General features: G+C 40.9%; 3 protein-coding genes across 5 annotated transcripts; all 3 read left to right on the top strand.

Moving 5' to 3' along the window:
• The first annotated feature begins 1352 nt into the window (after positions 1-1352).
• On the top strand, positions 1353-19388 carry LOC120099192 (uncharacterized). Its single transcript, XM_063280546.1, has 9 exons — positions 1353-1442; positions 10053-10190; positions 10625-10691; positions 11230-11264; positions 13835-13952; positions 14837-14936; positions 16039-16137; positions 18445-18534; positions 18652-19388. Exons 2-9 carry the CDS (start codon positions 10100-10102, stop codon positions 18703-18705), a joined length of 654 nt encoding a protein of 217 aa, XP_063136616.1. The 5' UTR covers positions 1353-1442; positions 10053-10099; the 3' UTR covers positions 18706-19388.
• A 12001-nt stretch (positions 19389-31389) lies between these two features.
• On the top strand, positions 31390-46658 carry LOC120099191 (cancer/testis antigen 55-like). Its single transcript, XM_039100191.2, has 5 exons — positions 31390-31720; positions 32749-32933; positions 44877-45021; positions 45691-45803; positions 46388-46658. The coding sequence occupies exons 1-5, from the start codon at positions 31639-31641 to the stop codon at positions 46580-46582; spliced, it is 720 nt and encodes a 239-aa protein (XP_038956119.1). The 5' UTR covers positions 31390-31638; the 3' UTR covers positions 46583-46658.
• A 7295-nt stretch (positions 46659-53953) lies between these two features.
• LOC120099189 (cancer/testis antigen 55-like) lies at positions 53954-65430 on the top strand. Of its 3 annotated transcripts, XM_039100187.2 has the most exons (5): positions 53955-54253; positions 55282-55466; positions 63521-63665; positions 64411-64523; positions 65162-65430. In XM_039100187.2, the coding sequence occupies exons 1-5, from the start codon at positions 54172-54174 to the stop codon at positions 65354-65356; spliced, it is 720 nt and encodes a 239-aa protein (XP_038956115.1). In that variant the 5' UTR covers positions 53955-54171; the 3' UTR covers positions 65357-65430. The 3 variants fall into 3 exon arrangements, with proteins under 3 accessions (XP_038956116.1, XP_038956115.1, XP_038956117.1); XM_039100189.2 differs by lacking the exon at positions 64411-64523; XM_039100188.2 differs by lacking the exons at positions 63521-63665; positions 64411-64523 and having other exon boundaries at positions 53954-54253.
• Positions 65431-71309: the final 5879 nt, after the last annotated feature.

The following is a 71309-nucleotide window of genomic DNA, read 5'->3' as shown; positions in this document are numbered from 1 at the left end:
AAAAGGTGTGCATGTGTATCATCACTACTTGGCTTCAAATTATTTTTTACTTAGTAGGGAGATCCGTTTTTGGCTTTTTGGATTTTTTTTTCTTGTTAAGATATATCTAAATCATCAGAATGTCATCTTTCCTTACAGTTTATAAAGCAAGCATATAAAATCTAAGTTACTTTCTGGAGATGGATAAGTTGAAAAGAACTATCATTTAAAATTATTTCTGGGACTGGAGGGATGGCTCAGTAGTCAACAGCACTGGATGCTTTTTTAGAGGTCCTGAGTTCAATTCCTAGCAACAATTTGATGGCTTACAACCATATATAAAGTAATCTGATGTCCCCTTCTGTCATGCAGGTATATAGGTACACAGAGAACTCGTATATTTAAATAATAATATACATAAATAAACACAGTAAAACATTTCTTTTCTTATTAATACTATTATTCTATAAGTACATAAATCGCCCCTCCATTTCCTTCCACCAAAACGGCCCAAGATTACACTTTGTTCTTTTTCAAAGTTAGACCCTTTTTGAAAAACTAATGTACACATGGGAAAACACCGAAAGCAAAAATATTTTTGAGAAATGTCCTAGCATACAAAATGAACACACAAGACTGAAGGGAAAAATGGTACTGCTGTTAAAAGCACCTTTTGCTATGGCAGAGGACCCGGCTCAAAGCACCTATATCATGGCTCACAATTTGTGAATAACTACAGTTTCAGAGAATCAGTGCTCTCTTCCAGGCTCTGTAGACCACAGAGAGGCAAAAATGAGACAGAGGGGGTACAGGACCTAGTATACTATAGTCATCATCCTCAGTACTAGGAAGGTGTAGACAGGACAGTACCATAGGTTGTAGGGGGTCTGGATGCTCACTTCTGATCGCAGAGGGCAGCACAGACTCCTGTGTTGTGTACATGTACGTGAAGAAGATGTCCACCCCTTTAAATTTATACATAAATAAAAGTGAAAATGCATTCAAGAGTCTCTTCAGTTGAAATAAAGTAGTGGTGTTCGTAGTGTTTCATATGTTACAGATTTGATTCAAGTATTTCAAGTCTGTAAGGGATTATAAACTGAGGAAATAGAAAACATTAGTCCTAAAGTCGGTAGCTCACACCCACTGCCTGAAAATTCCCTCAAGACTCTTAACAGGTTTGCCCTTCAATGAGCCGGTGCCAGGTATTCCATGTACGCCCTTCAGTGAGCCGGTGCCTGATGCTCATGTACGCATGCGCAGGATATATTCAGCCAATCAGCATGGTCGCTGTGTGAGACCAGCTTTTCTCCTACTCCAATCACAAGTGATCCTCAGAGACCTCAGGCCTGTGCTTCCTGGGAGTGTTTTTTTTTGTTTTTTTGTTTTTTTGTTTTTTTTTCAGTTGAGGAGCTGAGTGCGGGAGGGTGCAGCTGTGACGGTGTTCACCCCTCAGTTGGCCGGTAAGTAAGGACCAGCTCTGTTCAGGGGTGTTGGACAGTTGATCTAGGCGTGATGTGGGGGGGGGCATCTCAAGGGCAGATGGCCACTATGTGAGGAAAATCCTCGGAATTGGCGGTTCCTATGGCCGCTGAGGGTAAAATGGAGGTGGAGGACCGTACAGTGGCAGAGGATTGAACAGGCCAGGGCCTTAGAGGATTGGGAACCCTTGGAGAACACAGTCTTGGTGTCTGGGGAGGGGATCAGAGAGCCGGCGGCTGGACTTGGAGTTGGGGGATCAGGGAGCCCTGAGTGAGGAGCCATTGTGTCCTTAGTGCTTGTCCTGTGTGGTGTCCGTTAGAATCCGTTAGAAACAACCTGGGGATTCCTCCCTACTCCTTATCTTCTCTGGTGTATTTCTTTGGTATGGAATGTATCGACGTTGGAGACAGGGGAGTGGCAAAGCAAGAGTGAATAAAAAAATAAAAAGGAGACATTGCAGGAGATTAAAAAATAATCTGGGAGGGGTTGGGGATTTAGCTCAGTGGTAGAGCGCTTGCCTAGGAAGCGCAAGGCCCTGGGTTCGGTCCCCAGCTCCGAAAAAAAAAGAACCAAAAAAAAAAAATAATCTGGGATGGATTCTAAACACCTATCCTCTGGTCTCAGTCGCCCACATATTGGGATTAATGATTTGCAGAACCACGTACTGCTTCTTCTGTCAGTTTTAGTTTTGTAGGATGGGATCTACCTTTGTTGCTCAGGCTGGCCTGGATTGGGCTGGCCTTGAACTTATGATCTTAAGATGTTTGAAATCCTCAGTTTCCCATATCCTAAGGTTCTGAAATATGAGGCTGTTCAGTGTGGGTGGTGGTGGGTGTTTGTTGTAGACAGAGCATTGGGTCTTTTTGACATAAATGTTCAAATACAGTGCTCGATAACTTTTTGGATAGCACTGTGATTTTCAGTTAATTCTGACATACGCACATACAGAATTGCTGATTTTTTTTTGTTTGTTTAAAAGAATCTGTGGGACATAGGACCAAAATTCAGATGTCCCAGGAGTTTAGTGCAAACTCATTTTGCTCATCTTTTTTGGGGTGGGGTGGAGGTTTGGTGCGGTGTGGGAGGACTCACATAGTATAGGCTGGCCTGATTTTGCATGTTTTAAATTGAGAAATGACAGATTATTACCTTTGGTTCAAAAGAAGTTTTTTTTTTAAAGATGTAAGTTAAAGAAGTTTAAAATCAATGTTGGGAGGGAGAGGAACATGTTAAGTGGGATACATGGAGAAGATGGTAAGAAGAATTGCATATATACATCACCATCATTGAATGTGTGTAAAAAATTCTGTGGTAAAGAGAAATTCTTAAAAAATAATCTTAAGGGGCTGGAGAGATGGCTCAGAGGTTAAGAGCACTAACTGCTCTTCCACAGGTCCTGAGTTCAATTTCCAGCAGCCATATGTTGGCTCACATCCATTTGTAATGGGATCTAATGCCCTCTTGTGGTGGGTCTGAAGACAGCAACAGTGTACTTATACAACATAAGTAAATCTATTTTTTTTTTATTAACTTGAGTATTTCTTATATACATTTCGAGTGTTATTCCCTTTCCCGGTTTCCGGGCAAACATCCCCCTCCCCCCTCCCCTTCCTTATGGGTGTTCCCCTCCCAACCCTCCCCCCATTGCCGCCCTCCCCCCATAGACTAGTTCACTGGGGGTTCAGTCTTAGCAGGACCCAGGGCTTCCCCTTCCACTGGTGCTCTTACTAGGATATTCATTGCTACCTATGGGGTCAGAGTCCAGGGTCAGTCCATGTATAGTCTTTAGGTAGTGGCTTAGTCCCTGGAAGCTCTGGTTGCTTGGCATTGTTGTACTTTTGGGGTCTCGAGCCCCTTCAAGCTCTTCCAGTTCGTTCTCTGATTCCTTCAACAGGGGACCTATTCTCAGTTCAGTGGTTTGCTGCTGGCATTCGCCTCTGTATTTGCTGTATTCTGGCTGTGTCTCTCAGGAGCGATCTACATCCGGCTCCTGTCGGTCTGCACTTCTTTGCTTCATCCATCTAGTCCAATTGGGTGGCTGTATATGTATGGGCCAAATGTGGGACAGGCTCTGAATGGGTGTTCCTTCAGTCTCTGTTTTAATCTTTGCCTCTCCCTTCCCTGCCAAGGGTATTCTTTTTCCTCATTTAAAGAAGGAGTGAAGCATTCACATTTTGATCATCCGTCTTGAGTTTCCTTTGTTCTAGGCATCTAGGGTAATTCAAGCATTTGGGCTAATAGCCACTTATCAATGAGTGCATATAATGTATGTCTTTCTGTGATTGGGTTAGCTCACTCAGGATGATATTTTCCAGTTCCAACCATTTTCCTACGAATTTCATAAACTCGTTGTTTTTGATAGCTGAGTAATATTCCATTGTGTAGATGTACCACATTTTCTGTATCCATTCCTCTGTTGAAGGGCATCTGGGTTCTTTCCAGCTTCTGGCTATTATAAATAAGGCTGCGATGAACATATTGGAGCACGTGTCTCTTTTATATGTTGAGGCATCTTTTGGGTATATGCCCAAGAGAGGTATAGCTGGATCCTCAGGCAGTTCAATGTCCAATTTTCTGAGGAACCTCCAGACTGATTTCCAGAATGGTTGTACCAGTCTGCAATCCCACCAACAATGGAGGAGTGTTCCTCTTTCTCCACATCCTCGCCAGCATCTGCTGTCACCTGAGTTTTTGATCTTAGCCATTCTCACTGGTGTGAGGTGAAATCTCAGGGTTGTTTTGATTTGCATTTCCCTTATGACTAAAGGTGTTGAACATTTCTTTAGGTGTTTCTCAGCCATTCGGCATTCCTCAGCTGTGAATTCTTTGTTTAGCTCTGAACCCCATTTTTTAATAGGGTTATTTGTTTCCCTGCGGTCTAACTTCTTGAGTTCTTTGTATATTTTGGATATAAGGCCTCTATCTGTTGTAGGATTGGTAAAGATCTTTTCCCAATCTGTTGGTTGCCGTTTTGTCCTAACCACAGTGTCCTTTGCCTTACAGAAGCTTTGCAGTTTTATGAGATCCCATTTGTCGATTCTTGATCTTAGAGCATAAGCCATTGGTGTTTTGTTCAGGAAATTTTTTCCAGTGCCTATGTGTTCCAGATGCTTCCCTAGTTTTTCTTCTATTAGTTTGAGTGTGTCTGGTTTGATGTGGAGGTCCTTGATCCACCTGGACTTAAGCTTTGTACAGGGTGATAAGCATGGATCGATCTGCATTCTTCTACATGCTGACCTCCAGTTGAACCAGCACCATTTGCTGAAAATGCTATCTTTTTTCCATTGGATGGTTTTGGCTCCTTTGTCAAAAATCAAGTGACCATAGGTGTGTGGGTTCATTTCTGGGTCTTCAATTCTATTCCATTGGTCTATCTGTCTGTCTCTGTACCAATACCATGCAGTTTTTATCACTATTGCTCTGTAATACTGCTTGAGTTCAGGGATAGTGATTCCCCCTGAAGTCCTTTTATTGTTGAGGATAGCTTTAGCTATCCTGGGTTTTTTGTTATTCCAGATGAATTTGCAAATTGTTCTGTCTAACTCTTTGAAGAATTGGATTGGTATTTTGATGGGGATTGCATTGAATCTGTAGATTGCTTTTGGTAAAATGGCCATTTTTACTATAGTAATCCTGCCAATCCATGAGCATGGGAGATCTTTCCATCTTCTGAGGTCTTCTTCAATTTCTTTCCTCGGTGTCTTGAAGTTCTTATTGTACAGATCTTTTACTTGCTTGGTTAAAGTCACACCGAGGTACTTTATATTATTTGGGTCTATTATGAAGGGTGTCGTTTCCCCAATTTCTTTCTCGGCTTGTTTCTCTTTTGTATAGAGGAAGGCAACTGATTTATTTGAGTTAATTTTATACCCAGCCACTTTGCTGAAGTTGTTTATCAGCTTTAGTAGTTCTCTGGTGGAACTTTTGGGATCACTTAAATATACTATCATGTCATCTGCAAATAGTGATATTTTGACTTCTTCTTTTCCGATCTGTATCCCCTTGACCTCCTTTTGTTGTCTGATTGCTCTGGCTAGAACTTCAAGAACTATATTGAATAAGTAGGGAGACAGTAGGCAGCCTTGTCTAGTCCCTGATTTTAGTGGGATTGCTTCAAGTTTCTCTCCATTTAGTTTAATGTTAGCAACTGGTTTGCTGTATATGGCTTTTACTATGTTTAGGTATGGGCCTTGAATTCCTATTCTTTCCAGGACTTTTATCATGAAGGGGTGTTGAATTTTGTCAAATGCTTTCTCAGCGTCTAATGAAATGATCATGTGGTTCTGTTCTTTCAGTTTGTTTATATAATGGATCACGTTGATGGTTTTCCGTATATTAAACCATCCCTGCATGCCTGGGATAAAGCCTACTTGATCATGGTGGATGATTGTTTTGATGTGCTCTTGAATTCGGTTTGCCAGAATTTTATTGAGTATTTTTGCGTCGATATTCAAAAGGGAAATTGGTCTGAAGTTCTCTTTCTTTGTTGTGTCTTTGTGTGGTTTAGGTATAAGAGTAATTGTAGCTTCGTAGAAGGAATTCGGTAGTGCTCCATCTGTTTCCATTTTGTGGAATAGTTTGGATAATATTGGTATGAGGTCTTCTATGAAGGTTTGATAGAATTCTGCACTAAACCCGTCAGGACCTGGGCTCTTTTTAGTTGGGAGACCTTTAATGACTGCTTCTATTTCCTTAGGAGTTATGGGGTTGTTTAACTGGTTTATCTGTTCCTGATTTAACTTCGATACCTGGTATCTGTCTACGAAATTGTCCATTTCCTGAAGATTTTCAAATTTTGTTGAGTATAGGTTTTTATAGTAAGATCTGATGATTTTTTGAATTTCCTCTGAATCTGTAGTTATGTCTCCCTTTTCATTTCTGATTTTGTTATTTTGGACGCACTCTCTGTGTCCTCTCGTTAGTCTGGCTAAGGGTTTATCTATCTTGTTGATTTTCTCAAAGAACCAACTTTTGGTTCTGTTGATTCTTTCTATGGTTCTTTTTGTTTCTACTTGGTTGATTTCAGCTCTGAGTTTGATTATTTCCTGCCTTCTACTCCTCCTGGGTGTATTTGCTTCTTTTGTTCTAGAGCTTTTAGGTGTGCTGTCAAGCTGCTGACATATGCTCTTTCCTGTTTCTTTCTGCAGGCACTCAGCGCTATGAGTTTTCCTCTTAGCACAGCTTTCATTGTGTCCCATAAGTTTGGGTATGTTGTATCTTCATTTTCATTAAATTCTAAAAAGTTTTTAATTTCTTTCTTTATTTCTTCCTTGACCAGGTTATCATTGAGTAGAGCATTGTTCAATTTCCACGTATATGTGGGCATTCTTCCCTTATTGTTATTGAAGACCAGTTTTAGGCCGTGGTGGTCCGATAGCACGCATGGGATTATTTTTATCTTTCTGTACCTGTTGAGGCCCGTTTTTTGACCAATTATATGGTCAATTTTGGAGAAAGTACCATGAGGAGCTGAGAAGAAGGTATATCCTTTTGCTTTAGGATAGAATGTTCTATAACTATCCGTTAAGTCCATTTGGCTCATGACTTCTCTTAGTCTGTCGACATCACTGTTTAATTTCTGTTTCCATGATCTGTCCATTGATGAGAGTGGTGTGTTGAAATCTCCCACTATTATTGTGTGAGGTGCAATGTGTGTTTTGAGCTTTAGTAAGGTTTCTTTTACGTATGTAGTTGCCCTTGTATTTGGGGCATAGATATTTGGGATTGAGAGTTCATCTTGGTGGATTTTTCCTTTGATGAATATGAAGTGTCCTTCCTTATCTTTTTTGATGACTTTTAGTTGGAAATTGATTTTATTTGATATTAGAATGGCTACTCCAGCTTGCTTCTTCTGACCATTTGCTTGGAAAATTGTTTTCCAGCCTTTCACTCTGAGGAAGTGTCTGTCTTTGTCTCTGAGGTGTGTTTCCTGTAGGCAGCAGAATGCAGGGTCCTCGTTGCGTATCCAGTTTGTTAATCTATGTCTTTTTATTGGGGAGTTGAGGCCATTGATATTGAGAGATATTAAGGAATAGTGATTATTGCTTCCCTTTATATTCATATTTGGATGTGAGGTTATGTTTGTGTGCTTTCATTCTCTTTCTTTTGTTGCCAAGACGATTAGTTTCTTGCTTCTTCTAGGGTATAGCTTGCCTCCTTATGTTGGGCTTTACCATTTATTATCCTTTGTAGTGCTGGATTTGTAGAAAGATATTGTGTAAATTTGGTTTTGTCATGGAATATCTTGGTTTCTCCATCAATGTTAATTGAGAGTTTTGCTGGATACAGTAACCTGGGCTGGCATTTGTGTTCTTTTAGGGTCTGTATGACATCAGTCCAGGATCTTCTGGCCTTCATAGTTTCTGGCGAGAAGTCTGGTGTGATTCTGATAGGCCTCCCTTTATATGTTACTTGACCTTTCTCCCTTACTGCTTTTTATATTCTTTCTTTATTTTGTGCGTTTGGTGTTTTGACTATTATGTGACGGGAGGTGTTTCTTTTCTGGTCCAATCTATTTGGAGTTCTGTAGGCTTCTTGTATGTCTATGGGTATCTCTTTTTTTAGGTTAGGGAAGTTTTCTTCTATGATTTTGTTGAAGATATTTACTGGTCCTTTGAGCTGGGAGTCTTCACTCTCTTCTATACCTATTATCCTTAGGTTTGATCTTCTCATTGAGTCCTGGATTTCCTGTATGTTTTGGACCAGTAGCTTTTTCCGCTTTACATTATCTTTGACAGTTGAGTCAATGATTTCTATGGAATCTTCTGCTCCTGAGATTCTCTCTTCCATCTCTTGTATTCTGTTGGTGAAGCTTGTATCTACAGCTCCTTGTCTCTTCTTTTGGTTTTCTATATCCAGGGTTGTTTCCATGTGTTCTTTCTTGATTGCTTCTATTTCCATTTTTAATTCCTTCAACTGTTTGATTGTGTTTTCCTGGAATTCTTTCAGGGATTTTTGTGTCTCCTCTCTATGGGCTTCTACTTGTTTATTTATGTTTTCCTGGAATTCTTTCAGGGATTTTTGTGTCTCCTCTCTATGGGCTTCTACTTGTTTATTTATGTTTTCCTGGAATTCTTTCAGGGATTTTTGCGATTCTTTCAGGCATTTTTGCGATTCCTCTCTGTAGGCTTCTACTTGTTCTCTAAGGGAGTTCTTCATGTCTTTCTTGAAGTCCTCCAGCATCATGATCAAATATGATTTTGAAAATAGATCTTGCTTTTCTGGTGTGTTTGGATATTCCATGTTTGTTTTGATGGGAGAATTGGGCTCCGATGGTGCCATGTAGTCTTGGTTTCTGTTGCTTGGGTTCCTGCGCTTGCCTCTCGCCATCAGATTATCTCTAGTGTTACTTTGTTCTGCTATTTCTGACAGTGGCTAGACTGTCCTATAAGCCTGTGTGTCAGGAGTGCTGTAGACCTGTTTTCCTCTCTTTCAGTCAGTTATGGGGACAGAGTGTTCTGCTTTCGGGTGTGTAGTTTTTCCTCTCTACAGGTCTTCAGCTGTTCCTGTGGGCCTGTGTCTTGAGTTCACCAGGCAGCTTTCTTGCAGAAAATTTGGTCTTACCTGTGGTCCTGAGGCTCAAGTTCGCTCGTGGGGTGCTGCCCACGGGCTCTCTGCAGCGGCAGCAACAAGGAAGACCTGTTCCGCCCCTTCCGGGAGCTTCAGTGCACCAGGGTTCCAGATGGTCTTTGGCTTTTTCCTCTGGCGTCCGAGATGTGTGTGCAGGGAGCAGTCTCTTCTGGTTTCCCAGGCTTGTCTGCCTCTCTGAAGGTTTAGCTCTCCCTCCCACGGGATTTGGGTGCAGAGAACTGTTTATCCGGTCTGTTTCTTTCAGGTTCCGGCGGTGTCTCAGGCAGGGGTCCTGCCGCTCCTGGGCCCTCCCCCACGGGAGCCCAGAGGCCTTATTCAGTTTCCTCTTGGGCCAGGGATGTGGGCAGGGGTGGGCAGTGTTGGTGGTCTCCTCCGCTCTGCAGCCTCAGGAGTGCCCACCTGACCAGGCAGTGAGGTCTCTTTCCCACGGGGTCTGGGAGCAGAGAGCTGCTGCGGGCCGGGATCCGCGGGTGTGGGACTTCCGGTAAACACAGAACGCGCCCGGTCCTAGAGAAATTCTGCTTCTGTGTGTCCCAAGCTCACCAGGGAGCTTTCTTGCAGCAGAAAATTTGGTCTTACCTGTGGTCCCGAGGCTCAGGTTCGCTCGTGGGGTGCTGCCCACGGGCTCTCTGCAGCGTCAGTAACAAGGAAGACCTGTTCCGCCCCTTCCGGGAGCTTCAGTGCACCAGGGTTCCAGATGGTCTTTGGCTTTTTCCTCTGGCGTCCGAGATGTGTGTGCAGGGAGCAGTCTCTTCTGGTTTCCCAGGCTTGTCTGCCTGTCTCAGTAAATCTATTTTTAAAAAAGGAACAAAAGAGGGAGAGTAGGGGACAAGCAACCCCTTTAAAAATAGATAAATCTTAAAAAAGACAAGGCATGATCTTTCATGAAACTAAGAGATTTATTTGATTTCTGACAATTTAAATTTATCTACTTAAGTGATTCCTTTGGACTCAGATAATTTCAAATTTTTCTTCCCCCCACCCCTTTTTTTTTAACTAAGAAAACCTCTGAGTGCTTACTAGTAGAAGAAGGAATCTTAGGGAAGTCATGACAGTACCAATGGAGGAGCGCTTAATACTTTTTGACTTTGATGATGAAGAAGATGATACAAATGTTTTGGAGAAGGCTCTTTCTGAAGGTACAGCATATGCAATGTTGGGCATTGATGGGTCCTGTAGTTCCTTAGATTTTTACCTAGTCACTTGAAGTGTAATAAAACTTTCCTAAGGGTTTTCATATACTTCATTTCTAATTTTATCGACATCTATATGTTCCTACCCTAGAGTTTAGCAATGCCTACAACTTCTCTTGGCACTGCAGTCACAGTATGTTGTGAAATAATAACTTGCTATGATTTTACCCCAGGAACACTTAAATGTTGTTACTATAAAATATTGGCGAATCGCGAATTTATTTTATAAAACCTGTAAAGGAATTATTTCAGTTCTGAGGCTGCTCTAGAAACTGACCTGGGGTATTCTTCCAGGGAAATGCAAATCTATAGGAATTTTATTAACTATTACTAATATAACATAATTTCAACTGTGTTTACATTTCTCCTTGTCAATACAGAAAAGAACCCAGCATTTGACAAAGATGAGAATAAGTCACCTCCTATAGAAGCAGATGAAGATATGGGGTAATATTTTCCAATAATTTTTGCCAGTTCAATAGAGTACATCAAAAGTAGTGTCTGATCCTTGCACTGGAGAGGTAGATGCAGGAAGATCAGGAATTCAAGGTCATCCTCAGCTATGTATCCAGTTCAAGCCCAGCGTGTTTTCCTTGAGACCTTGGGATCACAGACACAACGAGACTGGGACAATATGATCACCAGCATGACATCTTCACATGTACACGCCCAAAGGACAGGGGAGAACCATAAAAATGAGAGTGGGACCAGCTGGGCAGAAGAAGGGTCTCAGTTAGATTTGAGTTTATGAAGAAAGCAGTGTGGGGTATACATGTGTGAATTGTTAAATGTAAATAATACAAGTTCACGTTGTTTGTCCAACGTGTGTTTTATATGACTATGAACTTTATTGCAAACCAAACATTATATCTTTATTATAAACAATTACAAGGACGTTCTTTGTAAAGTTCTGTGTGTGGTGGTCAAATGCACTACCGGTTATCTGTATTTCCAGCTTTAATTTTTTTGTTGTCCTTCTTCACAGGGATGAAATACACAGCATGTTGCATAAATTTGGAGGTATGATTTTTGGAGATATTTTTATCTTTAGAAACGTGTTTAAAATCATATACCAATTTTTGTAAAAGTAATGCCAATGTTTATTCTATGTTAACTGACAATTAGTCCCTTCTTAGGACAGAATTTTACAGAAATTTTGTGATTCTAAAACAATATTTCACAGGTGAACGTTTCCATCCTTTAAACAAAAGTGAAAAGATTGTTTTTGGACCCTGGAGGCAACTAGAAATTTAGAAACAAAACAAATGGGACAGTGTTGCATTTCGTTCTATTCACAAACTAAGGGATAGTACACAGAAGTGTCTCTGTGCCTTTCTGTGCCTCAGCTTTCATTCCCAACATTTATTATGTGAGGCTCTTGAGGAATCTTTTTCTGCTTGGTTCCCAGCATTCCCATGGTGACTCACAACCATCTATAATTGTAGATCATCCATGACCTTCTATTTCTTGAGCTCTGACCTTCTCTTCTTATCTCTGTGGACAGAAGTTTAAATACTATGTTTATCAATTGAGTGAACTCATTCTAATCGTTTCTTTTGTTTTGTCTTTGTTATTTTGTATATTGCTTGCTTGGCTTTGAGGCGGGGTCTTACTGTCAATTGTGAGTTCAAACTGCTCTGGAAGTTGTTATGATGCCAAGTCTAGGCCTAGTCTACAGATCTCCTCTGTCAGCTTCCTGGTTGCTAGAATTACAGGTAGGAGCCACCACAACCAGTTTGGGAAGCAGTGTTCTTTTAAAAGGAGTTAAGAACAATTGATTCTTTTGTAGGAATTATTGATATCATGAACTTTTCCCAAAGACATTTTTTTTTGGAGCTGAGGACCAAATCCAGGGCCTTGGGCTTGCTAGGCAAGCGCTCTACCATTGAGCTAAACCCCCAACCCTGAGACATATTTTTCTATTTGTGATGACAAAGAATTTGTTTTCTACACTATTTCATGAATTTGTGGTTATGGGTTCTGAAAGTATATAATTGTAGTTAATAGCCAAATTTGTTCTAGTTACTGAACGGTCCCTATTTATGGTAGAATGCATGTTTAATAAACATTATTTGATGTACTGGATTTTTATGCACTGCTCTATTAAATGGAATTCCTTCTGAAACATTCTTTGAAATTGCTATCAACTCTTTCTTAATTATATCCATGCTGCTTACATGGGCTACTTTTTCATGTGTGTGTGTGAGTGTGTGTGTGTGTGTGTGTGTGTGTGTGTGTGTGTGTGTTTTGCAGGTGTGCACATGTATGGGCAATTATGTTGGAGCACATGTCAGTCAGAGTTTGAAATTAGAATGTATTTGTCAATTGTATGTGGGGGGTGGCATGTATGGTTTGCATGTATATGTGGTATATGTGCTTACCTGGTACCCTCAAAGGCCTAAAGATGGCATTAGATCCCCTTTGCTGTGGTTATGAGGCACCATGTGGTTGCTGAAAACTGAACCCAGGTTCCCTGCTCGAGCTGCCAATGTTCTTAAAAACTGAGCCAACTGTCTAGAGCCTCCAAATTATTATTTTTGAGACAGTATTTTTCTGTATCTTGAGCTATCATTTCAGTGAGACGGAATGGCCAAGAGTCCCAGGGATCTGCCTATCTCTACCCGTAAGTGCTGTGTTTCAGGACACGAAGCATCACACCTGGCTTTTATGTGTGTGGTACAAGTTCAAACCCACGTTCTCCTGCTTTGCACAACAAGCAGTTTAACAACTAAGGCATCTCCCCAGACCAAAGCCCCTATTTTCATATATATATATATATATATATATATATTTGATTATTTAGCCTACTTTATACACTTATCTTACTGTTAGATTTAAAGATGACTGGGATTGTTTTTAAAAGAATTTCCATGTATTTTATAGCTCAAGTTCTAAGACTGGACTTTGAAGATCATTTCTCTAGTTAAAGCATGACTGCCAACCACAGTACAGTAGTGTACTATATCATTTCACCTGGACAATATTTTTTGAATAACAGTATTTCCCTTTTAGCAAAGTGTTTGGGAATAACTTAACGTATAACCTCAACCCTCTTGTTTTATTTCCTGGGTTGTTTAGTATAATGTCTCGATTTTAGAAATATCCTCAACTAGGAAAATCAGATCTGAGATGAAGATGGATATTTCTTCTGCAAAATACATGGGTCAAAAAATATTTCAGGTTTCAGAGATTTGTGTGTTTTATTTGCATTGACCTCACTGGTTGTGCATCCCTAGTCTGCAAATGCAAATTTCTAAGTACTCTAAAATATGAAACTTTGTGTGTTGTTTGGGTTTTCAAGACAGGGTTTCTCTGTTCAGCCCTGGCTGCGCTGGAACTCACTCTGTAGACTAGGATGGACTGAAACTCTCAGAGATCCACTAACTTCTGCTTTCCAAGTGCTGCGATAAAATAAAGGTGTGCACCACCACCACCTATCAAACATATGATACTTTTTGTGTAGCATGTTGATGCTATATCTCAATTTAATATTTGAGTATCATCAATATTTTAATAAACCATATCAGTCTATGCTTGAAAGTTTAGGAACAATAGAATACTTTTAATATTACCCTTTATTTTCAATACAGAGAATGTGAACAATTCTCTTCTTGAGAAAAGAAGAAGAATCCAAATGTACTCTCAAATGATTTCCAAGGAGAGTAGCTATAAAATGAAACAAGTTTGGAAAACCAAACAAAAGCAATTGTAAGTTTGGTGGTAATTTTAGGGCCATGTTTATATCATTTCTCACTGTATATTGGTGCAAATGACTTAGGAAATATTATTACCTGTGTATTGGAATCTCCAGCGAAAATGTTGACCTTGATTCTGTAAGCAAGTAATGTTATAATTCCAGGCTGTCATAGAACTGACATGTGTTTCTTGGAAGTCAGTGAAGATTATATTTTCTTCCTTATTATTTTTAAAGTAATTCATGTTTACTCTGGAAATATATTAATTAGGGAAGTGGTAGGTGCCATGTACACTATTAAATGTCTTTTAGTTAACTGTATAGACAATGTAGAGGAGAGTTAATTGCATATCTTAAGTCATTTGTATATTTGAGCTAACTCAATTAGTCTTTGTATTAAAAGTTAGCTGTGACAGAGGGCTTAGTGAAATATTCTGACTCAGAAAAAACAACTTACTTCCTTATTAGAACCAGCAGAAAAAATAAAAAATTGGTGGAAATGAAATTGACTTTCATAAAAAATGTGTGTGTGTGCGTGTGTGTGTGGGCGTGTGTCTGAGATTTAGCTCAGTAGTAAAGTGGTTGCCTATCAAGTACAAAGTGAAAGATTGGGTCCTGGGCTTTGGAAAAAGTATAATAATACCTTTAAAAATCCCAATTTTGGGGTTGCAGATTTAGCTCAGTGGTAGAGCACTTGCCTAGCAAGCGCAAGGCCCAGGGTTCTGTCCCCAGCTCCGAAAAAAAAAAAAAATCCCAATTTTATTTCTTGGGGTCCCATCAGAATATTTGAAGTGTTATGACTAATTTCTTTTTCAGAGTATAAATATGACAGTTCAATTTTGTTTTGATATTTCATAGTGATATAAGATATAAGCATGTATTCTTATCTTTTTTACAGGCTAAAGCTTAACAATATGTATTACCAGCAATTTATGGATCTGTTTAAACAATGGGATTTGGATAAGCAGAGATTTGAAAAACAGCAAGAAAACCTAATTGTTGGTATCACTCTCAGCTTTCTAAATAATCTCTTATAACAAAAACTCCAGTAGAATCAGGATGCTCACGTTATAATAGGTCTGTGGAAGTAAACCAAGCTATACTTCAGTTGTTGACTTTGTTCTTACCCCTCAGAACCACACCCGTTTTGTTCTGGAGGCCCGAAATGAGAGCCCAGGGTTTCATCCAAGCTAGGAAATATCTCTTAACCCTACGCTATAGCCTCAGACAGTTCTTGCTTTTGAGACAGGGTTCATTAACTTTGCCAGGCTGACCTATACCTCAGGCATTGCCTTGTCCCTGTGATCCTCATGCCTCATAGTGCCAGAAGCTGTTATGGCAGCCTGGTGTCAACTAGCCTGGCTGGAGAGTCAAATCAAAAATAGAGAGTAGAGGATATAAAAGCTGAATTGTTGGGACATCGATGGGCATGTGACAAGAACTTGGTAAAGAGCAGGTATGCTGACCCTGAGAAATGAGAGCAGAGTCAGATAAAGGGTGGTAAGGAGAGACTCTATGTTTCCTTTGTATTGTTTCTGTATACTTAGTGAAATACGACCATCAGCAGGTGAAAATGTTACCTAGGTACACTAGCTGGATTTCAGTTTTCCAGCCAAGGTACTTAGCCACGTCCAAGTGAGTATAAAAACCAATTTTATGTAGACATTGAGGTATCAAAGAATAAGCTATTACTTGAATATAGATCTTTCCCACTTGTTTTTACTGGGATGTGCATGCTGTTAATGTCTGATGTTTGGGGGGCCGAGGAAGAATAGGGACAAGTTCCAGCCAGCATGTGCAACATAGGCTGACTCTGTCTTAAATGTTTACTAATTCCTATTTAGTGACTAGTGGATCATTATACTGCATATTAACGATTTTTAAATTATTTAAACTTAAATATCTGTCAAAGTAAAATGTTAAAAGTATTCCTTTTAAAATGCTTCCTTTTGACTTTGCTATAGAATTATTATTTTTCTTTAAGGATCGAGCCTAGCTTAGAGAATTAGTGTTTCCCTGTATATAATTTATGAATCCTTAAAGAACAGCTAAAATCCTTTACCAAACTCTTGTTACTTAAGCTTTCTTTTATATCTGCAGAGTATCTTCAAACAACAACAAATGGTACTAATACAGCAGAAAATTAAACAGAACCAGAGAATGACACTAATCATGCAGATGGTTATACAGTACACACAGGTACTTACCCACGAGGGAGCATAACACCTCAGAAAAGAAGCCTGCAATGTTTTTTTGCAAGCTGGTGAAACTTTATTAATCTAAAATCTTAACTGCTTGTCTGTTTGAATTGTTTGAGGAAAATATTGCATGTAGCTTTAGGGTTCTGTTTTACGATGATTATTCAAGGTAGGAAACTAGGAAATTACCTAGAAATGTACTTTTCCTGCATCTTATTGATAGCTGATCAACACTTAAGTCAAGCCACGAAAGACTGGACAGTTGAGGATGTTTTTAGAGGGAGAGTCAAGCATAAATGTGGGTCTACATATTAAATAGTTTAATAAGGAATTTAAAGGGTTTTCAATTTAAAATACCTTTTCTGAAAACAAAAGTTATTTGTCAGTGTTTGCAGGCAGAGGCCTTGTCAGGCTGCTCTAATGTTCCCTTTGAACAGGATTTTAATTGGTATCAGAGTTTGATAAAACACCAGTCAACCTTTCTTCTAAACATTCTTATGAAATGTTCCATTTCCCATTAAGAACATTGGTGTGATGTTTAATTCTTCCTTGTCTTTTAGGTTCTCAAATCAAGCTACAGCACATTTGTTTCTTCGTGCAGTGGCTCAGTATAGCACTAAATTTATCTCACTAAGGCTCTTAACCTGAGTCCATTTTTCTCCTGTTAACCATCATCATCTTTGAACTGTGAACACGTGTTAACTGATCTCGTGCTGTCAGTCCAACCTTCCTATGTCTGCCATGCTGTCTTTCTCTAACATCTCTGTTTCCAGCAAATTATCAGTAATTTCTCATTTTGTAGCCTTAGGCTTTAGAGATTCCCTGTGACTGAGTCTTTCTTAAAGTTTCATTTACTACATGTACCCATTATCTCCACTCATCTATTGATTTCTTATTGATATGCAAACTACACCCAAGTCATTTACCAATGTGTACTTTGTATATACAGAAAGAAGCATTTCTGTCTATATTTTAGTTTATTAACATTGTTGTTTGTGCTTTTCCTTACTGGAGAGAAACAAAGCATATGTCTTCGATGATGGTGATGATGATGTTGTTGTTCTTGATGATGATGATGGTGATGATGATGTTGTTCTTATTGTTGATGATGATGGTGATGATGATTTGTTGATGTTGATGATGATGATGGTGATGATGATTTTGCTGTTGTTGATGATGATGGAGTTAATGTTGTTGTTTTTGATGATGATGTTTTCGTTGTTGATGATGATGATGGTGATGATGATGTTGTTCTTGTTGATGATGCTGATGGTTATGATGATCATGTTGTTGTTGATGATCATGATGGTGATGATGATGTTGTTGTTGATGATGGTGGTGATGGAAATGTCGTTTATGATGATGATGATGGTGAAGATGATGAAGAAGAAGATGTTTCTTCACAGCACTAAGTGTAGTACTCTTTGGGGTAGTAGCAAGTGGGTCCGTATTTTATTAATGCATGTTAATGGTCTAAAACTTATTTCTTCTAACCACATGGGATGGTACAGGTGTATAGTGATAGTATTATACAGCCTTAACTAAAGTACTATAGTATAACCCTGCCTTTTAAAAATAGTGCACATGTGTGATTTTTTTAAAGGTAAAAACCAATGAATTGCTAAATGTGAGGTTTTTTTGAGACAGGCCTCACTATATAAACTAAGAAGGCCTTGAGCTCACAATCCAGCCTTGAACTCAAGAGATTCGTGTGCCTTGGCCTTCCAAGTGCTATGAATTAAATTATGCACCACTACATATAGTTTAGCAATGTAATTTTAATTTACATAAGTTAAACAGATTTCACAGTACAGATTATTTTTCCTTTATTAAATCCATGTTACATAACCATTCTGCCCAGATGATTGAAACTTTCTAGAAATTTATAAAATTATCTTGCTGATGGGATATTGTAGTTTTTATTCACATATCTTTTTTTGTCTCTTCTTTGAGCCAGAGATTCCCTGTGTTCCTCAGGCTTATCTCTAGATTTCTATCCTTCCTGACTTTCAAGAGTACCAAGAAATCATGTGAAACTCTGCATGATTTTGCTCCATTTAGACTTCAAAATTTAATTGATCCTTTGTTTTGGGGAAATATGCTAATTTCATCCCTTTAATGACATTGTACATGTGTCTGCTATATTTCAATTCATTATCTTTAATTCTTTTATTATTTGTAATGTTTTTAAAAATTGGAATAAATAATGAGAATTATTTGAATACTAATACTTTCTCACTTGTGAAAATGAATTTTGCAATTTAGAAACTAAAAGGAATTATAAGTGAACCAGTCTTTCGTGTTTTAGCTTTTGACGAACATAAAGGATAAAAGTGCTTCATGCCTTGAATTGAAAAAGGAAATTGCTGAGTATCAAAAGAAACAAATGATAGAAACTGTAAGTTATATTTTGAACTAGAAATGACATAATTGAGCAGAAACATTAAAGTGTTTTATTTAGTAAAATTTGCACAACAGTAACAATTCACCATGTTTCTTTTCTCCTATGAGACAGCAGCAGCTCGAGATTGCAAACATTCGAAAGTCTCTTCTATCCATACTATTCTGAGGAGTCCTTGAAGAACAAACACTTCAACTTGTTTGCTGCAATAGAATTCTAATGTTCTCTAAAAACAGTTCCTTACATCAAATTTAAGTTTAAATGAAATCTAAGCAGGCCTATGACAAGCAGCTCTTTTGCTGTATCAAGATTTTAACTCCTGGGTTTTTAATTAGTGACATTTCTCTCTCCAACAGTGTGAATTCTCATGTATGATTGAACATCAGTTAGTTTGTTTGTTCATTTATTTAAGCATCAGAAAACCCCTAATCAATGATGAAAGAGACAAAGAACAATTATAGAAGGTTATGTTGGCATTTGCCTTGCTTTGCTTGGCTTTATTTTTGAGACATGAGCTCGCCATGTGACCCAGGCTGGTCTCCCATTTCTGGGCGTAACCTCAGCCTGCAAAGTACCCATGGTTTTTAATTTTTAATTTGACAAAATTGATATTGCCTGGATCTCACAATTGAGCACATTTGCTACCTTGTTTTTAATGAAAAAGCAACAGCAAAAGATTGAAAATTCTCAAGAGCATTTACAAATCTGTATTAATGAAATGAACTGTTCAAATGAAATCTAAAATGTCATGTGACTTGCAGCCATTCCTCTGTAGCAAGGCTTATTGTAATATGAACTGTTTCTCTATGGTTGTAAATATTATATCACAAATAAAGATTATTTGAATTTCAGTTTCGGCTTCAGAATATTTTTACCATTCTTAAAAGATACAAAATATTGTTATGGATGTTAAATTGAGCATTGTATTATGTTTTGTGGATTTTTGTCTTTTCTTGTTTTGGAGACAGAGTCAAATGGTGTTTCCCATATCAGATCGACCTCCAGGCCTCAACTGAGCTTCACATTTCAGCCCTCCAAATAACTAGTTCTACGGCTGTGTGCACAACACAACACAACACGACGAGTTGTTCTTGAAGGAAAGTCTTCAAGAACCCCATTTTGCATGTATACCCTCCTTTGTGTTCTTAGAAAAATACGAAGCCAATTCTATGTGGGAAATAGTCTATGATGTATAAAATGTACCCAAATCGTGTTTAACAATAACTGAAGTTGTCATGTGTGCCTTCATGGCACCATAGTCCTTGACATCATGATTATGAACCTGACCGAGCTTCTGCAAGGCCCAGTGGATGCTTTTCTTTGTTACAGATGCCATGGTCATGGTTTCTCTTCAGAACAGTAGCACAGTCACTAAGACAGTAGAGGATGTCTATATTGTGAGGAAATGGACACTTGAGGAACTAAAGTTTAACTCTCTCAAACCCAAGTATGAAAAATCTGTGTTTATCTATCCCAATTATACATTTTAGTACTGAGGAAGTAACCATGGGATGAGTTCAGGAAACACCTGGACATACTATGAGTCATATTACATTGAAATTCCATTAATTAATTATTTCATTAAGCCCATACTTTAACTAGAGGCCACAGTATTTCTTGCCGTCTCCTGGAATCATTCTCAATTGAAAATCAGCATCCAGTAGACCCAAGAAGTCTTTCCTTCCCTCACAGTAGAGTTACCCTGGTAAAAGGCCATTGGTTCCTCTACAGAATCTCTCCAGAAAGGCAAACTGTAAAACTCTTAGATATTGTATTAAGGTTCTTCCTTAGGGGAACCTGGCTGTCCCCACTTTAAGATTCTATGTTACATTAGTCAGAATGGCTAAGAACAGACACAGAACTGACTGACAGCTCATGCTGGCAAGGATGTGAAGCAGTGGGAACAATTATTCATTTCTGGCGAGACAGCAATTTTGTATGGCCACTATCAAAATCAATATGGTGCTTCCTCAGAATATCGGGAATCTGCCTACCTCAAGACCCAGCTATGCCACAGTTTGGCATACTCCCAAAGGATGCTTCATCCTAACACAAGAAAACATGCTCACCTATGTTCATTGTGGCTTTATACATAACAGAATCAGGAAACAGCCTAGATGTCCCCCAACTAAAGAATGGATAAGGAAGATAGGGTACATTTACACAATGGAGTATTATTTAGCTGTTTAAATATGACATCATGAAATTGGGAGGTAAATGGATCCAACTAGAAAAAAATCATCCTGAGTGAGTTAACCCAGACCAACAAAGACAAAATGGTATATATTCCCCTATAAATGGATATTAACTATTAAGTAAATGATAGTCTTCAGATCCAGAGATCTTAGATAAAGAGGAGAGTAGCAGTGTAGGCGAGCATCTTCCTGGGAAGGGAAAATTGAATAGATTTTGGGTGTACTGGGAGGTGGTGGGGACAGGAGCATGAGGGATTGGCTTGTAGGGAAGGCATAGAGGGAGAGAGTGCAGGGAGAGTCAGGTGGAATTGGAGGAAAGTTGAGGAGTGTAGAAACCTAGCACAGTGGAAATTGTGGTAATCAATGACAGGGACCAGGGACCGTACTCTGGGAGGATATGGAGCCTGAACTGACCATCTGTTGTACTTAGGCAAGGCTTCCAGTGATGGGCTAGGATTTCATTCAGTTGAAATTTAGGTCAAGGGGATCTTTTTGAGATCCTCAAATGGCCCAAGCTAATGCTAGGACAGAGGACCACTTTCCAAAAATGCTCAGTGGTGACCCCATTACAGAGGACAACATCTACACAGGTCATGAACATAGGAAAGACAACCTGGTGTCTGTACAGACCCTTCACTTCTATGTTCTAGTCTCTTTGGTTCAGGGAGGTACTCGGCAGGCTACTGAAAGAGAAACTCAGACACCAAGCTGGCAGCAAAACCTTCAATCTACAATCTGCCTGCAAGGAGGCAATGGTTGCCATTGAATTTATGGTAGTGGTCAACTGCTTTAACTTGAGACCCCTTCTACAATTGGGAGCTCATGCCCTACACTATCGTGATTGCCAGGAATAGAAGACTGGATAGCAGAGAGACCTTGGGTAGAACAAAACAAGAGATTCAGGCAATAAATAAATAAATAAATAAATAAATAAATAAATAAATAAATAAATAAAATTATCTTGGTGATATTTTGCTATACACGTAGATTGAGGTCCTGCACAGTCAGAATCCTCAGACTGACCTCTTATAGCAGCAAATGGGAGAAGATGCAGAGATCACAGTGAAACATGTGGAGAGAGAATTATTTACAGATCTGCATAGGATTCCTCCTCTCAGAACTCAGGGAAGCCCATGGAAGTGGCAAAGGAAAGATAACAAGAATATAAGAGTCAAAGGCGATTGGGGACAGGAAGAGAACACAGCCCACTGAATCAACTGAGCAGGGCACATATGGAGTCACAGGGATGAAAGCAATGAGCACAGGGCTTGTGTGCGTCTGCATCAGGTCCTCAGCATTTATGTGATGGTTGAGAGCTTGACATTTCTGTAGGAGGCCTAACAACGGGAGCAGGTTTGTCTCTGTCTCCCTTGCCTGCTTTTGGCATTCTTGTCCTCCTATTTTTTTCCCCGCCTTGTTCAACCATCATGTGAGGGCTTTCATCTTGTCTTCTTGTGTCTTCTGTTGTTCTTCTTTGTGGTTCTCTTTCAGAGGCCTGGTCCTTTGTGAAAGAAGACAGAAGTGAAGTGGGTCTTGGCGAGAGGAATCCCTAGATCTGGATTTGTTTCTACTTTGGAGTCTAGAAGAACTGGGAAGTGTTCTTCAGCTGATATTTCAGCTGAATTGGTAGGCAGGTGCAAGGGAAATTTTAGTTCCTTGAGGAGTAAGGTGATGAAGGTGTCTAATTTTCTCTGCCTAGACAGAGATCTGGACAAGCTGAGACTTCCAAGCTATCCTTTCAGGTGTGAGCTGATAGTCCTCAATCATGCCTGTGGCTCCCTGTCTTGGTCTATTGAGTTCAGTGCTGGATCTTAAGGATGCTTTCTTTTCCAGTTTGCTGGCACTAGAGAATCCATCTTTGCCTTTGAATGACTGATCCAATGTCCATTGAATCTAGTCAGCTAAACTGGACAGGACTCTCCTAAAGGTTCAAAATTTCCCCTACACATTTTGTAAAAGAGTTAACAAAAATCCTTAACACCTAGATTCAACTCAGCTCCACTACAGGGATGATCTATTCGCAGCAATCAACACAACCACCTGTGTGAAAGGCACAAAGGCCTTGCTCTAACTGCTCTAGACATAGGGATATAACATCTGCCTGAAAAAGGCTCAGGCTTTGCCAAACACAGGTCTCCTAACTCAGGCCACAATATGAGGGAGGGAAGCTGACAAGCTCACCCTGGGCCAGTACCTGACTTTACGGGTTCTCCATGTTTTGGAAACACTTCTAAGAGGGTCAAATGGGCACTGGGTGTCAAATGCCCACATAGAGTCTGGAGTCTGGTGCTTGATTAGCTCTCTCTCTCTCTCTCTCTCTCTCTCTCTCTCTCTCTCTCTCTCTCTCTCTCTCTCTCTCGTTTCATGGTGAACAGAATCTCAACTCTGTATATTGATACCTGATGTTATCAGGACCCTGAGGTCCCCTCCAAGACTGCAGGCTTATATCTTGAAAAACCTCCTGTAATGCTTTAACCTCCCTTTTAGTTCACCACGCACCAGACATAGTGGATAGCAAAGTGTAATAAGGCAAAATGGGGTGTGGAACAGTTCTTTGGGGGCGAATCCAATCTGTGTTCTCAGGATACTACCAGTTCAGTTCAGTTTAGTTGACATGAATCGGCAGCAGTAGGTCGAACCACTCGCAAACACCATTCACAAACCAGCAAAACATCTGAGTCTGTGGAAGTAGCAAGAGGCCACCTGAATTTACACGACAAGGAATTCTTTGGGGCACTTCTCTCTACAAAGTCATGACAAACAATAATCAGCAAAGAGTGGCAAGGTGAACCAATACCACGAAGTATCACACTATCTGTTGGATTCTATGTATTCACTTTCAAACTTCTTATGTGCTCTCAAGTATCTGCTCTAGCAAAATATCACGTGCCCTTTCTCCAGGCAGCCTCTAGGAACATACCATGTGTCTGTTCTCAGAAAAACATTCTCCAACATGTCTGCTTTAGTTAAAACATCCTTTCATAAGACGGTTTCCAGAAAAACATCCCAAGATACAACTGAGTTTTCAAAGAGACCAGAATATTCCACATTACATAACTGGGAGGCCTCTCTGGAAACTTTTCAGGGCAGTTGTCCAGATCTCCAGGACACACTCCTGCCTCAGGCAGAGGCTGATCCCTTTACTGACGGAAGCAGCCTAGTTATCAATGGAGCCAGGAGAACTAAAGCAACACTAACTAACTACCCAATAGGCTACACAAGGGCACAAGCCTTATCACAGGACACATCAGACTAAAAGGCAGACATGACTGCTATGACTTAGAGCGGGAAATGAACATTTCATACACATAGATGGTATGCTTTTGATACCCTTCATGTCCATGCTATGATTTATAAGGACTGCGGGTTAGTAACTGCTATCAGGAAAACTGGAAACTGACAGAAAAAATCCTAGTTATCCTTGAAAAACTCTGGCTCCCTAAATAGGTGGCTGTTATCCATGACAAAGGGCATCAGACTGTAACATATCTGAAGTCCAAGGAAGATTAGAGAGCTCGACAGGCAGCAGAGATGGTTAAGGAGCTCCTTTCTGTCTTTCCAATTAGTTTTCCTAACCCAGAGACCCTTTCCCAACACATCTGCTCCATGGAAGTTAAAAGTAAAGATTGCTTCTAGGATGCAAAGCAGGATCTGTTTTGTCAGACTCAAGAATTATTCTCCCTGAGGTTCTTGGATGCCTCTTGATATATCAACTGCACCAGACTACCCATTTTGCCATCACCAGACTGGCTGAGTTAGTTATTTTCCAGACACAAGATTCTACATCTCTCCAGGCTTCCTTTCAATCTCTCTGCTGTGCACAAATCAATCCAAGACAAGGGTAAAAGGAGTTTTTGATATGTGTCTGAAGTGAGTAGCCTCTGGTGAAAAAGGGAAGTCAACATTGGAAAGATGAAGCCTCCTCAAATTCAGTATAAATATCTGTGGCCACCTTCTTGTAGTAGGTGGCTACCTATATGGAGATAGCTCTGGCAATAGCCAAGACTCTTTTTACGTCCATCCCTGTGGTTGTGCCTCCCCTATACATTGGATCAGATAATGGACATTTCCTCACCTTGTTTATACCTCAAATGGTCAGTAATCCTTTCAGTGTAACCTCGAAGTTTCATTGCACCTACTGACCTCAGAGATCTGGACAGGTTCAACACAAGAACCATACTATTAAGCCCATTGTTTCTAAATTAGTTCTGGAACTGGCTTAAAACTGGTCCAACTTTTTACCCTTGGCCAATCTTCTGGTAAGATATACCCTGACAATATCCACTGAGGCTAAGACTTTCTCATAAATAGGCCTCATGTTTGGTTACATATTCCCTCTTGTTGTGACTAAACTAGCTTCTTATACCTTTTCTCCTGTTTTATTTTACACACACACACACACACACACACACACACACACACACACACACCCCTAACTGGACTGAAGTGCCAAATAAGCCTATTTAAGAAACTCATCTCATGAAACTCTTAAAGATTCTGATACTATGGACAGACAGAAGCCTGGCATGGCTGCCCTCTGAGAGGTCCAACAAACAGCTGAAAGAGATGCAGATACTTACACACAACCATTGGAGAGAAGCTACAAACCCCTTTAATTGAATTAGGGAGAGGCTGGAACAAGCTGAGGAAGAGGGTGACCTCATAGGAAGACCAGCAATCTCAACTAACCTGGAGCTTCAGGATCTCTTAGACACTGGATCCCCAACCAGGTGCATACAATACCAACCAGTCAGCATACACTAGCTGATTTGACACTGCGGATACATTCCCTAAAGCTCCTCTCTTTTTATTGATGCCAATATATCAGGAATGGGTGGTTAAGTGTCAGCAATATTGCCGACCGGTACAAAAATTCTTGAAATCCGTCTGGAGGTTCCTCAGAAAATTGGACATTGAACTACCTGAGGACACATCGATACCTCTCTTGGACTTATACCCAAAAGATGCCCAACATATAACAAAGACAGATGATCAACTATGTTCATAGCAGCCTTATTTATAATAGCCAGAACCCAGATGCCCTTCAACAGTGGAAGGGATACAGAAAATATGGTATATCTACACAATGGAATACTACTCAGCTATCATCAAAAATGACTTTATGAAATTTGTAGGCAAATGGATGGAACTGGAAAATATCATCCTGAGTGAGGTAACCCAATCACAGAAAAACACACATAGTATGCACTCATTGATAAGTGGATATTAGCCCAAATGCTTGAATTACCCTAGATGCACAGAACACTTGAAACTCAAGACAGATGACCAAAATGCGGGTGCTTCACTCCTCCTTTAAAAGGGGAACAAGCATAGCTTTGGGAGGGAATAGGGAGGCAAAGTTTAGAACAGAGGCAGAAGGAACACCCATTCAGAGCCTGCCCCACATGTGGCCCATACATGAACAGCCACCAAACTAGATAAGATGGATGAAGCAAAGAAGTACAGGCTGACAGGAGCCGGATGTAGATCTCTCCTGAGAGACACAGCCAGAATTAGGCAAATATGTAGGTGAATGCCAGCAGCAAAACACTGAACTGAGAACGGAACCCCCATTGAAGGAATCAGAGAAAGAACTGGAAGAGCTTGAAGGGGCTCGAGACCCCATATGTACAACAATGCCAAGCAACCAGAGCTTCCAGGGACTAAGCCACTACCTAAAGACTATACATGGACTGACCCTGGACTCTGAACTCATAGGTAGCAATGAATAGCCTAGTAAGAGCACCAGTGGAAGGGGAAGCCCTTGGTCCTGCCAAGACTGAACCCCCAGTGAATGGGATTGTTGGGTGGAGGGCAGTGATGGGGGGCATGGGGAGGAGAACACCCATATAGAATTGGAAGGTCAGGGGTTAGAGGGATGTTGGCCCCGAAACCAGGAAAGGGAATAACAATTGAAATTTATTATAATAGCCAGAAGCTGGAAAGAACCCAGATGTTCTTCAGTGGAGGAATGTACACAGAAGATGTAGTAAATTTACACAAAGGAGTACTGCTCAGCTATTAAAAGCAAAGACTACATAAAATTCTTAGGCAAATGGATGCAAATAGAAAATATCATCCTGAGTGAGGTAACCCAGTCACAAAATAACACACATAGTGTATGTACTCACTGAGAAGTGAATATTAGCCCCAAATCTCGGAATTCCCAAGATACAAGTCACAGACCACATGAAGCTCAAGAAGAAGGAAGACCAAAGTGTGGATGTTTCAGTCCTTCTTAGAAAGGGAAACAAAATACTCAAGGGAGGAAATACAGAGAGAAAGTGTGGAGTAGAGACCGAAGGAATGGCCATCCAGAGACTGCCCTACCTGGGAATCCATCCCATATATAGATACCAAACCCAGACACTATTGCAGATGCCAAGAAGTGCTTGCTGACATGAGCCTGATATAGCTGTCTCCTGAGAGGCTCTGCCAGAGCATGACAGATACAGAGGCATATGCTCATAGTCAACCATTGGATTGAGAACAGGGTCCCCAATGGAGAAGTTAAAGAAAGGATTGAAGGAGCTGAAGGGGTTTCATAGGAAGAACAACAATACCAACCAACCAGACCACCTAGAGCTCCCAGGGACCAAACCACCAACCAGAGAGTACACATGGAGGGATCCATTGCTCCAGCCACATATGTAGCAGAGGATGGCATTCTCTGACATCAATGGGAGGAAAAGCCCTAGGTCCTGAAAAGAATCGATGCCCCAGTGTTAAGAAATGCCAGGGCAAGGACGTAGAGAGGGAGTGGGAGGGACCTTCATATAAGCAGGGGAAGGGATGATGGGATAGTGGATTTCCAGAGGGGAAATCAGGAACGGTGATAGCATTGGAAATGCAATATATATCTATATATATATATATATATATATATATATATATATCCAATATAAATAAATAAATACCACTGAATCAATTTATGTAAGTGACGGGTTCTGAGGGTACCTGGAATAGAATGGGGGACAAGGGACTCGAAGAAGGACGCCAAGACAAGAGTCTGATCAAGGGGACAACTTTATTTTTCCCCAAGGCTGAATTTATACCATAACATGGGTAACAGAGGGAGGGGGGAAGTAAGAAACATTTACGCAGGCCAAGGACACAATATCCGTGTGGTCAGGGAGTAGGCTGATGTTGACAAGTTGTTAGAAAAGTCACAGGTTTGTCATGTCTATTAGCCAACAGGGTGTCTTTATCTTATTATTATTCATTTTGACCACCAGATTTGTGTTAGTCTTCTACAGCTGGCTGGGGATGAACCCAGTCATACCTAATTCTAACCATAGTAATAACATCAACAATGGAGGGCTTCAAGGGCATCGCTCTCAACAGATTTGGAAGCAAAAAACTTGAAATGTAAATAAGAAATACTGAAGTTACTGAAGATGGAGAAAAAATGAGAAATATAAGCAAAATAGTACAAAGTGCACATGCTTCAGTTCACAAATCAGAACTATATGATATTCTCATGGTTCATTAGGCTTTCCAGCATCTCTTAATATACTTACTGACTCTCAATATGGAGGGAGTTGATTTGCACACACAATCTGCTGAACCTATTCCAGATGATTCTTTGCTATTACACAACATGAAATTTGAAACATACATTATCCAATAATACATATACATACAACCTCAAACAGGTGTGTGAGGACCATCAGCACTAGGAAATGAACTAGATCAGTTATTAATAGGAAGTATATTAGAGGCTTCAAATTTTATAAAAGACGTCATGTGAATAGTAAAACTTTAGGGAAAAACTCATATTACTTGGCAAAATGCCAAAGAAATTACAAAAACATTGTTCTACTTGTACTGTATATAATCTAGTTCTATTACCTGCCAGAAGTAACCCTTAAGGTAACCAGAGAAATGAGATTTGACAAAGAGCTGTGCTATATTTTGCAGATTTGGAAAACTAAAGTATGTGTATCATACAATTGTGCTGTATTCAAATTCCAGTGAGTTCTGCCTTAAGCTCTGAAAAGGCTGGATTTGTAATAACATATTTATTACAAGTGATGGGAATTTTAGGAATACCTTTACCGGTTAAAACTGATACTACGCCGGCATCAGGTATCCAGTTAAATACAACAATTGTTGAATGTGATAAGACAAAAGATATTCCCTGGATATCTTAAAATCCTACAGGACAAGCAATTGTGTAGAGATGTAACAGGACTGGAAAGGAAATGCTTACTAAACAGAAGGGGGATATAGGGTCTCCCAGAGACAGATTAAATAATGCTTGCTTTATTGACTTTAACTTTTTAAATTGTTGACGAGACAGGCAGCAGAGCTGCTGAGAAACACTGGATTTTAGAAAGGACTGCCATCCCAATTCTTTTAAGGCTGTGCTAACTTCAGAATGGAAGTCAGGAACTGTGATGCATTGGGGGAGAAGTGAAGCTTTTGTTTCAACAGAAAGTGAAAGGTGGGGATTCCTGCAAAATAATAAAGTTTTGTCTTCATGGGGGGAGTATAGTGGCTTCTGTTCTCATGCCAATTGTGTTACCCAAAAATCTATCTGCAATGTAGGCTAAAGGAAGTCTCCTGCTTGCCTTTAAAAGTTCATTGATCAAACTGCTCAGGACTACACTTGAGTCCACAAATAGCTTAGTATGAACAGAAAAAATCATTTCAATTGGCTACAAATTGTTTCTAACTGGTCAAGTATGAAGGGTTGCCTCTAACTCTCATAGATAGGCCTGTGCCAGGCAGCAAATGTTGACCATATGGGCTTCTCCAGCAGAGTAACCCTTTCTCTGGTCTCTGACCTGTGCTATGGACCTGGAGAACAAATCAAAATAAAGCAGGATGCCTTTCCTACGCAAGAGCAGATATCTGGAATCTCCAGGGGTGAAAGTTTTTTGTATCCTGTGCTTTAAAGAGGATTTGTTAGGGACTGATATCTAATTTGGGAGTTACAAGCTGTGGTTCAAGTCAGGTCCAGCTAACCATCTTGAAATAAGCCGATTCAAAGAACCAACTTAAAAGTAGAACAAAATGATTTATTTAGTGGAGCCACATTGGGAAGTGGGACAAAGATATCTAAAGGTATCCCCCCAGGTCCATTTTCAGGGCCTGGAAGAGAGATCTAAGTTTAGATACAAGTCTCAAGGTAAATGAATCTAAGAAGTCCCAGTCAAGATTTGACCCTGCATATTCTGACCTTCACTGTCTGGGCTTCAGTCTTATCCTGTGAGGTGGGCTGCCAAATCGATGGAATTTTGAAATGCCTTGCTTAAAGATGACATCTCACTTTGGATGGGACCATTTTCTTCTCTCGGCATGGGATTCCTGGGAAAATTCCCATTTTGGGGGAGTCCATTGTTTCAACAGCCTGATAGTCAGACTGAGAGACACAAGTATCCTTTCAGAATATCTTCACTTCTGCCAGGCCAGGTATAGACTTAATATTTTGTCCTCAGTCCAGCTCTGGTGGTCTGCTTCTCTCCTTAAGCCATACAATCATTAATCTAAGCATATATCCCAAAAGATCTTTACTTCAACTAGTAAATAAAGCCCAATTTACATGTTGTACCCATTGAACATGAGTTCTGGCATCTGTACTCAAGCACTAGAAAAAATGTTTGCTGCAAATTATAAAATGTATCTTTATGTAAAATAGAAATGGAGGGTTGTGGATTTAGCTCAGTGGTGGAGCGTTTGCCTAGCAAGCAGAAGGCCTTGGGTTTGGTTCCCCCCACCAAGGAAAAAAAGACAACATAAAATAAGAATGGTATTCCTAACATATTCTCTCTCTCTCTCTCTCTCTCTCTCTCTCTCTCTCTCTCTCTCTCTCTCTCTCTCTCTCTCTCTCTCTCTCTGTGTGTCTTTGTCTCTGTCTCTCTCTGTCTCTCTTTGTCTTCTACGTGTCTCTCACTGTCTCTCTCTCTCTATTTGTCTCTCTCTCTTGCATACAAACACACACACTCGTACACACACTCACCACACATACTATATAGGATTCTAAAGGTAACAATGGCTAGTGCATTTTAAAAATATTTTATATGTTATCAATCAGTTTCTCTTTTTTCCTGTTGTTTTGTTTCGTTTCCTTTTGTTTTGTTTTGTTGACTCAGGGTCTCCCCGTGAAGTTTTGACTGACTTGGAACTTGCTGTGTGTATAAGGCGAGCCCCAAATGCATAGATGCCTCTTGTCCATCTCCAGAGATATGTCATTAAGTGCATTGACGGCATGGGCCACCGTTTCCAGCTTGCATAGGTGGGTTTGTTTGGATATGTATGCACCACTTGAATTCCGGGACTGGGATAGCTGTTGGAAAAATATAACTGGTATTGTAGACAGTTGTGAGCTGCCTTGTGGGTGGTGGAACCGAACACTGCCCTCACTAAAGGCAACTAGTGGCTTAACTAGCCAGACTCCTGGTTAGTGTTTATTTCCATCAGCAGGCGCGATTTTTAATAGGCTGAACAGGTACGAAGGTTTCTGCTAAGTCAACCTCACGCCCCTGTCAGGAAAATGTTGAAAAAGCCAGCGCCCTTATGAACAGAGTGCGCAAGGTTACAACCTCAAGCGGCTTTTCCAGAGACCTTCCTGTTGTTGCCATCATAATGGGTGGGCGGGACCAAATGTCTTCACCTAGTGACCGTCAGGGCTATACCTAATAAGAAGTGACATACAGACACCATTGTCTCTCATTGGCTGACCAGTGGGAAAAGGTTGCCTTTGAAGCAGAGGGAGCTTTATGGGAAGCTGGCGGTAGGTGAGGAGGTACCCTGACACTGGCTCTCCTAAGAGCTTCATCTTAGCGATTCACTACCATCACACAGAGGCTGGGGAACGGGGGTGTAAACTAAGTGAGACAAAGGAAGTCTGCTGAATCATCTGTAAGCCTCGGACACTGGCTGGGCTGGTGGTGATATCACCATGTTGAGCCTTCTACGGTGGATATCCACATTCTTTCACGGGAGCAACACGTCTGAAGAAATATCAGAGGAACAGCCTCAAGGTAATCTGGTAACCCACACCCCCACTCGAGGAGACTCCTCAGAAAGGCTTTCCTCCACCTTAAGGTGTGGTGGGGACACAAATAGTGTAGACAGACAGGCCAACATCCTGGGTGGCCGTTGAGCATGAGGATGTCCCTGAGTTTCCACGAGGTAGGCCAGTACTGAACTGTGTCCCAAGCTCCTTTGGGATGGCAAAGCGGGAGGGTGTTTGGAAAACTCACAGAACACTTGACACAAGGCTTTGTGGGTTGTACTGTCTCTGACTTCCCTTCTGGCCCTTGAAAGATGCGTTTGTCTCTCCCCCAGAGAAGGGGCGCATCGCACATTGAGAGTGAATTAGTCTTGTTTTTCATGCACACATGGTTCTAAAGCCAGGAGGCAGGTTTCTAAGGGGGACACCAGGAAGGACGTTGGCCAGTGGTCCCTGCAGAGTACTTGAGCCAGACTCTCAAACATTACTTACCCATTACCCATTATGCTTATGAAGAACAAAAGGAAATTTGACACTGTGTCCTTAGATCCGCGCATCTTTAAACCTTTCTCAGAAGCGATGTTGAAGAATCTAGGGCTCTGGCTATGGATCTGCTGCTGCTGTCGAGTGAGGCGAATGCTAGTAAGAGTGGGAGTTTAAATGGCCTTCCTGAGCAGTAGATGAACCCAGGACTTGAACACTTAGTGAGACAGGTCACCCACAGCTCAAATAGGTGCCATAGAGGTGCGATTGAGTACTCACAACCTTGGGATGCAGAGATGGCTGCTGTGTTACGGTCAGTGAAGTGATGCTTTGTGCTCATGTGTACACGGGTGGAGTATTGGTGTTAGTAATGCTCTGATGCTATACCATGGCCAGAGCAACCTGGGAAGGAAAGGGTTTATTTGGCTTGTGGTACCACATCACAGTTTCTCACTGAAGGAAGTCAGAGCTGGAATTCAAACAGAGCAGGAATCTGGAGGCCGGAGCTGATGCATGTAGTGGGTACTTGCATTTGACATGAACCAGTGTCACCTTTGTTTACCTGTGTCGTAGATAACACCAGGTTGAAGTCTATTCAGGGAGTGGTCACCTCTCTGTGCAATTACTATGGCTGGATCAATGACTCCATCCTCTTCAACATGGAGGTAATCAGTGACAATGTGCCTCTGAAGATCGGGACCAATGTCCTTGCCCTTGTGGAACAAGATGAAATAACTCATACCCTGAAAGCAATCAAGGTATGGCCGACTTTATCCAGAGTACTTAACCTAAGGGGATTTTGTTATCTCTCTTGGATTAAAAGAAACACTAGGGTTGGGGATTTAGCTCAGCGGTAGAGTGCTTGCCTAGCAACCACAAGGCCCTGGGTTCGGTCCCCAGCTCTGAAAAAAAGAAAAAAGAAAAAAGAAAAAAAAAGAAACACGAATGTAAATATGGGGTGAGTTTAATGGGCTTCTTCTATGTCGTTGCAGTATCTTTTTATTTCTGTTCCTAAAGACTGATTTCAGTTCTCTTTCATATTTAAATGTGTTGCACAATGATAATTATTGGATTTCATATAATCCTCTTCCCTTCTGAGTAAGAAGCGCTTTCTCTTCTATGAATTCAAACAAATATAATTATTGTGATAAACTTTAATATCAATATGTTATACAATATTCAAGATGTATTTAATGTACAGCAAATTTCTGGTCTAGATTTTTGGAAGACTTAGCTCTATAAACATAATCAGCTCAGATATTTACATATCAATACCTCTTCTCAGATAATTTTTGGCTATACTGTTCTAATTAATAGACTCAGCCATAGGCTACAGAAAAGCCTTTTATCCGTGTTGATAAACACCAACACATTAGAAGTAGTAGTTTTTGTTCTTTTTGTCATTGTCGTTATTATAATTATAGAGAAGATATTGGCAATTTGAGAACTGAAACTGATATTTATGTATTTTGTTTTTCCAAGTTTGCTAAAAACCTGAAGTATAAAAAAGGAATTTTGCACTTTTCATTTATCCAACAAAACTTAGATCTCTTTTTAGTTAAATCTTTTCCTATATATTAATTTTTATTAAATATTTTTATTTACATTTCAAATGTTACCTCCTTTACTGGTTTCCTGGCCACAATCTCCCTATCCTGTCACCCGCCCCTTCTTTTAAAGTGTGAACTCCTTCCCGACACACCCCCTTTCTGCCTCCCTACACTGACATTCCCCTACACTTGGGGATCCAGCCTTGGCAAGACCACGGGCTTCTCCCATTGGTGCCCAACAAGGCCACCTTCTGCTACACGTGCAGCTAGAGACCTGTGTCTGTCCATGTGTAATCTTTGGGTATTGGTTTAGACCCTGGGAACTCTGCTTGGTGGGTTTTGTTGTTGTTCTTATGGGGTAAGAAAAATCTTCAGGCCCCTAAATCCTTTCTCTAATTCCTCCAATGGTTCTAAGTTCCATGGATTGTAGCTAACATTTGACTCTGTTTTTGACATGCTCTGGCTGAGCCTCTCAGGAGACAGCTATATCAGGCAAAAATCAGCATGCACTTCTAGGCTTCATCAACATTGTATACATTTGGGGGCTGTGTATAAGTGGGCTGGATCCCCAGGTGGGGCAGGCCCTGAATGTCCATTCCTTCAGTCTCTGCTCCAAACTTTGTCTCCACATCCCCTCCTATGAATATTTCTGTTCCTCCATTTAAGAAGAGCTGAAGCATCCACACATTGGTTGTACTTTTTCTTGAGCTTCATGTGGTCTGTGGATTATATCTTGGTGAATTCAAACTTTTCGGCTAATATCCACTTATCAGTGAGTGCATACAATGTGTCTTCTTTTGTGATTGGGTTACCTCACTCAGGATTATATTTTCTAGTTCAATCAATTTGTCTATGAATTTCAGGAAATCATTGATTTGATTGCTGAGTAGTACTCCACTGTGTAGACATACCATATTTTCCATATCCATTACTTATTGAAGGACTTCTGGGTTCTTTCCAGTCTCTGGATTTTATGAATACGGCTGCTATGAACATATTGGAACATGTGACTTTGTTGTATGTTGTAGCTTAATTTGGGTATATACTTAGGAGAGGTATAGCTTGTCCTCAGGTAGTGCAAAGTCCAATTTTCTGAGGAACCTCCAGACTCATTTCCAGAGTGGTTGTACCAGTTTGCAACCCACCAGTAATGGAGGAGTATTTTAGGGTCGATCTTGGTTGATTTTCCCTTTGATGAATAGGAAGTGTTCTTCTTTAACTTTTTCGATAACTTTTGGCTGAAAGTCGATTTTATTTGATATTGGAATGGCTACTCCAGATTATTTCTTTGGACCATTTGCTTATGAAATTGTTTTTTCAGCCTTTTATTGTGAGGTAGTGGCTGTCTTTGTCACTGAGGCCTGTTTACTGTATGTAACAAAATTCTGGGTCCTGTTTCAGTATCTAGTCTGTTAGTATATGTCTTTTCATTCGCTAATTGAGTCCATTAATGTTAAGAGATATTAAGGAATAGTGATTGTTGTTATCTGTTGGTTTTATTGTTAGAGGTGGGATTAAGTTTGTATGATTCTCTCCTTTTGGATTGGTTTCAAGGAGATTATTTCCTTCCTTTTTCTAAGTTGCAGGTGACCTCCTTTTGTTGAGATTTTGTATTTATTATCCTTTGTGTGGCTGGATTTGTCAAAAGGGGACATCAGCCCAGGGTCTTCTTGCTTTCACAGTCTCTGGTGAGAAGACTGTTATAATTCGGATACATCTGCCTTCATATGTTACTTGACCTTTTCCCCTTACTGATTTTAAAATTACTTCTTTGGGGTTTCTTTGAATTTACTATTTTGACTATTATGTATGTGACAGGAGGAAATACTTTAATGGTCCAATCTATCCAGAGTTCTGTAGCCTTATTTTATGTTTATGAGGATCTCATTTTTAGGTTGAGGAAGTTTTCTTGTATAATTTTGTTGAACATATTTACTGGTCCTTTAGTTTGGGGTCTTTGTTCTTTGCTATACCTACTATTCTTATATGCGGAGGTACTCCTGGCAACTGGGTTTCAGCTCTGGGCTCATGCTGAAACCAGAAAGGTCCTCCCCATGCCTGGTCCTAGGTTCCTGTGCCCAGAGAGCAAATAAGGCACTAGGCAGGTTCCTCTTGTGTCATAAGTGTGAGCACAATAGGTCCCCCTGAGCTCTCAGGAGTATCCTGACTTCTGAGAGTCCAGATATATCACACGTGGGATTTGGGTACAGATTTCCCATCATAGATCTTTCTGTATTACGGGAAAAATAACTTTTTTGATTTATTTTATTTATATGAATACACTGTAGCTGTCTTCAGACACACCAGAAGAGGGATGGTTGTGAGCCACCATGTAATTGCTGGGAATTGAACTCAGGACCTCTGGAAGAGCAGGTCGGTGCTCTTAACCATTGAGCCATCTCTCCAACACCAAAATATCTTTATTATAGAAGAGGTGCATATAATCTGTTATTTTAAGGAATACCACTTTTTTTTGCTTTTACATGTAGTCTTCCTATACTAGAAGCATATTCTTTCTATCTTTTGATTTTTACCCGAATTGTTAAATCAAATTCAATTCAAAACTGGCATCGTGGTACATGTTTTTATGAGGCAGAGGCATTTGGAATCTTTGTGAGTTCAGGGCCAGACTGGTTTACATGATAAGTTATGGTGAGCCAGGTGTACAATTCAAGGCTTTGCTTAAATAAACAACCCCTGATGAATTTTGATTTTCTTATATTTCAATGTTATGCAATGAGTTAGTACTCTGTACATTATAAGTCCAAGGTAGATGGAACCCTGGGTAGCCTGCAACCTGCAGCCGTCTTCCTAGTTCCTGGCTCCTAATTGCTGGAATTACAGGCCTCATGGACAGTGTCTAGTTTCACTCCTATGGTTTGAGGATGTTACACACATATTGGCACAAGAACATTTGACCTAAGTGTGCATGCACATTGCTTTCCAAATGTCTGCAAGTGGTGCTATACTCTGAAATGAATCCTCCACTCTACTTCATTTGGTTTTCAGGGATTAACAATATCTTAGGGCCTTTCTTAATCTTGGAATCTGTCTGTGTGGTTTGCCACGATTGTTAGTGGTATCTCTGTGTTGAACAATGAGAGCTGGGAGAATGTAAGTCTGCCACGGGAACTGAGAAATTCCTTAGGGTACCGTATGTCTATGGATTAGTGGAGGGTCAGAATGAAGAATGGTCAAAGTCTGTGATGCTCATCTGGCACCATAGTGACAGAATTAGTGAGTGGTCAGATAGGTTCTAAGCTCTTCACCACTCAGTGCAAGTGATCCTATGAAAAGCACCATCCTATGAGTACTCTTAAGTAGCCATACATCGCGTGAGAGGTGGCAACAGCAATTGTTTAGATGTTGAAAACGGCCGATGACATTTGTGTCTTAAGCTTCCTCAATGATCATAGAACATCAGCTCTCATCATTCTTCCCCTCTATACTTGATGAGTGCATCCAAACTAAATATCGAACAATGAGGAATGCAGCTCACTAATTAACATGTGTGTACCAACTGTGATTCCAGATGTCTCTCTCTGCTGTCCTTTTGTGAATCTTCATGCACTATTTTTTTTTTATTAATTGAGTATTTCTTATATACATTTCGAGTGTTATTCCCTTTCCCGGTTTCCGGGAAAACATCCCCCTAATCCCTCCCCCTCCCCTTCTTTATGGATGGTCCCATCACCATCCTCCCCCCATTGCTGCCCTCCCCCCAACAGTCTAGTTCACTGGGGGTTCAGTCTTAGCAGGACCCAGGGCTTCCCCTTGCACTGATGCTCTTACTAGGATATTCATTGCTACCTATGAGGTCAGAGTCCACGGTCAGTCCATGTATAGTCTTTAGGTAGTGGCTTAGTCCCTGGAAGCTCTGGTTGCTTGGCATTGTTGTACATATGGGGTCTCGAGCCCCTTCAAGCTCTTCCAGTTCTTTCTCTGGTTCCTTGAACAGGGGTCCTATTCTCAGTTCAGTGGTTTGCTGCTGGCATTCTCCTCTGTATTTGCTGTACTCTGGCTGTGTCTCTCAGGAGCGATCTACATCCGGCTCTTGTCGGCCTGCACTTCTTTGCTTCATCCATCTTGTCTAATTGGATGGCTGTATATGTATGGACGACATGTGGGGCAGTCTATGAATGGGTGTTCCTTCTGTGTCTGCTTTAATCTTTGCCTCTCTATTCCCTGCCAAGGGTATTCTTGTTCCCCTTTTAAAGAAGGAGTGAAGCATTCACATTTTGATCATCCGTCTTGAGTTTCATTTGTTCTAGGCATCTAGGGTAATTCAATCATTTGGGCTAATAGCCACTTATCAATGAGTGCATACCATGTGTGTTTTTCTGTGATTGGGTTACCTCACTTGGGATGATATTTTCCAGTTCCAACCATTTGCCTATGAATTTCATAAAGTCATTGTTTTTGATAGGTGAGTAATATTCCATTGTGTAGATGTACCACATTTTCTGTATCCATTCCTCTGTTGAAGGGCATCTGGGTTCTTACCAGCTTCTGGCTATTATAAATAAGGCTGCGATGAACATAGTGGAGCACGTGTCTTTTTTGTATGTTGGGGCATCTTGTGGGTGTATACCCAAGAGAGGTATACCTGGATCCTCAAGCAGTTCAATGTCCAATTTTCTGAGGAACCTCCAGACTGATTTCCAGAATGCTTCTACCAGTCTGCAATCCCACCAACAATGGAGGAGTGTTCCTCTTTCTCCGCATCCTCGCCAGCATCTGCTGTCATCTGAGTTTTTGATCTTAGCCATTCTTACTGGTGTGAGGTGAAATCTCAGGGTTGTTTTGATTTGCATTTCCCTTATGACTAAAGATGTTGAACATTTCTTTAGGTGTTTCTCAGCCATTCGGCATTCATCAGCTGTGAATTCTTTGTTTAGCTCTGAACCCCATTTTTTACTAGGGTTATTTGTCTCCCTGCGGTCTAACTTGCTGAGTTCTTTGTATATTTTGGATATAAGGCCTCTATCTGTTGTAGGATTGGTAAAGATCTTTTCCCAATCTGTTGGTTGCCGTTTTGTCCTAACCACAGTATCCTTTGCCTTACAGAAGCTTTGCAGTTTTATGAGATCCCATTTGTCGATTCTTGATCTTAGAGCATAAGCCATTGGTGTTTTGTTCAGGAAATTTTTTCCAGTGCCCATGTGCTCCAGATGCTTCCCTAGTTTTTCTTCTATTAGTTTGAGTGTATCTGGTTTGATGTGGAGGTCCTTGATCCACTTGGACGTAAGCTTTGTTCAGGGTGATAAGCATGGATCGATCTGCATTCTTCTACATGTTGACCTCCAGTTGAACCAGCACCATTTGCTGAAAATGCTGTCTTTTTTCCATTTGATGGTTTTGGCTCCTTTGTCAAAAATCAAGTGCCCATAGGTGTGTGGGTTCATTTCTGGGTCTTCAATTCTGTTCCATTGGTCTATCTGTCTGTCTCTGTATCAATACCATGCAGTTTTTATCACTATTGCTCTGTAATACTGCTTGAGTTCAGGGATAGTGATTCCCCCTGAAGTCCTTTTATTGTTGAGGATAGTTTTAGCTATCCTGGGGTTTTTGTTATTCCAGATGAATTTGCAAATTGTTTTGTCTAACTTTGAAGAATTGGATTGGTATTTTGATGGGGATTGCATTGAATCTGTAGATCGCTTTTGGTAAAATGGCCATTTTTACTATATTAATCCTGCCAATCCATGAGCATGGGAGATCTTTCCATCTTCTGAGGTCTTCTTCAATTTCTTTCTTCAGAGTCTTGGAGTTCTTATTGCACATATCTTTTACTTGCTTGGTTAAAGTCACACCGAGGTACTTTATATTATTTGGGTCTATTATGAAGGGTGTCGTTTCCCTAATTTCTTTCTCGGCTTGTTTCTCTTTTGTGTAGAGGAAGGCTACTGATTTATTTGAGTTAATTTTATACCCAGCCACTTTGCTGAAGTTGTTTATCAGCTTTAGTAGTTCTCTGGTGGAACTTTTGGGATCACTTAAATATACTATCATATCATCTGCAAATAGTGATATTTTGACTTCTTCTTTTCCGATCTGTATCCCCTTGTCCTCCTTTTGTTGTCTGATGGCTCTGGCTAGAACTTCAAGAACTATATTGAATAAGTAGGGAGAGAGTGGGCAGCCTTGTCTAGTCCCTGATTTTAGTGGGATTGCTTCAAGTTTCTCTCCATTTAGTTTAATGTTAGCAACTGGTTTGCTGTATATGGCTTTTACTATGTTTAGGTATGGGCCTTGAATTCCAATTCTTTCCAGGACTTTTATCATGAAGGGGTGTTGAATTTTGTCAAATGCTTTCTCAGCATCTAATGAAATGATCATGTGGTTTTGTTCTTTCAGTTTGTTTATATAATGGATCACGTTGATGGTTTTCCGTATGTTAAACCATCATGCCTGGGATGAAGCCTACTTGATCATGGTGGATGATTGTTTTGATGTGCTCTTGGATTCGGTTTGCCAGAATTTTATTGAGTATTTTTGCGTCGATATTCATAAGGTAAATTGGTCTGAAGTTCTCTTTCTTTGTTGGGTCTTTGTGTGGTTTAGGTATAAGAGTAATTGTGGCTTCATAGAAGGTATTCGGTGGGCTCCATCTGTTTCAGTTTTGTGGAATAGTTTGGATAATATTCGTACGAGGACTTCTATGAGGGTCTGATAGAATTCTGCACTAAACCCGTCTGGACCTGGGCTCTTTTTGGTTGGGAGACCTTTAATGACTGCTTCTATTTCCGTAGGAGTTATGGGGTTGTTTAACTGGTTAATCTGTTCCTGATTTATCTTCGGTACCTGGTATCTGTCTAGGAAATTGTCCATTTCCTGTAGATTTTCAAGTTTTGTTGAATATAGGATTTTATAGGAAGACCTGATGATTTTTTTGAATTTCCTCTGAATCTGTAGTTATGTCTCCCTTTTCATTTCTGATTTTGTTAATTTGGACACAGTCTCTGTGTCCTCTCGTTAGTCTGGCTAAGGGTTTATCTATCTTGTTGATTTTCTCAAAGAACCAATTTTTGGTTCTGTTGATTCTTTCTATGGTCCTTTTTGTTTCTACTTGGTTGATTTCAGCTCTGAGTTTGATTATTTCCTGCCTTCTACTCCTCCTGGGTGTATTTGCTTCTTTTTGTTCTAGAGCTTTTAGGTGTGCTGTCAAGCTGCTGACATATGCTCTTTCCTGTTTCTTTCTGCAGGCACTCAGCGCTATGAGTTTTCCTCTTAGCACAGCTTTCATTGTGTCCCATAAGTTTGGGTATGTTGTACCTTCATTTTCATTAAATTCTAAAAAGTCTTTAATTTCTTTCTTTATTTCTTCCTTGACCAGGTTATCATTGAGTAGAGCATTGTTCAATTTCCACGTATATGTGGGCATTTTTCTTTACTATTATTGAAGACCAGTTTTAGGCCGTGGTGGTCTGATAGCACGCATGGGATTACTTCTATCTTTCTCTACCTGTTGAGGCCCGTTTTTTGACCAATTATATGGTCAATTTTGGAGAAAGTACCATGAGGAGCTGATTAGAAGATATATCCTTTTGCTTTAGGATAGAATGTTCTATAAATATCTGTTAAGTCCATTTGGCTCATGACTTCTCTTAGTCTGTCTACGTCTCTGTTTAATTTCTGTTTCCATGATCTGTCCATTGATGAGAGTGGGGTGTTGAAATCTCCTACTATTATTGTGTGAGGTGCAATGTGTGTTTTGAGCTTTAGTAAGGTTTCTTTACGTATGTAGGTGCCCTTGTATATGGGGCATAGATATTTAGGATTGAGAGTTCATCTTGGTGGATTTTTCCTTTGATGAATATGAAGTGTCCTTTTCTTATGTTTTTGATGAATTTTAGTTGAAAATTGATTTTATTTGATATTAGAATGACTACTCCATCTTGCTTCTTCCGACCATTTGCTTGGAAAGTTGTTTTTCAGCCTTTCACTCTGAAGTAGTGTCTGTCTTTTTCTCTGAGGTGTGTTTCCTGTAGGCAGCAGAATGTAGGGTCCTCGTTGCGTATCCAGTTTGTTAATCTATGTCTTTTTTTTGGGGAGTTGAGGCCATTGATGTTGAGAGATATTAAGGAATAGTGATTATTGCTTCCTGTTATATTCATATTTGGATATGGGGTTATGTTTGTGTGCTTTTCTTCTCTTTGTTTTTTTTCCCAAGACGATTAGTTTCTTGCTTCTTCTAGGGTATAGCTTGCCTTCTTATGTTGGGCTTTACCATTTATTATCCTTTGTAGTGCTGGATTTGTAGAAAGATATTGTGTAAATTTGGTTTTGTCATGGAATATCTTGGTTTCTCCAACTATGTTAATTGAGAGTTTTGCAGGATACAGTAACCTGGGCTGGCATTTGTGTTCTCTTAGGGTCTGTATGACATCTGCCCAGGATCTTCTGGCTTTCATAGTTTCTTGCGAAAATCTGGTGTGATTCTGATAGGTCTGCCTTTATATGTTACTCGACATTTTTCCCTTACTGCTTTTAATATTCTTTCTTTATTTTGTGCGTTTGGTGTTTTGACTATTATCTGACCGGAGGTGTTTCTTTTCTGGTCCAATCTATTTGGAGTTCTGTAGGCTTCTTGTATGCCTATGGGTATCACTTTTTTTAGGTAAGGGAAGTTTTCTTCTATGATTTTGTTGAAGATATTTACTGGTCCTTTGAGCTGGGAGTCTTCACTCTCTTCTATACCTATTATCCTTAGGTTTGATCTTCTCATTGAGTCCTGGATTTCCTGTATGTTTTGGACCAGTAGCTTTTTCCGTTTTACATTATCTTTGACAGTTGAGTCAATGATTTCTATGGAATCTTCTGCTCCTGAGATTCTCTCTTCTATCTCTTGTATTCTGTTGGTGAAGCTTGTATCTACAGCTCCTTGTCTCTTCTTTTGGTTTTCTATATCCAGGGTTGTTTCCATGTGTTCTTTCTTGATTGCTTCTATTTCCATTTTTAATTCCTTCAACTGTTTGATTGTGTTTTCCTGGAATTCTTTCAGGGATTTTTGTGACTCCTCTCTATTGTCTTCTACTTGTTTATTTACATTTTCCTGGAATTCTTTCAGGGATTTTTGTGACTCCTCTCTATTGTCTTCTACTTGTGTATTTACATTTTCCTGGAATTCTTTCAGGGATTTTTGTGACTCCTCTCTATGGGCTTCAACTTGTTTATTTACGTTTTCCTGGAATTCTTTCAGGGATTTTTGTGACTCCTCTCTATGGGCTTCTACGTGTTTATTTATGTTTTCCTGGAATTCTTTCAGGGATTTTTTTGATTCCTCTCTGTAGGCTTCTACTTGTTCTCTAAGGGAGTTCTTCACTTCTTTCTTGAAGTCCTCCAGCATCATGATCAAATATGATTTTGAAACTAGATCTTGCTTTTCTGGTGTGTTTGGATATTCAGTGTTTGCTTTGGTGGTAGAATTGGGCTCCGATGATGCCATGTAGTCTTGGTTTCTGTTGCTTCGGTTCCTGTGCTTGCCTCTTGCCATCAGATTATCTCTGGTGTTACTTTGTTCTGCTATTTCTGACAGTGGCTTAGACTGTCTTATAAGCCTGTGTGTCAGGAGTGCTGTAGACCTGTTTTCCTGTTTTCTTTCAGCCAGTTATGTGGACAGAGTGTTCTGCTTTCGGGCGTGTAGTTTTTCCTATCTACAGGTCTTCAGCTGTTCCTGTGGGCCTGTGTCTTGAGTTCACCAGGCAGGTCACTTGCAGCAGAAAACTTGGTCTTACCTGTGGTTCTGAGGCTCCTGTTTGCTCGTGGGGTGCTGCCTAGGATCTCTCTGCGGCGGCAGCAACCAGGAAGATCTGTGCCACCCTTTCCGGGAGCTTCCGTGCACCAGAGTTCCAGATGGTGTTTGCTGTTTACCTCTGGCATCAGAGATGTGTGCAGAGTGCAGTCTCTTCTGGTTTCCCAGGCGTGTCTGCCTCTCTGAAGGTTTAGCTCTCCCTCTGACGGGATTTGGGTGCAGAGAACTTCTTATCCAGTCGGTCCCTTCCGGGTCTGGCGGTGTCTCAGACGCACTGGATCTGCTGCTCCTGGGCCCTACTCTACGGGGACCCAGAGGCCATATACAGTTTCCTCTTGGGCCAGGGATGTGAGCAGGGGTGGGCAGTGTTGGTGGTCTCTTCCACTCTTTCATGCACTATTTTAATAGCATGCACAATGTTCAGTTTCCATTTTCAAATGGAGGATCAGTCACTGCTTCTGGATAATATAGTTGTCCAGGATGGTTTGTGGTAGATGCTTTTCTGCTTTGTGCTCAAGTGAATATTCTACCTTCGTGTAAAGAATGCTCTTCTGCTTGAGGAAGAACGATTCAAAGTTATACTACTTCCTCTAACCTTCATTATCTCTGATAATTCAGAAGAATAGTATTCCCTCAGACCATGGAGCCTGCATTGCATGACTTGTCGTTGAAAAATCTTCTGATGGTGGTTGCTTCTCCCACTTCATGATAAATTCCTGCTCCCAGATCATGATAGGGAAAAGCATGTTTCCTTTTTTCTCCAATACTGTGCTGCTCATTCTTGTCTCTGTTGATTTAATTCAGGTCACACCCATCTCACAGGCAACATACTTTCATTCCTTCACATGCACAGTAAAGCTACCCCAGGTTTTCCCTCCCACTTTGACTCACTCTGTTTCCTTCTGTATAAATGTGCAAAATTTTTCTCTAGTTTGTTACAGCCATGATTGCAAATTGTGTATAAGTATACTTTTCAATGTATTTTGCAGTATTGAATTTTGAGTCCTTGCGTAGTAAAGGACTATATTCTAAAGTCAGAAGCTAAGTTTGTGGGTGCATTAAACCTAGGTATGGCACTCCCTATTGAAAGACGCTTAGAAATCTAGGAAGCAAGCACAGACATGATTTCTGTCCTCATCTCATTCCATAATATATTTTCAACAGGAAATGTTAGGTTGGAAAACAGTTGTTTAAGCAATTTCTGCAGCAGGAGGACTGTTTCTGGCATGCATAATAAAACCCATTTTCTCTGACAGGGCACTATTTCATCAAAGTATCCATACAAAGGTCTTAGAAACTCACTACCATAATGTTGCATTGATGGGGAACCCTTGGTATGGCTACAATCTCCGGCATGATATTTTTATTTCACCTGCATTTACTGTCTCCTCTTATAGGTGAAAGTTATGAATGATCTTCCCGAGGGCAGTGAGCCATCAAAACTTGGCAGAAGGCTTTGTATTAGATGTGTCACCTCTGTAACTGAAGAAGACGTGTATGTCACCGAGAACATGTCTTTCCCATTATACCTCTTTTCTGGCGGTAGGACTTATAGCTTTAGAAACATAGAGCAAGAAATATAAGTATTGGCTTGGGTTAAAAGCTCTTGAGAGTGTGGGAAGCGTCCTTGAAGTTGAAAGTAATGTATAATACTGGGGGAAAGGACAGTATTTTATATACCACCTAGAGATCCTGTCCCCTGTGACAACTGTCATCACATGTCCATGTGCATTCCCTGACTCAGTTGATTTCATTGGCTGCATCATTTTTTAACTTTGGTTTTTCACATAGGGCTCTCAAAAGTATGGGAAACTCATATGTATCGAGAATTGTGTACGAGAGTAGGAAACCCATCCATTATGCTTCTGAGTGCTGAGATTCTCATCTTTGTGCCACTTCCTTGGGATACATTTAAAATCTATTCAATGATGTCATTATATGAGTGATTTATCTTCAAAATACTTGTATCACACATGTCTCTCTTAATGCCTGATGAATAATACATCATTGTAAATGAACCAGTGTTTAAAGGGCTTTCTGCTTCCCTTCCTGTAGGGAGATGTTTACAGTATCTTAGTATTTGAGGAATTTCTTTACATTCAGGAAATGTTGGTCAGCACATGGCAGTGAGGAAGAGCCTAGAAAATGTGAAATGACTGCTTTACTATTAACAATTACTCTTAACAATTCTCCCTTTCTTGGCTGTTTTAGCATTCAAACCTTTCAAAGGAGACTTGGTACTGGTTGAGTATTCCATGAATTCAGGCACATCAAACATAAATATCCACTCTGTGAGCCCCCTCAACTCTCAGGATATGAATGAGGTAACTGTCCTCCATGTTCCTTCCTCTCCTTCTTACTGATCCCTTTCTTGCCCCGGATTTTGTTTGGTATGTTTGGCAGTAAATCTTCTGCAGAGTGGACACTATTGTCCACTGATTGAAAAGTGTTGATATGGTAATATAGAATGTGTGTATGAGTATGTGTGTTTGTGCGTGTGTCTGTTTGTCTGTCTCTGTCTGTCTGTGTATTTGTGTGTGTGTGTGTGTGTGTGTGTGTGTGTGTGTGTGTGCGCGTGCGTGCTTAAGTGCTCAATTTATAAGGTGTGTGCTTTCCTTGATGTTATGCTGCTCTGTGGACAACAGTTAGAGATCATCGTGGCTGTGAAGACATCGTGGGCAAATGTTGAGTGCATTGGTTTTGAGGTGTTCAGCCTGCTGATGAAGGCGGTGAAAGCATTCATTGTAGGACAGCCTGAGAATGAGTTGAAAAGTCAGGAAGGTATAGCATGAGGTCATGATGGGGTGAGGGGCCTGCTGATTGGAACTGTGTGTCTGGGGTGTGCAGGACCATCTGTGGTGGATTATATGCTTCCCCAGACTCATAGCCATCTTTCTCAACATTGCAGGTCTATGTTACTAGCATTGATGGAAGAAATGGCATGGTGGAAGCCAGAGTCTTTTTCACCCTCGACTCTCTCCAGATACCTTCCGGGTATACACCTGGATTATACGACATTGTAGATGTGGTCGCTGTCGACAGTATCCAGCAACACTGTTCACTGAGGGCAGTATCAATGACCCCAGTACAAGAGGAGATTTAACCAGACCTACAATTCGCTTTCCGGCTTATGCCCAAGGTTCTGGTTTAGTAAAATAATGTTGCGTGTAATCCAGAAATCTGTGAACGAAGACTCTTTCTTTGAAAACCCTGGTAATTTCATTGGCAACGTGACTCACTTCAGGAAGGTAGCTTGTCAATTCAAAAACATACCGTGTTGAATCATGCTTTAGGAAAGAAACAGCCCTGCCCTCAGGTACATGCATCATTCTCCATAAAGTGGAGGAGATTTTCTGCTGCCCATGGCCTTGTAGGCCTCTAAGCCTCATGAAGAGGCAAAGCATGGTGCTCAAGATCCCAAGAGTGTGGCCAGGTAGGATTTAACATTGTAGCTTGCCTTCCATTTGAATGTCTTTGATCCTTTCCAAAGCTAATTTGTTTATAAAAATTTTCATTTCCGATCAGAACTCCATTTGGTAAATATACTCCTTGTTTATAGAGCCCCATCCTATGATAGTCTTCAATGCAGTCAGTTCAGAGAAATGAAAGATCATACTACAGTCCAGTTCAAACAGAAAGATAGAGCAGACTTTCATTAGACCCAGAGGTGGTGGTCCAAAAATTGCTTTCAGATTGTTGTACTTCCTGAAGTTGGTTGTGTCTCCAACATTCTCTGGCCTTCAGAAGGAATCCTGGTCCTGGCCACCATCCAAAGAGTTATGGATTCCTGCACTGGAGACCGAGGCCTCGTGACCAGTTGTTTATGTCAGTTCCTTTTATGGTGTGGTCCTTCAACCCCAATGACAGGGTTCAATTCCAAACACTTGAGGAATACATGGTTATCCTAAACTTTCATCGTTTTAACCATGTGAAAGCCACCTATCTTGCAGGCAGACGATGAAGATTAGGAATGTCCACCATATACCCTTTCTCCTGAGTGTGACCACCCCAACCGAACACAGAGCCCCAAGCACCAATGTTTGTTTTATGTTCTGCCCTGCCACACAAGAGTTTGCTCATGTCAAAGATGCTATTGCCTCTTTTGTCCACTGTAGGATGATGCCATTATTCAGGTGAAGGCAGGTACAGGATAGAACTAGGCCTGTCATTGGACAAGAAGGAAGGATGGGCAGGAGAAAAGCTTTAGAGGAGGAGGAGACTGGAGGAGAGAGTAGCCGAGAAAACATGGAGGCAGAGGTTAAGATTCTTCCCTGCACATATTGCAGGTTGTTATGACTAATTTTAAGGGATGGGTGTGTAAATGATTTTGGGTAACTAGATGAGCAAACTATGTCTTATCTAGGTGGGCAATTATATCTTATCAATTGGATCAGAGATTATGGTGTTGTACATTCTTACATGTGGTGATTTAATTGGGTTCAAGAGAATGTGTGGTAGTTGGACACACTGGGCCTCCACGGAATTACATATGGATGTCTGGTATGGTGGCAACCTGTCTTGGGATGTAGATGGTGGGTACAGAGATTGTTGCCAGGTTCAGAGAGTAGTCATCTGCAGTGTGAAATTGGATGGAGCTTAGCAATTGAGACGCTCTTTATCTGAGATGAAATTATCCAATACCGTTCTGGCACTGTTGTGGGGTATAAGAAACCACATTTTTCATTTTACCACAACAGCCCACATACCATTGGAGGAGATCTGTCACCTCGAGTGACTTAAGGTCCAGGTACTTTGTTGGGTTCAAGTACCTACCAATCCAGTACTATTGTGTCCTTTGTGCCAAACTTCAAGGCCAGGCAGTCTCCAGAAGGATGAGATTCTCAGTCATTCACCACCACTGATAACCCTCACTAGTGACATCATACACCACCATACTCAGAGCAGCCAAAATTTCTGATCAACCTTCTGATCACCATGATGCATAGACTCCAGCCTATTTGGGACAACTGTCAACAACTCCTAGCTGCCCCCAAGCCCCCTCATTTTTAAGGTCCATAAAGAGTGTATGATCTTCCAGGCAGCAACTCCTTGGTTGGTCTTTAAAGTCACACACACACACACACACACACACACACACACACACACACACACACTAATGAAATGATCTGGAGTGATTTGCTGATACTTTCAAATGTAGCCGCAACACACCAGAGGGTCTCCAGGCCTTTATAAGAATAAGAAAAGTCATCCTGGAGGAGTTCAGGATGAGGATTGTAGAGTCACAAATCTGGTAAAAAATCAAAAGTCACCCACGAATCCCTGAACCAACTCCATGGTCAGCTTGGTGACAGTTAAAGACAGGACACCCCTTTTTGTTGGGGTTCAGCCTCAACACAGGATTAGAGTTCTCAACTGGAAGCAGGGATATCTGGAAGGCATATAGTCAGCACGTACAGACAACCTTTCTTGTTCAAAAGTAACAGACAATCTTTCAGGTTTAAAGCCTCTCTCTCTCTCTCTCTCTCTCTCTCTCTCTCTCTCTCTCTCTCTCTGTCTCTGCTCAAATCTGCATGCACTGTTGCTCCCACATAGGGCTGAAGGATGTACTCTCTCATTCGTTCACTTTCTCACACTCAGACACTCATTGTTTGCGTACTTCTTCTCACACACATCCCCCTTACATACTCTCCTCACATTCTCTCCACAGCACACACCTCATCATTACATCAAGGAACATCTATTTTCACAGAATTCACCAGAGCAGAAGGAGAAGTAGGAAAATCAGATAGAGTAGAATAGTTATATACACCAAGGAAAACCGAAAAGCAGACACACTCAAATGAAATCTACACAACCATTGACTAGGGCTAAGATTAGGAGAAACTGGAACAATTGTTTCTTACAAAGAGCTGCCATTGGTTACTGAGATGTCTCCATCTTGGCCTATGGCAGGCATTCCCTTAGTTCTAATGGCTGGTCCCAGAAGCCATACTTTTTTTTTCTTCCTTCCTTCCTTCCATCCTTCCTTCCTTCCTTCCTTTCTCTCTCTCTCTTTCTTTCTTTCTTTCCTTCTTCCTTCCTTCATTTCTTTCTTTCTTTTTACAAAGAACTGCCACTGGCTTCTGAGATGTCTACGTCTTGGCCTATGGCAGGCATTGCTTAGTTCTAATGGCTAGTCCACTGGGGGGATTAGAGGGACACTATTGCAGATGCGAAAAAGTGCTTGCTGACATGAGCCTGATATAGCTGTCTCAGCTATATCATATATAGAGGCTCTGCCAGAGCCTGACAGATACAGAGGCAGATGCTCATAGTCAACCATTGGATTGAGAACAGGGTCCCCAATGGAGAAGTTAAAGAAAGGATTGAAGGAGCTGAAGGGGTTTCATAGGAAGAACAACAATACCAACCAACCAGACCACTTAGAGCTCCCAGGGACTAAACCACCAACCAGAGAGTACACGTGGAGGGATCCATGGCTCCAGCCACATATGTAGCAGAGGATGGCATTGTCTGATATCAATGGGAGGAAAAGCCCTAGGTCCTGAAAAGAATCGATGCCCCAGTGTTAAGAAATGCCAGGGCAAGGACGTAGAAAGTGAGTGGGGGGGGACCTTCATAGAAGCAGGGGAGGGGATGATGGGATAGTGGATTTCCAGAGGGGAAATCGGGAAAGGTGATAGCATTGGAAATGCAAAATATACATACATACATACATACATACATACATACATACATATCCAATATAAATAAATAAATACCACTGAATCCATTTATGTAAGTGACGGGTTCTGAGGGTACCTGGAATAGAATGGAGGACAAGGGACTCGAAGAAGGACGCCAAGACAAGAGTCTGATCAAGGGGACAACTTTATTTTTCCCCAAGGCTGAATTTATACCATAACATGGGTAACAGAGGGAGGGGGGAAGTAAGAAACATTTACGCAGGCCAAGGACACAATATCCGTGTGGTCAGGGAGTAGGCTGATGTTGACAAGTTGTTAGAAAAGTCACAGGTTTGTCATGTCTATTAGCCAACAGGATGTCTTTATCTTATTATTATTCATTTTGACCACCAGATTTGTGTTAGTCTTCTACAGCTGGCTGGGGATGAACCCAGTCATACCTAATTCTAACCATAGTAATAACATCAACAATGGAGGGCTTCAAGGGCATCGCTCTCAACAGATTTGGAAGCAAAAAACTTGAAATGTAAATAAGAAATACTGAAGTTACTGAAGATGGAGAAAAAATGAGAAATATAAGCAAAATAGTACAAAGTGCACATGCTTCAGTTCACAAATCAGAACTATATGATATTCTCATGGTTCATTAGGCTTTCCAGCATCTCTTAATATATTTACTGACTCTCAATATGGAGGGAGTTGATTTGCACACACAATCTGCTGAACCTATTCCAGATGATTCTTTGCTATTACACAACATGAAATTTGAAACATACATTATCCAATAATACATATACATACAACCTCAAACAGGTGTGTGAGGACCATCAGCACTAGGAAATGAACTAGATCAGTTATTAATAGGAAGTATATTAGAGGCTTCAAATTTTATAAAAGACATCATGTGAATAGTAAAACTTTAGGGAAAAAACTCATATTACTTGGCAAAATGCCAAAGAAATTACAAAAACATTGTTCTACTTGTACTGTATATAATCTAGTTCTATTACCTGCCAGAAGTAACCCTTAAGGTAACCAGAGAAATGAGATTTGACAAAGAGCTGTGCTATATTTTGCAGATTTGGAAAACTAAAGTATGTGTATCATACAATTGTGCTGTATTCAAGATTCCAGTGAGTTCTGCCTTAAGCTCTGAAAAGGCTGGATTTGTAATAACATATTTATTACAAGTGATGGGAATTTTAGGAATACCTTTACCGGTTAAAACTGATACTACGCCGGCATCAGGTATCCAGTTAAATACAACAATTGTTGAATGTGATAAGACAAAAGATATTCCCTGGATATCTTACAATCCTACAGGACAAACAATTTTGTAGAGATGTAACAGGACTGGAAAGGAAATGCTTACTAAACAGAAGGGGGATATAGGGTCTCCCAGAGACAGATTAAATAATGCTTGCTTTATTGACTTTAACTTTTTAAATTGTCGACGAGACAGGCAGCGGAGCTGCTGAGAAACACTGGATTTTAGAAAGGACTGCCATCCCAATTCTTTTAAGGCTGTGCTAACTTCAGAATGGAAGTCAGGAACTGTGATGCATTGGGGGAGAAGTGAAGCTTTTGTTTCAACAGAAAGTGAAAGGTGGGGATTCCTGCAAAATAATAAAGTTTTGTCTTCATGGGGGGAGTATAGTGGCTTCTGTTCTCATGCCAATTGTGTTACCCAAAAATCTATCTGCAATGTAGGCTAAAGGAAGTCTCCTGCTTGCCTTTAAAAGTTCATTGATCAAACTGCTCAGGACTACACTTGAGTCCACAAATAGCTTAGTATGAACAGAAAAAATCATTTCAATTGGCTACAAATTGTTTCTAACTGGTCAAGTATGAAGGGTTGCCTCTAACTCTCATAGATAGGCCTGTGCCAGGCAGCAAATGTTGACCATATGGGCTTCTCCAGCAGAGTAACCCTTTCTCTGGTCTCTGACCTGTGCTATGGACCTGGAGAACAAATCAAAATAAAGCAGGATGCCTTTCCTACGCAAGAGCAGATATCTGGAATCTCCAGGGGTGAAAGTTTTTTGTATCCTGTGCTTTAAAGAGGATTTGTTAGGGACTGATATCTAATTTGGGAGTTACAAGCTGTGGTTCAAGTCAGGTCCAGCTAACCATCTTGAAATAAGCCGATTCAAAGAACCAACTTAAAAGTAGAACAAAATGATTTATTTAGTGGAGCCACATTGGGAAGTGGGACAAAGATATCTAAAGGTATCCCCCCAGGTCCATTTTCAGGGCCTGGAAGAGAGATCTAAGTTTAGATACAAGTCTCAAGGTAAATGAATCTAAGAAGTCCCAGTCAAGATTTGACCCTGCATATTCTGACCTTCACTGTCTGGGCTTCAGTCTTATCCTGTGAGGTGGGCTGCCAAATCGATGGAATTTTGAAATGCCTTGCTTAAAGATGACATCTCACTTTGGATGGGACCATTTTCTTCTCTCGGCATGGGATTCCTGGGAAAATTCCCATTTTGGGGTAGTCCATTGTTTCAACAGCCTGATAGTCAGACTGAGAGACACAAGTATCCTTTCAGAATATCTTCACTTCTGCCAGGCCAGGTATAGACTTAATATTTTGTCCTCAGTCCAGCTCTGGTGGTCTGCTTCTCTCCTTAAGCCATACAATCATTAATCTAAGCATATATCCCAAAAGATCTTTACTTCAACTAGTAAATAAAGCCCAATTTACATGTTGTACCCATTGAACATGAGTTCTGGCATCTGTACTCAAGCACTAGAAAAAATGTTTGCTGCAAATTATAAAATGTATCTTTATGTAAAATAGAAATGGAGGGTTGTGGATTTAGCTCAGTGGTGGAGCGTTTGCCTAGCAAGCAGAAGGCCTTGGGTTTGGTTCCCCCCACCAAGGAAAAAAAGACAACATAAAATAAGAATGGTATTCCTAACATATTCTCTCTCTCTCTCTCTCTCTCTCTCTCTCTCTCTCTCTCTCTCTCTCTCTCTCTGTCTTTGTCTCTGTCTCTCTCTGTCTCTCTTTGTCTTCTACGTGTCTCTCACTGTCTCTCTCTCTATTTGTCTCTCTCTCTTGCATACAAACACACACACTCGTACACACACACGCCACACACACACACTATATAGGATTCTAAAGGTAACAGTGGCTAGTGCATTTTAAAAATATTTTATATGTTATCAATCAGTTTCTCTTTTTTCCTGTTGTTTTGTTTAGTTTCCTTTTGTTTTGTTTTGTTGACTCAGGGTCTCCCTGTGAAGTTTTGACTGACTTGGAACTTGCTGTGTGTATAAGGCTAGCCCCAAATGCATAGATGCCTCTTGCCCATCTCCAGAGATATGTCATTAAGTGCATTGACGGCATGGGCCACCGTTTCCAGCTTGCATAGGTGGGTTTGTTTGGATATGTATGCACCACTTGAATTCCGGGACTGGGATAGCTGTTGGAAAAATATAACTGGTATTGTAGACAGTTGTGAGCTGCCTTGTGGGTGGTGGAACCGAACACCGCCCTCACTAAAGGCAACTAGTGGCTTAACTAGCCAGACTCCTGGTTAGTGCTTATTTCCATCAGCAGGTGTGATTTTTAATAGGCTGAACAGGTACGAAGGTTTCTGCTAAGACAACCTCACGCCCCTGTCAGGAAAATGTTGAAAAAGCCAGCGCCCTTATGAACAGAGTGCGCAAGGTTACAACCTCAAGCGGCTTTTCCAGAGACCTTCCTGTTGTTGCCATCATAATGGGTGGGCGGGACCAAATGTCTTCGCCTAGTGACCGTCAGGGCTATAGCTAATAAGAAGTGACGTACAAACACCATTGTCTCTCATTGGCTGACCAGTGGGAAAATTTGCCTTTGAAGCAGAGGGAGCTTTATGGGAAGCTGGCAGTAGGTGAGGAGGTACCCAGACACTGGCTCTCCTAAGAGCTTCATCTTAGCCATTCACTCCATCACACAGAGGCTGGGGAACGGGGGCCATAAACTGAGTGAGACAAAGGAAGTCTGCTGAATCATCTGTAACCCTCGGACACTGGCTGGGCTGGAGGTGATATCACCATGTTGAGCCTTCTACGGTGGATATCCACATTCTTTCACGGGAGCAACACGTCTGAAGAAATATCAGAGGAACAGCCTCAAGGTAATCTGGTAACCCACACCCCCACTCGAGGAGACTCCTCAGAAAGGCTTTCCTCCACCTTAAGGTGAGGTTGGGACACAAATAGTCTAGACGGACAGGCCAACATCCTGGGTGGCTGTTGAGCATGAGGATGTCCCTGAGTTTCCACGAGTAAGGCCAGTACTGAACGGTATCCTAAGCTCCTTTGGGATGGCAAAGCAGGAGGGTGTTTGGCAAACTCACAGAACACGTGACACAAGGCTTTGTGGGTTGTACTGTCTCTGCCTTCGCATCTGGCCCTTGAAAGATGCGTTTGTCTATCCCCAAGAGAAGGGGCACATTGCACATTGAGAGTGAATTAGGCTTGGTTTTCATGCACACATGGTTCTAAAGCCAGGAGGCAGGTTTCTAAGGGTGACACCATGAAGGACGGTGGCCTGTTGACCCAGCAGAGTACTCGAGCCAGACTCTCAAACATTACTTACCCATTACCCATTATGCTTATGAAGAACAAAAGGAAATTTGACACTGTATCCTTAGATCCACGGATCTTTAAAGCTTTCTCAGAAGGGATGTTGAAGAATCTAGGGCTCTGGCTATGGATTTGCTGCTGCTGTCGAGTGAGGCGAATGCTAGTAAGAGTGGGAGTTTAAAGGGCCTTCCTGAGCAGTAGATGAACCCAGCACTTGAATACTTAGTGAGACAGGTCACCCACAGCTCAAATAGGTGCCATAGAGGTGCGATTGAGTACTTACAACCTTGGGATGCAGAGATGGCTGCTGTGTTACGGTCAGTGAAGTGATGCTTTGTGCTCATGTGTACACGGGTGGAGTATTGGTGTTACTAATGCTGTGATGCTACACTATGGCCAGAGCATCCCGGGAACGAAAGGGTTTATTTGGCTTGTGGTACCACATCACAGTTTCTCACTGAAGGAAGTCAGAGCTGGAATTCAAACAGAGCAGGAACCTGGAGGCCGGAGCTGATGCATGTAGTGGGTACTTGCATTTGACATGAACCAGTGTCACCTTTGTTTACCTGTGTCGTAGATAACACCAGGTTGAAGTCTATTCAGGGAGTGGTCACCTCTCTGTGCAATTACTATGGCTGGATCAATGACTCCATCCTCTTCAACGTGGAGGTAATCAGTGACAATGTGCCTCTGAAGATCGGGACCAATGTCCTTGCGCTTGTGGAACAAGATGAAGTAACTCATACCCTGAAAACAATCAAGGTATGGCCGAATTTATCCAGAGTACTTAACCTAAGGGGATTTTGTTACCTCTCTTGGATTAAAAGAAACACGAATGTAAATATGGGGTGAGTTTAATGGGCTTCTTCTATGGGGTTGCAGTATCTTTTTATTTCTGTTCCTAAAGATTGATTTCAGTTCTCTCTCATATTTAAATGTTTTGCACAATGATAATTATTGGATTTCATATAATCCTCTTCCCTTCCGAGTAAGAAGCTCTTTCTCTTGTATGAATTCAAACAGATATAATTGTTGTGATAAACTTTAATATCAATATGTTATACAATATTCAAGATGTATTTAATGTACAGCAAATTTCTGGTCTAGATTTTTGAAAGACTTATCTCTATAAACATAATCAGCTCAGATATTTGCATATCAATATCTATTCTCAGATAATTTTTGGCTATACTGTTCTAATTAATAGGCTCAGCCATAGGTACAGAAAAGCCTTTTATCCATGTTGATAAACACCAACACATTAGTAGTTCTAGTTGTTGTTCTTCTTGTCATTATTGTTATTATAATTATAGAGAAAATAATGGAAATTTGACAATCACATTTCTGCGTTTTGTTTTTCAAAATTTGCTATAACCTGAAGTATAAAAAAGGAATTTTGTACTTTTCATTTATTCAACCAATCTTAGACTTTTTTAAAATTAAATCATTTTCCTGTACATTAATTTTTATTGGATATTTTTATTTACATTTCAAATGTTATCTCCTTTACCGGTTTTTTGGCCATAATCTCCCTATCCTGTCACCCTACCCTTCTTTAAAGTGTGTTCCCCTTCCAAACACACCCCGTTTCTGCCTCCCTACACTGACATTCCCCTACACTTGGGGATCCAGCCTCGGCAGGACCAAGGGCTTCTCCCATTGGTGCCCAGCAAGGCCACCTTCTGCTACATATGCAGCTAGAGACCTGGCTCTGTCCATGTGTAATCTTTGGGTATTGGTTTAGACCCTGGGAACTCTGCTTGGTTGGTTTTGTTGTTGTTCTTATGTGGTTAGAAAAATCTTCAGGCCCCTAAATCCTTTCTCTAATTCCGCCAATGGTTCTAAGTTCCATGGATTGTAGCTAACACTTGACTCTGTTTTTGATATGCTCTGGCTGAGCCTCTCAGGAGACAGCTATATCAGGCAAAAATCAGCATGCACTTCTTGGCTTCATCAACATTGTATACATTTTGGGGCTGTGTATAAGTGGGCTGGATCCCCAGGTGGGGCAGGCTCTGAATGTCCATTTCTTCAATCTCTGCTCCAAACTTTGTCTCCACATCCCCTCCTATGAATATTTCTGTTCCTCCATTTAAGAAGAGCTGAAGCATCCACACATTGGTTGTACTTCTTCTTGAGCTTCATGTGGTCTGTGTATTGTATCTTGGTGAATTCAAACTTTTCGGCTAATATCCACTTATCAGTGAGTGCATACAATGTGTCTTCTTTTGTGATTGGGTTACCTCACTCAGGATTATATTTTCTAGTTCAATCAATTTGCCTATGAATTTCAGGAAATCATTGTTTGATTGCTGAGTAGTACTCCACTGTGTAGACATACCATTTTTCCATAGTCATTACTCTATTGAAGGACTTCTGGGTTCCAGTCTCTGGATTTTGTGAATATGGCTGCTATGAACATATGGGAACATGTGACTTTGTTGTATGTTGGAGCATAATTTGGGTATATGCCTAGGAGAGGTATAGCTCTTTCTCAGGTAGTGCAAAGTCCAATTTTCTGAGGAACCTCCAGACTCATTTCCAGAGTGGTTGTACCAGTTTGCAATCCCACCATCAATGGGAGTTTTTGACCTTACCTATTCTGACTGATGTGAGGTGTAATCTCAGGATGGTTTTGATTTGCATTTCCCTGATGACTAAGGATGTTGAACATTTCTTTAGGTACTTAGCAGCCATTTAGTACTCCTCAGCTGTGAATTCTTTGTTTAATCTGAACCCCATTTTAATAGGGTTATTTGGTTCTCTGGAGTCTAACTTCTTGAGTTCTTTGTACATTTTGATATTAGCCCTCTATTGGATATAGGATCAGTGAAGAATGTTTCCCAATCTGTTGGTTGTTATTTTGCCCTAACGACAGCGTTTTTCTTTGTCTTACAGAAGCTTACCAGTTTTATAATATTCCCATTCATTGATTCTTGATCTTAGAGAGTAAGCCATTGGTGTTTTGTTCAGAAAAATTTCCCCAGTTCCCAAGTGTTCCAGACTCTTCTCCACTTTTTTCTATGTGTTTGAGAGTATGTGGTTTTATGGAAGTTCTTGGTCCACTTTGACTTGAGCTTTGTACAGAGCGATAAGTATGGATCAATTTGCATTCTTCTACCTGCTGACCTCCATTTTAATCAGAACCATTTGTTGAAAATGCTATCTTTTTTCCATTCAATGGATTTAGCTGCTTTATCAAAGATCAAGTAACCATTTTTCAGTGTGTTCATTTCTGGGTCTTCAATTCTATTCCACTGATCTGTATGCCTGTCTCTGTACAAATACCATACGATTTTTATCACTATTGCTGTGTAATACTACTTGAGGTCAGTGATGGTGATTCCTCCAGAAGTTCTTTTGTTGTTGAGTATAGTTTTTGCTATCCTGTGTTTTTTGTTATCCCAAAGGAATTTGCAAATTGTTCTAACTCTATGAAGAACTGAGTTGGTATTTTGATGGGGATTGCATTGAATCTGCAGATTGCTTTTGGCAAAATGGCCATTTTTATTATATCAATCCTGCCAATCCATGAGCATAGGAAGGCTTCCCATCTTCTAAGATATTCCTCAATTTCTTTCTTCAGAGACTTGAATTTCTTGTCATACAGATCTTTCACTGCCTTGAGTAGAATCATACTGAGGTATTTTATGTTATTTGGAAGTATGGTGAAGGGTGTCATTTCCAAAACTTCTTACTTAGCCTGTATATCCTCTGAGGAGAGAAAGGCTACTGATTTGTTTGAGATAATTTTATATCCAGCCACTTTGCTGAAGTTGTTTATCAGGCTTGGTAGTTCTCTGGTGGAACTATTAGTGTCACTTACGTATACATTCATATCACATGCAAATAATGATATTTTAGCTTCTTTCTTTCACATTTGTATCCATTTGACCTCTTTCTGATTTCTGATTGTTCTAGTAAGGACTTGGAGTCCTATATTGAATAAGTAGGGAGAGAGTGTGAAGCTTTGTCTAGTCCCTGATTTTAGTGGGATTGCTTCAATTTTCTCTCCATTTAGATTGATGTTGGCCACTGGATTGCTGTATATGTCTTTTACTGTGTTTAGGTATGGCCTTGAATTCCTGATCTTTCGTAGGCTTTTATCATGAAGCGGGTGGAATAGTTTGTCAAATGATTTCTCAGCTTCTAATGAAATGGCGATGTGGTTTTTCTTTGAGTTTGTTACATGGTGGACTACATTGATGATTTCCATATATTGAACCATCCCTGCATCCCTGGGATGAAGCCTTTTTGATCATATTTGATGATTGCTCTGATGTGTTCTTGGATTCGGTTTGCAAGAATTGTATTGAGTATCTTTGCGTCAGTATTCGTAAGGGAAATTGGTCAGAAGTTCATTTTCTTTGTTGGATCTTTGTGTGGTTTACATATAATTATAATTGTGGCTTCATAGAAGGAATTGGATAGTGCTCCTTCTGTTTCTATTTTGTTTTGAGAGTATTGGTATTAGGTCTTCTATGAAGGTCTGATAGAATTCTGCAGTAATCCCAACTGATCCTGGCTATTTTTTGGGTGGGAGATTTTTAATAACTGCTTCTATTTCTTTAGGGGTTATGGGATTTTTAGATGGTTTAGCTGGGCGTGATTTAACTTTGATACCTGGTATCTGTCTAGAAAATTGTCTGTTCCATCCAGATTTTCCAGTTTAGTTGTATAAAGACTTTTGTAGTAGAATCTGAAGATTTGTTGAATTTCCTCAGTTTCTGTTGTTTTCATTTCTGACTGTGTTAATTTGGACACACTCTCTGTGCCCTCTGGTTAGTCTAACTAAGTGTTTATCTGTATGCTTGATTTCCCCAAAGAACCAGCTCCTGGTTTTGTTGATTCTTTGTGTAGTGCGTTTTGTTTCTACTTTGTTGATTTCAGCCCAGATTTTGATTATTTCCTGACTTTTACTCCTCTTGGGTGTACTTGCTTCTTTTGGTTCTAGAGCTTTTAGCTGTGCTGTTAAACTGCTTATGTATGCTCTCTCACGTTTCTTTTCAAGACACTCAGAGATATGTCTTTTCCTCTTAGCGTTGTTTTTATTGTGTCCCATAAGTTTGGGTGTGTTGTGCCTTCATTCTCATTAAATTCTAAAAAGTTTTTAATTTCCTTGTTTATTTCTTCCATAACATTGGGTAGTGCGTTGTTCAATTTCCATGTGTATGTGGGCTGTCTGTGGTTATTGTTGTTATTGAAAACCAGCCTTAGTCGTTGGTGATCTGATATGATGCATGGGAATATTTTCATCTTCTTGTATGTGTTAATGCTTTTTTTGTGACCTATTATATGGTTACTTTCGGAGAAGGCTTCATGGGGTGCTAAGAAGAAGGTATATTCTTTTGGTTTGGGATGAAATGTTCTATAAGTATCTATTAAATCCATTCAGTTCAGAACTTCTGTTAGTTTCTCTAAGTCTCTGTTTAATTTCTGTGTCTATGACCTGTCCATTGTTGAGAGTGGGGTGTTGAAATCTCCTACTCTTACTGTGTGAGGGGCAATGTGTGCTTTCAGGTTTAGTAAAGTTTCGTTTATGAATGTAGGTGTCCTTGCATTTGCAGCATGGATATTTAGGATTTAGGGTCGCTCTTGGTTGATTTTACCTTTGTTGAATAGGAAGTTTTCTTCCTTAACTTTTTTGATAACTTTTGGTTGTAAATCAATTTTATTTGATATAGGAATGGCTACTCCAGGTTATTTCTTTGGACCATTTGCTTGTGAAATTGTTTTTTCAGCCTTTTAATCCGATGTAGTGGCTGTCTTTGTCACTGAGGCCTGTTTACTGTATGTAACAAAATTCTGGGTCCTGTTTCAGTATCTAGTCTGTTAGTATATGTCTTTTCATTCGGTAATTGAGTCCATTAATGTAAGAGATATTAAGGAATAGTGATTGTTGTTATCTGTTGGTTTTATTGTTAGAGGTGGATTTAAGTTTGTATGCCTCTCTCCTTTTGGATTTGTTTCAAGGAGATTATTTCCTTCCTTTTTCTATGGTGTAGCTCCCTCCTTTTGTTGGGATTTTGTATTTATTATGCTTTGTGTGGCTGGATTTGTCAAAAGAGGACATCAGCCCAGGGTCTTCTGGCTTTTACAGTCTCTGGTGAAAAGACTGGTGAAAATCTGATAGATCTGCCTTTATATGGTACTTGACCTTTTCCCCTTACTGATTTTAAACTTACTTCTTTGGGTTTCGTTGAATTTACTATTTTGACTATTATGTATCTGACAGGAGGAAATACTTTAATGGTCCAATCTATCCAGAGTTCTGTAGCCTTGTTCTATGTTTATGAGGATCTCTTTCTTTAGGTTGGGGAAGTTTTCTTGTATAATTCTGTTGACCATATTTACTGGCCCTTTCGATTGGGAATCTTTGTTCTCTGCTATACCTACTATTCTTAGATGCATAGGTACTCCTGGCAACTGGCTTTCAGCTCTGGGCTCAGGCTGAAATCAGAAAGGTCCTCCCCGTGCCTGGTCCTAGGTTCCTGTGCCCAGAGAGCAAAGAAGGCACTAGGCAGGTTCCTCTTGTGTCATGAGTGTGAGCACAATAGGTCTCCCCTGAGCTCTCAGGAGTATCCTGACTTCTGAGAGTCCAGATACATCACACATGGGACTTGGGTACAGATTTCCCATCAGAGATCATTCTGTATTATGGGAAAATATCTTTATTATAGAAGAGGTGCATATAATCAGTTATTTTAACGAATACCACTTTTCTTGATTTTACATATAGTCTTACTATACTAGAAGCATATTCTTTCTATCTTTTATTGTTACCCAAATTGCTAAATCACAGTCAATTCAAAACTGGCATCGTGGTACATGTCTTTAGGAGGTAGAGGCATTTGGAATCTTTGTGAGTTCAGGGCCAGACTGGTTTACATGATAAGTTACGGTGAGCCAGGTGTATAATTTAAGGCTTTGCTTGAATAAACAACCCCTGATGAATTTTGTTTTTCATATATTTCAATGTTATGCAATGAGTTAGTACTCTGTACATTACAAGTCCACAAGTAGACGGAAGCCTGGCTAGCCTGCAACCTGCAGCCGTCTTCCTAGTTCCTGGCTCCTAATTGCTGGAATTACAGGCCTCATGGACAGTGTCTAGTTTCACTCCTATGATTTGAGGATGTTATACACATATTGGCACAAGAATATTTGACATAAGTGTGCATGCACATTGCTTTCCAAATGTCTGCAAGTGGTGCTATACTCTGAAATGAATCCTCCACTCTACTTCATTTGGTTTTCAGGGATTAACAGTATCTTAGGGCCTTTCTTAGTCTTGGAATCTGTCTTTGTGGTTTGCCACGATTGTTAGTGGTATCTCTGTGTTGAAGAATGAGAGCTGGGAGAATCTAAGTCTGCCACGGGAACTGAGAAATTCCTTAGGGTACCGTATGTCTATGGATTAGTGGAGGGTCAGAATGAAGAATGGTCAAAGTCTGTGATACTCATCTGGCAGCAGAGTGACAGAATTAGTGAGTGGTCAGATAGGTTCTAAGCTCTTCACCACTCAGTGCAAGTGATCCTATGAAAAGCACCATCCCATGAGTACTCTTAAGTAGCCATACATAGCGTGAGAGGTGGGAACTGCAATTGTTTAGATGTTGAAAACAGCCGTTGACATTAGTAGCTTAAGCTTCCTCAATGATCATAGAACATCAGCTCTCATCATTCTTCCCCTCTATACTTGATGAGTGCATCCAAACTAAATATCGAACAATGAGGAATGCAGCTCACTAATTAACATGTGTGTACCAACTCTGATTCCAGATGTCTCTCTCTGCTGTCCTTTTGTGAGTCTTCATGCACTATTTTAATAGCATGCACAATGTTCAGTTTCCATTTTCAAATGGAGACTCAGTCACTGTTTCTGGATAATGTAATTGTCCAGGATGGTTTGTGGGAGATGCTTTTCTGCTTTGTGCTCAAGTGAATATTCTACTTTCGTGTAAAGAATGTTCTTCTGCTTGATGAAGAAAGATTCAAAGTTATACTACTTCCTCTAACGTTCGTTATCTCTGATAATTCAGAAGAATAGTATTCCCTCAGACCGTGGGGCCTGCATTGCATGATTTGTCATTGAAAAATCTTCTGATGGTGGTTGCTTCTCCCACTTCATGATAAATTCCTGCTCCCAGATCCTGATAGGGAAAAGCATGTTTTCCTTTTTTCTCCAATACTGTGCTGCTCATTCTTGTCTCTGTTGATTTAATTCAGGTCACACCCATCTCACAGGCAACACAGTTTTGTTCCTTCACATGCACAGTAAAGCTACCCCAGGTTGTCCCCCACAGTGTGCCTCAGTCTGTTTTCTTCTGTATAAATGTGCAGAATTTTTCTCTTGTTTATTACAGCCATGATTGCACATTGTGTATAAGTATATTTTAAATGTATTTTGCAGTATTGAATTTTGAGTACTTGAATAGTAAATGTACTCTATTCTAAAGTCAGAAGCTAAGTTTGTGGGTGCATTAAACATAGGTATGGCACTCCCTATTGAAAGACAGTTAGAAATCCAGGAAGCAAGCACAGACATGATTTCTGTCCTCATCTCATTCCATAACATATTTTCAACAGGAAATGTTAGGTTGGAGAACAGTTGTGTAAGCAAATTCTGCAGCAGGAGGACTGTTTCTGGCATGCATAATAAAACCCATTTTCTCTGACAGGGGACTATGTCCTCAAAGTATCCATGTCTTAGGTACTCACTAGGATAATGTTGCTTTGATGAGGAATCCTTGGTATGGCTACAATCTCCGGCATGATATTTTTATTTCACCTGCAGTCAATGTCTCCTCTTATAGGTGAAAGTTATGACTGATCTTCCCGAGGGCAGTGAGCCGTCAAAACTTGGCAAAAGGCTTTGTATTAGATGTGTCACCTCTGTAACTGAAGAAGACGTGTATATCAGCGAGGACGTGTCTTTCCCATTATACCTCTTTTCTGGCGGTAGGACTTATAGCTTTAGAAACATAGAGCAAGAAATACAAGTATCGGCTTGGGTTAAAAGCTCTTGAGAGTGTGGGAAGCATCCTTGAAGTTGAAAGTAATGTATAATACAGGGGGAAAGGACAGTATTTTAAATACCACCTAGAGATCCTGTCCCCTGTGACAACCATCATCACATGTCCACGTGGATTCCCTGACTCAGTTGATTTCATTGGCTGCATCATTTTTTAACTTTGGTTTTTCACATAGGGCTCTCAAAAGTATGGGAAACTCATATGTATCGAGAATTGTGTACGAGAGTAAGAAAACCATCCATTATGAGATTCTCATCTTTGTGCCCCTGCTCTGGGTTACATTTAAAATCTATTCAATGATGGCATTATATAAGTATAAGTGATTTATCTTGAAAATACTTGTATCACACATGTCTCTCTTAATGCCTGATGAATAATGCATCATTGTAAATGAACCAGTGTTTAAAGGGCTTTCTGCTTCCCTTCCTGTAGGAAGATATTTACAGTATCTTAGTATTCGAGGAATTTCTTTACATTAGGAAATGTTGTTCAGCACATGGCAAGAGCCTAGATATGACAGTATTACTACTTAACAATTCTCCCTTTCTTTTTTTTTTCCTTCTTTTTTTCGGAGCTGGGGACCGAACCCAGGGCCTTGAGCTCGCTACGCAAGCGCTCTACCGCTGAGCTAAATCCCCAACCCCTAATTCTCCCTTTCTTGGCTGTTTTAGCATTCAAACCTTTCAAAGGAGACTTGGTTCTGGTTGAGTATTCCATGAATTCGGGCATGTCAAACATCAATATCCACTCTGTGAGCCCCCTCAGCTGTCAGGATATCAATGAGGTAATTGTCCTCCATGCTGTCTTGTCATGATTAGGCAGCTGCCTCTCTTTCTTACTGATCCCTTTCTTGCTCCAGATTTTTTTGGTACGTTTGGCAGTAAATCTTCTGCAGAGTGGACACTACTGTCCACAAATTGAACAGTAAATATGGAGAGGGTAATGTAGAAGGTGTGTGTGTGTGTGTGTGTGTGTGTGTGTGTGTGTGTGTGTGTGTCTGTCTGTCTGTCTGTCTGTGTATTTGTGTATGTGTATTTGTGTGTGTGTATGTGGCTGTGTGTGTGTGTGTGTGTGTGCATGTACGTCCGTGTGTGGTTAAGTGCTCAATCCATAAGTTGTGAGCTCTCCTTGATGTTATGCTGTTCTATGGACAACAATTAGAAAGCATCTTGGATGTAAGGACATCGTAGAGAAATTTTGAGTGGATTGGGTTTGAGGTGTTCAGCCCGCTGATGAAGGCATGTCAAAGCATTCATTGTAGGACAGCCTGTGAATGAGTTGAAAATTCAGGAAGGTAGAGCATGAGGTCATGATGGGGTGAGGGGCCTGCTGATTGGAACTGGGTGTCTGGGTGTGTGGGGGACCATCTGTGGTGGATTGTATGCTTCCCCAGACTCATAGCCATCTTTCTCAACATTGCAGGTCTATGTTACTAGCATTGATGGAAGAAATGGCATGGTAGAAGCCAGAGTCTTTTTCACCCTTGACTCTCTCCAGATACCTTCTGGGTATACACCTGGATTATACGACATTGTAGATGTGGTCACTGTCGACAGTATCCAGCAACATTGTTCACTGAGGGCAGTATCAGTGACCCCAGTACAAGTGGAGATTTAACCAGACCTACAATTCGCTTTCCGGCTTATGCCCAAGGTTCTGGTTTAATAAAATAATGTTGCGTGTAATCCAAAGATCTCTGAACGATGACTCTTTCTTTGAAAACCCTGGTAATTTCGTTGGCAACGTGACTCACTTCAGAAAGGTAGCTTGTCAATTCAAAAACATACCGTGTTGAATCATGCTTTAGGAAAGAAACAGCCCTGCCCTCAGGTACATACATCATTCTCCATAAAGTGGAGGAGATTTTCTGCTGCCCATGGCCTTGTAGGCCTCTAAGCCTCATGAAGGGGCAAAGCATGTTGCTCAAGATCCCAAGAGTGTGGCCAGGTAGGATTTAACATTGTAGCTTGCCTTCCATTTGAATGTCTTTGATCCTTTCCAAAGCTTATTTCTCTATGATAGTTTTCATTTCTGATCAGTACTCCATTTTGTAAATATAGTGCTTATTTATAGATCCCTGTCCTACGATAGTCTTCAATGCAGTCAGTTCAGCGTAATGAAAGGTCATACTACAGTCCAGTTCAAACAGAAAGATGGAGCAGAGTTTCATTAGACCCTGAGGCAGGGGGCCAAAAAATTCTTTCAGACTTTTATACTTCTTGAACTTGGCTGTGTCTCCAACATTTTCTGGCCTTCAGAAGGAATCCTGGTCCTGGCCACCATCCAAAGTGTTAGGGATTCCTGTACTGGAGACTGATGCCACATGACCAGTTGTCTATGTCTGTTCTTTTCATGGTGTGGTCCTTCAACCCCCATGACAGGGTTCAATTCCATGCCTGTTAGTAATCCATGGTTATCCTAAACATTTATAGTTTCAACTGTGCAAAACTGACCTATCTTGCAGGCAGACGATCAATATTCAGAACTTCCACCATATACCCTTTCTCCTGAGTGTGACCATCCCCCACCCCATCAGAATGCAGAGCCCAAAGCACCAATGTTTTTTTTTCTGCCCTGCCACCCAACAGTTTGCTCATGTCGAAGATGCTATTGCCTCTTTTGCCCACTGTAGTTTGATGTGATTATTCAGGTGAAGGCAGACACAGGATAGAACCAGTCTGTCATTGGACAAGAAGGAAGGATGGGCAGGAGAAAAGCTTTAGAGGTGGAGGAGACTGTAGGAGAGAGTAGCCGAGAGAACATGGAGGCAGAGGTTAAGATTCTTCCCTTCACATATTACATATTGCAGGTTGTTATGACTAATTTTAAGGGATGGGAGTGTAAATGATTTTGGGTAACGAGATGAGCAAACTATGTCTTATCTAGGTGGGCAATTATATCTTATCAATTGGATGAGAGTTTATGGTGTTGTACATTCTTACATGTGGTGATTTAATTGAGTTCACGAGAATGTGTGGTAGTTGGACACACTGGGCCTCCATGAATTAGGTATGGATGTCTGGTATGGTGGCAACCTGTCTTGGGATGTAGATGGTGGGTACAGAGATTTTTGCCAGGTTCAGAGCGTAGCCTTCGGCAGTGTGATATTGGATGGAGCTTAGCAGTTGAGACGCTCTTTATCTGAGATGAAATTATCCAATACAGGCCACGTGGCCAAAGGTTCTGGCACTGGTGTGGGGTATAAGAAACCACATTTTTCATTTTACCACAACAGCCCACATACCATTGGAGGAGATCTGTCACCTCGAGTGACTTAAGGTCCAGGTACCTTGTTGGGTTCCAGTGCCTACCAATCCAGTACTATTGTGTCCTTTGTGTCAAACTTCAAGGCCAGGCAGTCTCCAGAAGGATGAGATTCTCAGTCATTCACCACTACTGATAACCCTCACTAGTGACATCATACACCACCATACTCAGAGCAGCCAAAACTTCTGATCAACCTTCTGATCACCATGATGCATAGACACAAGCCTATTTGAGACAACTGTCAACAACTCCTGGCTGCCCCCAAGCCCCCTCATTTTTAAGGCCCATAAAGAGTGTATGATCTTCCAGGCAGATCTTGGTTGGTCTTTAAAGTCACACACACACACACACACACACACACACACACACACACACACACACACACACTAATGATCTGGAGTGATGTGCTGATACCTTCAAATGTAGCGGCAACACACCAGAGGGTCTCCAGGCCTTTATAAGAATAAGAAAAATCATCCTGGAGGAGTTCAGGATGAGGATTGTAGAGTCACAAATCTGGTAAAAAATCAAAAGTCACCCACGAATCCCTGAACCAACTCCATGGTCAGCTTGGTGACAGTTAAAGACAGGACACCCCTTTTTGTTGGGGTTCAACCTCAACACAGGATTAGAGTTCTCAACTGGAAGCAGGGATATCTGGAAGGCATATAGTCAGCACGTACAGACAACCTTTCTTGTTCAAAAGTAACAGACAATCTTTCAGGTTTAAAGCCTCTCTCTCTCTGTCTCTCTCTCTGTCTCTCTCTCTCTCTCTCTCTCTCTCTCTCTCTGTCTCTCTCTCTCTCTCTCTCTGCTCAAATCTGCATGTACTTTTGCTCCCACATAGGGCTGAAGGATGTACTCTCTCATCCGTTCACTTTCTCACACTCAGACACTCATTGTTTGGGTACTTCTTCTCACACACATCCCCCTTACATACTCTCCTCACATTCTCTTCACAGCACACACCTCATGCACACCTCACTCTCTCTCTCTCTCTAACACACATGTACAGAATCCTCACATTATCCACACTCCACACTCTCCCCACACTGTCTCACACCCTCTCTCCTAATACACTCTTTCTTCACATACTCTCTCCTCATGCTCTCTCTCTCTTCTCTCTCTCTCTCTCTCTCTCTCTCTCTCTCTCTCTCTCTCTTTCTTTTTTTCAAAGAATGGCCACTGGCTTCTGAGATGTCTCTGTCTTGGCCTATGGCAGGCATTCCCTTAGTTCTAATGGCTGGTCCACTGGAGGGATGTGTCTCCTACTTTTAAAAGTCCCAGATGCAATCCTTTTTTTTCTTCTTTTCCTTTTTTTTAACCAGTGGTTGTTGAGATGTCTCCATTCCGGCCTGCTGTGGGCAGTCCCATTCATGGTATGCTGTCCCCACCACCTAATGACCCAAAGACCCATATGCATTAGTCAATAGTCAACATGGATTTTGCCCCACAATTGGTAACCGACGTTTAACAGAAGCTCCAAAAGCTAAAGGCTTTCACAGAACTGACTACTGAACAGCTCAGCAACATCAGCATCAAAGTCATTGCTCACTGGGAAGGGGCTTTAAATGAAGAAAAGGAAAATGACTTAGAGAAGAAAGCAAACAATGAGGATGGTCACAATGAGGACTGCAGAAAATTCAGACACCCTGCAACCCAAAAGAAAGGAAGATCACCAGAAGCTTTAACAGAGGTACCAATATTCTTACTCACAGAAGAAGGACACTAGTAGAATGAATAGGTCAGGAAGAGGGTACCAGGGGCCAAAGATAAACACGCAAAAGGAAAAAAGGTCCCTGCAGTAGTAGCCACAGTGAAACAAAAGATCCAACAGGTTTCTGAGACAAACACGTGAAGGATAGACTCAGACTGAATGGTAAGAGGCTCAATTCAGATCAGCCCTCAGGAACCTGTGGTCAAAATAGGTGTTAAGGCCCACACAGTGGACCTCATCTTGAACACAGAAGCTGTCATAACCATGGTAACTTATCCCAAAGGGAAGTTCATTAAAGACACTATGACCTTTGTTGGATTCATCAATACAATTTAGAAATATTGATTTTGCAAGCCCTGTACCTGCTTTACAGATGGCTACTGAGTCAGGCACCTAATTTTATATGGGTCAGTAGTCCCTGCCCCCTACTTGGAAGACACTTACTATGAAATCTGGGAAAACCTGTGATCATCTTGAATCCCAATGGCACCCATGGATCTGTCTGGTGGACTAGTGGTGTGTTCACTTTGAAGTCATGGTTTGAAGTACCAATATACTTGCTCCCCCTTTAATAGATCATAGAGCAGTTTCCTTGTGTATGGAAACCTGAGGAGAAACCAGAATAACAAGGAACCACACAGCCCAAGGACTGGACCATACTGCAATATATAGATCTTCTACTGTCTGCTCCTATCATAGGGAAATAGAGGTAACTGCAGATTTAAAAGTGTCTTCTTTGGACAAGAATGTAGTTTCTATGCAAATCAAACCAGAGATAAATATAAAACGGTTATATAACTGTTAGAAAATGTAGATTGCTAGTTAATTGTTAGAATAAACGAGGGCCAAAGAGAAAACCGAAAGACTTGCCTGGGTGAGACCTGAACCTCCTGAAGGCCTTGGTCTTCCCAGTGGGACCTGTATTAATCTCCTGACTTTACTGTTTGGTCCATGCCTTTAAATCTTACATCACTAGAAACAGTAAAGAAGCTGTTTGTTTTATATGTGTATATTGGCCTGCACATGTATTTAGGCACAACATATCTGTGTCTGGAGCCCTAAGAAGTTAGAAGGGTGCATTTAAGTACACACAAGGCTGATGCGGACAATGGCTGAGCAGTCAAAAGAACCTTTTGCTGTGGCAGAGGACCCGGCTCAAAACACCTATATCATGGCTCACATTTTGTGCATAACTACAGTTTCAGATAATCAGTGCTCTCTTCCAGGCTCTGTAGACCACAGAGAGGCAAAAATGAGACAGACGGGGTACAGGACCTAGTATACTATAGTCATCATCCTCAGTACTAGGAAGGTGTAGACAGGACAGTACCATAGGTTGTAGGGGGTCTGGATGCTCACTTCTGATCGCAGAGGGCAGCACAGACTCCTGTGTTGTGTACATGTACGTGAAGAAGATGTCCACCCCTTTAAATTTATACATAAATAAAAGTGAAAATGCATTCAAGAGTCTCTTCAGTTGAAATAAAGTAGTGGTGTTCGTAGTGTTTCATATGTTACAGATTTGATTCAAGTATTTCAAGTCTGTAAGGGATTATAAACTGAGGAAATAGAAAACATTAGTCCTAAAGTCGGTAGCTCACACCCACTGCCTGAAAATTCCCTCAAGACTCTTAACAGGTTTGCCCTTCAATGAGCCGGTGCCAGGTATTCCATGTACGCCCTTCAGTGAGCCGGTGCCTGATGCTCATGTACGCATGCGCAGGATATATTCAGCCAATCAGCATGGTCGCTGTGTGAGACCAGCTTTTCTCCTACTCCAATCACAAGTGATCCTCAGAGACCTCAGGCCTGTGCTTCCTGGGAGTTTTTTGTTTGTTGTTTTTGTTGTTTTGTTTTTGTTTTTGTTTTTGTTTTTGTTTTTCAGTTGAGGAGTTGAGTGGGGGAGGGTGCAGCTGTGATGGTGTTCACCCCTCAGTTCACCTGTAAGTGAGGACCAGCTCTGTTCAGGGGTGTTGGACAGTTGATCTAGTTGTGATGGGGGGGGGGGCATCTGAAGGGCAGATGGCCACTATGTGAGGAAAATCCTCAGAATTGGCGGTTCCTATGGCCGCTGAGGGTAAAATGGAGGTGGAGGACCGTACAGTGGCAGAGGATTGAACAGGCCAGGGCCTTAGAGGATTGGGAACCCTTGGAGAACACAGTCTTGGTGTCTGGGGAGGGGATCAGAGAGCCGGCGGCTGGACTTGGAGTCGGGGGATCAGGGAGCCCTGAGTGAGGAGCCATTGTGTCCTTAGTGCTTGTCCTGTGTGGTGTCCGTTAGAATCCGTTAGAAACAACCTGGGGATTCCTCCCTACTCCTTATCTTCTCTGGTATATTCCTTTGGTATGGACTGTATCGACGTTGGAGAAAGGGGAGTGGCAAAGCAAAAGTGAATAAAAAAATAAAGAGGAGACATTGCAGGAGATTAAAAAATAATCTGGGATGAATTCTAAACACCGATCCTCTGGTCTCAGTCGCCCACATATTGGGATTAATGATTTGCAGGACCACGTACTGCTTCGTCTGGCAGTTTTAGTTTTGTAGGATGGGATCTTCCTTTGTATCTCAGGCTGGCCTGGATTGGG

The sequence above is a fragment of the Rattus norvegicus genome, chromosome X, assembly GCF_036323735.1.
Source record: "Rattus norvegicus strain BN/NHsdMcwi chromosome X, GRCr8, whole genome shotgun sequence".
NCBI lineage: Eukaryota > Metazoa > Chordata > Mammalia > Rodentia > Muridae > Rattus > Rattus norvegicus.
Note: the sequence above shows the minus strand (reverse complement) of the source record. Positions and strands in the feature narration are given on the sequence as shown.

Excerpts from the sequence above, each read along its gene's own strand:
- LOC120099192 (XM_063280546.1), top strand. The coding sequence starts at position 10,100 with ATGACAGTACCAATGGAGGAGCGCTTAATACTTTTTGACTTTGATGAT. Across the intron at positions 11,265-13,834 it reads CATGTTGCATAAATTTGGAG|AGAATGTGAACAATTCTCTT; the intron begins GTATGATTTTTG and ends TTTTCAATACAG. Across the intron at positions 18,535-18,651 it reads AGAAACAAATGATAGAAACT|CAGCAGCTCGAGATTGCAAA; the intron begins GTAAGTTATATT and ends CCTATGAGACAG.
- LOC120099189 (XM_039100187.2), top strand. The coding sequence starts at position 54,172 with ATGTTGAGCCTTCTACGGTGGATATCCACATTCTTTCACGGGAGCAAC. Across the intron at positions 54,254-55,281 it reads ATCAGAGGAACAGCCTCAAG|ATAACACCAGGTTGAAGTCT; the intron begins GTAATCTGGTAA and ends CCTGTGTCGTAG. Across the intron at positions 63,666-64,410 it reads ATTATACCTCTTTTCTGGCG|CATTCAAACCTTTCAAAGGA; the intron begins GTAGGACTTATA and ends TGGCTGTTTTAG.
- LOC120099191 (XM_039100191.2), top strand. The coding sequence starts at position 31,639 with ATGTTGAGCCTTCTACGGTGGATATCCACATTCTTTCACGGGAGCAAC. Across the intron at positions 32,934-44,876 it reads ATACCCTGAAAGCAATCAAG|GTGAAAGTTATGAATGATCT; the intron begins GTATGGCCGACT and ends CTCCTCTTATAG. Across the intron at positions 45,804-46,387 it reads ACTCTCAGGATATGAATGAG|GTCTATGTTACTAGCATTGA; the intron begins GTAACTGTCCTC and ends TCAACATTGCAG.